Source organism: Hevea brasiliensis, chromosome 9, assembly GCF_030052815.1.
Source record: "Hevea brasiliensis isolate MT/VB/25A 57/8 chromosome 9, ASM3005281v1, whole genome shotgun sequence".
Lineage (NCBI taxonomy): Eukaryota > Viridiplantae > Streptophyta > Magnoliopsida > Malpighiales > Euphorbiaceae > Hevea > Hevea brasiliensis.
This window is the reverse complement of record NC_079501.1, coordinates 63964044-64036132: the sequence shown is the minus strand read 5'-3', so window position 1 is coordinate 64036132 and position 72089 is coordinate 63964044.

The window sequence follows — 72089 nt, the reverse complement described above, 5'->3', positions numbered from 1 at the left end:
GAAATGCCCTTCAGAGATTATGATATCATCTTGGGCATGGATTGGTTAGCTAGGCATCATGCCATGATTGACTGTAGGCTGAAGACAGTCACTTTTGGCCTTCCTCGATCTGATGATGTGGTGATACAAGGGGAGAGGCAGTTATTGCCATCAAACATCATTTCGGCTGCACTAGCCAGAAAAATGATCAGAAAGGGGTGTGAAGCCTACTTGGCACATGTGGTAGACACCCAAGTGGGGAGTTCAGCATTGAAGGACATCCCTACAGTATATGACTTTCCAGATGTGTTTCCTGATGAATTGCCAGGATTACCTCCGGAAAGAGAAGTGCAGTTTGAAATTAATGTTATGCCTGGTGTGGATCCAATCTCCATAACGCCATACAGAATGGCACCAGCGGAGTTGAAGGAGTTGAAGATACAGTTGCAAGAATTACTTGAAAAGGGCTTCATCCGCCCTAGTGTGTCACCTTGGGGAGCACCAGTGTTGTTTGTTAAGAAGAAGGATGGTACTCTCCACTTATGTGTTGACTACCGGCAGTTGAATAAGGTGACAATAAAGAACAGATATCCATTGCCTCGTATTGATGATCTGTTTGATCAATTGAAGGGTGCAGCTGTATTCTCCAAAATTGATTTGTGATCTGGTTACTATCAGTTGAAGGTGCAAGAGCAGAGTATTCCAAAAACTGCTTTCAGAACTCGATATGGCCACTATGAGTTTCTAGTAATGCCATTCGGGTTGACAAATGCTCCAGCTGCTTTTATGGATCTGATGAACACTATCTTCAGACCATATCTTGATCAATTTGTGGTGGTGTTTATTGATGACATTTTGATATACTCGAGGAATGTAGAGGAGCATGACAGACATCTGCGGATTGTACTGCAGACCTTCAGGGAGAAACAGCTATACGCCAAATTGTCGAAGTGTGAATTTTGGCTGAAAGAAATCTCCTTTTTGGGACATGTTGTGTCAGCTGAAGGGATCAAGGTAGACTCCAGCAAGGTAGAAGCTATCCTTAATTGGAAGCCGCCCAGGAACATCACAGAAATTTGCAGTTTTCTGGGTCTAGCTGGATATTACCGTCGGTTTGTGAAGGGATTCTCTATGTTATCTTCTCCACTGACTAAGCTGCTTCGGAAAGATGTGAAATTTGGTGGGTGATAAATGTCGTGAGTTTTGATGAGTTGAAGAGGTGTTTGACTGAAGCTCCAGTCCTCACTTTACCTACTCCGGGTAAAGAATACACAGTTTATAGTGATGCTTCTCACAATGGGCTAGGCTGTGTACTGATGCAAGATCGGAATGTCATTGCTTATGCATCACGCCAGCTGAAACCGCATGAGAGGAATTACCCAACACATGATCTGGAGTTAGCAGCTATTGTTTTTGCTCTGAAGATCTGGAGACACTATTTGTATGGGGAGAAATGCTACATTTTCATAGATCACAAGAGCTTGAAGTACTTAGGTACCCAGAAGGAATTGAATTTGAGGCAGAGGAGATGGTTAGAACTCATCAAAGATTATGATTTCTTAATAGACTATCAGCCAGGAAAAGCAAATGTAGTGGCTGACGCCTTAAGTCGCAAGACTATGGCAAGTCTCAGAGTTTCTCCTTTGTCCATGGTATGTGAATTGAAAGCACAGCATGCCAGTTTAGAGATTGATGATGAGGGACAGACAGTAGTTGCTTGGCATGTACAGCCAATGTTGATTGATCAGATCAGAATGGCTGCTCAGAGTGATGAAAAGTATCAGAAGCTACTGAAAGAAGTCCAGCAGGGCAAGAAACCTGAATTCTCTGTGAGAGATAATGGTTTATTGCTACATCAGGGCAGAGTGTGCATTCCTAGTGATGTGGAATTGAGACAAACCATTTTGAAGGAAGCACATGAGTCTCCATTTGCTATGTATCCTGGTGGAACTAAAATGTACAGAGGGCTGAAAGAACATTACTGGTGGATGGGTATGAAGAGAGATATAGCTGAATTCGTTTCCAAATGCCTAACTTGTCAGCAAGTAAAGGCAGAACATCAAGTTCCAGCTGGTTTGTTACATCCTTTGTCGATGCAGTGGAAATGGGAGCGGATAACTATGGATTTTGTTACAGGACTTCCAAGGACACAGAGTAGTCATGATGCGGTATGGGTTATAGTTGTGATTGACCAAGTCTGCTCACTTTTTACCAGTTCGGATGGACTATAGCCTGGAAAGATTGGCCAGATTGTACATATATGAGATTGTAAAATTGCATGGAGTGCCAGTATCAATTGTATCTGACAGAGATCCTAGGTTCACTTCTAGATTCTGGGGTAGTCTTCAGAAAGCCCTAGGAACTAGATTGAACTTCAGCACAGCATTCCACCCACAGACAGATGGCCAGTCTGAGAGGGTTATTCAGATATTGGAGGATATGCTACGGGCTTGTGTGATTGAATTTAAAGGTAGTTGGGATACACACTTGCCTTTGATTGAGTTTGCTTATAACAACAGCTACCAATCAAGCATTGGGATTCCTCCATATGAAGCATTGTATGGCAGGAAGTGCAGAACTCCCCTATGTTGGGATGAGGTAGGTGAAAGGAAGATGATTGGGCTAGAAATTGTTCAGCAGACAGAGGAAAAGATCAGATTGATTAGAAATAGACTCAAGGCTGCATCAGACCATCAGAAGTCCTATGTTGATATGAAAAGAAGAGATATTGAGTATGCAGTGGGTGATAAGGTATTCCTCAAAGTTTCTCCTTGGAAGAGGATTATGAGATTTGGCAGAAAGGGGAAACTGAGTCCTCGTTTCATCGGACCATATGAAGTTCTGGAAAGAGTGGGTCCTTTGGCATACCGGTTGGCATTACCTCCAGAGCTAGCAAGGATACACAGTGTCTTCCATGTGTCCATGTTAAGGAGGTACAGATCTGACCCATCTCATGTCTTGTCGATTGAAGAGATTGAAGTAAATCCAGACCTCTCATATGAGGAAGAACCCATAAAAATTCGGCTTATGAGGTGAAACAGTGAGGAACAAGCAGATACACACGTTAAAGTCTTTGTGCAACCATCATTCAGGCCAGGAAGCTACTTGGGAACGTGAAGAGGATATGAGGAGACAGCACCCACAGCTGTTCAGAGACTAATGCCAGGTAAAATTTTGAGACGAAATTTATTTTAAGGGGGAGAGAATTGTAACACCCCAAAGTTCGGTAGTGCGTTCTGCTGCTCCGGTGACTAGTGTTGTCCGGACAGCTAGGATGCCTAGAACCGTACTTCGATATGAGTGAGGAGACATAAAATAATGAAATACAAGAAAAGAAAGTACAAGAAAAACAAAGGAAAAATGATAGCAAAGAAATGTGACCAAGTTAAACGAGCCGGGAAACCTAACAATGGGTGACCGCACCGGGAAGTCACGGCGTGGACCGTTGATCGCCTGGACTGAGGAACCACGGAAAACATATTATAGGACTTAAATAGAACCTTATTGAAGACTAAATATAATTAGAAAGATAAAAGAAAAATTAAATAATTAGTAAAAAGAAAAGTCAGAAATAGAAAAACAGACAAAACCCAGTATCTAGAAAAATCGAATGCCACCCGAACAGGGGCATTATGGTCATTTGACACCCCGAATTGTCTTTTGACCTAAATGTCCATGAAAAATAAATAATATTACGCTTAAAAAAATGAAATGAAAAATTAATTTGGTGGTACCTAAAGAAAATAGCTAAAATCATGGGTTAAATGTGGAATAAGTGGGAAGTTAGCTTAAAATATGATTTAATTTTGCTAGTGGACCACTAAGAACATTAAAATGATTAATTATACTTATAAGTGGGCAGATTATTCCCACTCAAAGTTCATCTTCCTCACTTAGCTCATCCATGCCGAATTGAAGAGAAACAAACCCTCCATTGCCGTTTGGTTTTGAGCTTGATTTCCTCTCTCCATTTCAACTCCAATCCCTTAAGTAGCTCTATGAAAAATGGTCTACACATCACAAGGAAGATATTGATACCAATTTTGAGAAGTTTGGTGAAGGTTTAGCAAGTTACAATTAAAGGTAAGTTTGCATTTTTGAGAATTCCTTTGTTAAATTTTGTGTGCATGTTATGGGTGTTGGTTTGGTGAAGGAAAATTTTGAGTTTGAAGAGTTATTGTTGTTTTCATTTTGGACAGCCATGAGTCACGTTTTTGATGAGATATTTGTGCATATAATTGATGAGAAATAATGTTGATCATGGTGATTTAGTAACCTAGTGAATTATTTCATGTTTATATGGTGATTTATGTACTTGGATGGGAATTGGTAAATTGGACGGCACTTTGATGTTGAAGAAGGTTTGCGGCAGCTTTGGAACACTTGAGTAATTGTATGTATTGAAGGAAGTGTGGGCAGAATATTGACCTAGAAGGATTGATGATATGTATGTAGATTGATATTGTAAAGTGTATGTAAGATTTGTAATGGTTAGGTGTGTATGTAATGGTACTTAGAAATTGTAAATGTGAATTATACTTGGTGTGTTGAGGGTAATGGTAATCTGCCCAAAATAATGTTAATGTAAAGTAGAAAATGCTTTTGGTAATGTACCAAAACAGATTGGTAGGGTATGGAAGTAAACTTTGCAAGGTAAATATGTGTTTGAAGTGGGGTGTGAAAGGCATAGTGAGGGCAGTGTACATTTTAGCCTATAACCTTAAATGTGTAACATCAATTGGTATGAGACCAATTTGAGGTGAAACTAGGCACAAAATGTGCCAACTTTCATTGAGAAACCATACCAAAATTCTGCTTGCAAGGTGACCTAAGAAAATGACCAATTCGGATTAGGTGCAATTAGGACCTGAAAAATGACCAATTGGGCAGCAGTGAGTGTTTAGGCCATAACTCACTCAAACCAGGTCCAATTGACCTGAAATTTTAACCAAGAATATTTAAGACCCATACCTACAAGTCTTATGAAGACACCAAGTCCCAAAAATGACCATAAACAAGTCAAACAACTTGCACAAGTTCGGGTCCAAAAACTGGCCGAACCAAAGTTGACCAAATTGACCAAAAAAATGACCTAATTGATGCCATTTGACCAGCAATAGTGTAATGACCATAACTTGGTCTACTTAACTCGGATTGACCTAAAATTTTGCACCGTGGTCCATAAGACATAGATATACAAGTTTGTAGTTTCGATCGAGACCTGAAAACCGAGGGAACTAGACCGTCCGGCTAGGTCAAACCATTATCCCGGAATCCAGCAATTTGCATTAAAATGCACTAAACAAGGAAATGACTTTGGTAAAACATACCAAACCTAAAACCCTATCGAATATGACATATTAATGACACTAAGACCTAAATTACCTAGAACACGTCGAGGCTCGGTATATTAGGTGACTTAGCAAATAAAGGTATTCAGTGAATTGTTTATCGAACATTATCGTTAGAGGTAAATTAATTTAGCACTGAAACACTTCAAATTGTGTTTCTCAGTTAACAAGGACTCAACAAAGGAAAGAAACACGAGTCGGACCAGGAGATCATCGACGTTTGTGCACAACAACTGTTTCTTTTGAATTATTTTCAATTGAAATAAATATTGACTATTTGTATATTATTGTTTTAAATTGTGGAAATGAGTTTGATGGACACTTATTGATTGAAAAATATTGTGAATGGTTTGTAACTGTGAAAAATTGTTTGAATGACATTGATGGATACTTATTGATTTAAAAGCATTGGAAATGGTTTGAAACCACAACTATCATGTATATTGATTGTATTCCTCATTAGCTTGTCTAGTGGGACGAATTGAATTCCCTCTCTGTGAAGTGTTGAGGTGTGTGCACATTGAGGACGAATTGGATGAGTACTCATATTTTTGCTAGCTAGCCATGTTATTCCTCATTAGTCATCGACTTTTGGGACGAATTGAATACCTCATTAGCCATCGGCTTTTGGGACGAATTGAACTATGGATCATGATTAAGCTGTGTGTGATTTATTGATGTGTAATTTGAGATTGTGAATTGGATTTAAACTCTCATCGACATATACTATCTTTTGAATTCAAACATGATCTAACTTATGAAAATTATTGTGATATTGACAAATGGAGTTTAAATTCTTGTTGACAATTACTGTCTTGAATTTAACTATGGTTTTAAGTATCCACTATTTATATGATTTATGAATTGTGATTTAAATTGTATTTGGTTAATGTTGTGCACCACTGAGACATTGTCTCAGCGATAGCTTTTTATTGCGGTCGCAGGTAGAGAGACAGACAGGGCAGCAGACTAGGCTGCATATACATCCAGCGAGGGATTACCTGGTATTATGAGTATACCAGTATTTTGCATTTTGTACTGTAATGTATGACACTGTATGTACATTTTGTTTTTGGTTTTGAGCAGTTGTAAATTCAAATTGTACCTTGAAGTTGTAAAATAATTATGAGCTATTTTGACTTGTGAAAGCTGTATTATATTTCCTTATCTCAGACTTTGAAAAATTTCTATGGAATTGAGTTGATAAATTGTTGTGTTGAGAAATATATTGGAGTTGAGATTCGGAACATTATTGAAGTGCTTTTTACAGGTTTTCTGAAGAACTGTTTTGTCCAAAATACAGATGGCACTCTGCCAAAATTTTTACAGAAATTCCAAATAAATAAAATGAGTTAGTTGTTTCACTTCAGTTCACCAAAGTTTTTAACACCTGCAAATAGTGCTCACCACGGTAAAAGAAGTAGGAAAAGTTTTTAAAATCCCTTGTAGTATATTTAATGGGTTATCAGTAGACGGAGTTGGTAATTCATTAGGTATACTACGGGATCATGTTATGCCTTACAGAGGGGTAGGGTGTGACATAAAAACTAAGAGAAATAGGACTTTAAGCTAGACCAATCTAGCACACAAAAATTGAGAACTGGACATTTACATACAATGATGCTTGAAATAATTTGGCAATGAATGCCAACTTGTAAAAATGGTAGGTTGCACTATATTGGTAACATTAAACTTAATTCACCTAGAGTGCATCGAGGGTCAACATTTTAGGTTGACTAAGGAAAATAGTAGAATTAAATAAATTAATTATTAAACCTTATTGTTAGAGATAGTTTAAATGAGTACTGAAACACTTCAAATTATGTGTTTCAGTTAGCAAAGACTCAAGGAAGGGGAAGGAAACACTGAGTCAGGGCCAAGAGTCATTTATCCAAGGTTTGTGCACAATAGTTATTTCTTTTGAATTTTCAATTGAAATGAATTATGACAATTTGTCTGCTATTGTTTCAATTGTGAAAATTTATTTGAATGATATTTGATAGATACTTATTACTTGAAAAACATTGTAAATGGTTTGAAACCACAGCTATTATGTATATTGATTGAATTCCTCGCTAGCTTGTCTAGTGGGACGAATTGACTTTGAATTCCCTCTCTGGCTGAAGTGTTGAGGTGTGTGCCTGTTGAGGACGAATTGGATGAGTACTCATATTATTGCTAGCTAGCTATGTTTTCCTCACTAGCCAACGGCTTTTGGGACAAATTGGACTATGGAATCATGATTAAGCTGTGTGTATGATTTATTGATATTTATTGTGATATTGTGAAATGGAGTTTAAATTCTTTATGGCATTCACTATCTTTTGAATTTAACTATGATTTTAAGTATCCACTGTTTATATGATTTATGGCTTATGGTTTTTAAATCGTAATTTCTTAATGTTGTGCACCACTGAGACATTGGCTCAGCGATAGCTTTTCATTCTTTATCACGGTAGTGAAGACAGACGGAATGAGTAGGCTGCTTGTGCTACATTTTGAGATTTCACCGGGTATATCGAGTATACCATATTTTGAAGTTTTTGTTGTAATGTATGTGCACAGTATGTATATATTGTACTTGGTCTTGAGCAGTTGAAAACTAAATTTGTAAATTATTTTGGTTTGTAAAAATATTGTCATATATTTATCTTATCTCAGCTTTTGGAAACACTGGAAAATTGATTGTTGAACTGAGTTGATAATGTTGAGAAATTTATTATGTTGAACAAATTTATTAGAGTTTGGGATTTGAAGAAATATGTTGGAAGTGCTTTTGATAGGTTTTTGAAGAACTGTTTTATTCAAAATACAGATGGCACTCTGCCAAAATTTTTACAAAAATTATTAATACTTTAAATTTGTTATTTGGTTTCACTTCAGTAAAAGAAAATTTTTAACACCTGTCAATAGTGCTCACCACTGTAAAAAGAAGTAAGAAAAGGTTTAAAATCCCTTGTAGTGTATTTAATGGGTTATCAGTAGACGAAGTTTAGCAATTCATTAGGTATACTACGGGATCATGTTATGCCTTACAGAGGGGTAGGGTGTGACATATAGGCCAAAATAATTTATAACTTTAGTTTACAACTGCTCAAGACCAAGTACAATATACACATATAGTTCACATACATTACAATAATACTTACAAGGAAGTAGTATACTCAATATACCTGACAAAATCCCAAAAGTGTGGCACAAGCAGCCTACTTTGCTACTCTGTCTGTCTGCCTACATGCGACAGCAATGAAAAAGCTATCGCTGAGTGAAATTTACTCAGTGGTGCACAATAACAATTTAAAATGCGGTATATAAAACATTTATCGACAATTCAGAATTCAAATGATTCGCAATTTCATGTCACAATTTTCAAAGATCATATAACACAAATTTGATCAAACAATTTAATAAACATAGTGTTGCCAATCAATAACATAACTTAGGTAATGACACAAATTTTTCCAAACATGCCGTGTTGTACACCACGACAAGGCATACTCACCCCACTAATCAAAATCAATGAGGGAGGTGGCTAGCTAGCTAATGAGAACTCATCTATACTCACCTCAGACTGTCAAGTCAAAGAGGGAGGAATATAGTCATACTCACCCCATAAATGGAGGAGGAACATAGTAATATTGCCATGCCAAGTGTGAATAAAAACAATTCCAAATCACAATATTTATATATTTCATATAGACCACAAATCACATTTTAACTCAAAATTTCCATTTGCAAAGTAGGCAACACAATAATTTTCAAAAAAAATTCCCAAAGCCAAAATAATTAAAAATTATTCATAACTCATTTCTCCAATAAATTTTCTAGTTAAAATAGTGAATATAAAAAATATTATGCACAGACCTCTTATGAGTAGCCTCTTGGCCTTGACTCAATGTTCCTTATGCTCTTCAATATCCTTTTCAACTGAAACACACAATTTAAAGTGTTTCAGTACTCAGTTAAATTGTTTCTAATCATAAGGTTCCATAATTAAATTTTTTTAATTCTATTGTTTTCCTTAGTCAACCTATAATGTTGACCCTTGATGCACTCTAGGTGAATTAGGTTTAATGTTACCAATATGTCACATTTTGTATTTCAATATGCTACTAATATAGTGCAGTTTACCATTTTTACAAGGTGGCATTCATTGCCAAATTATTTCAAGCATCATTGTATATAAGTGTCAAGTTCTCAATTTTTGTGTGCTAGATTGGTCTAGCTTAAAGTCCTATTTCTCTTGATTTTTAGCTTCTGGTCAAAGAAGCAAAATTGTATCTCTATGTCGTATTGCACTCGAGGTAAAATTTCAGCTCATTCTGAGTTGTATAGACCAAGATATGGTCAATTTACTAAAGCTGGACAGATTGCACATTTAGTGCAAAATTTGGTCAATTTAGGTCACATTTAGTTCTGGCAGTTTTGGTACCCGAACTTATGCAAGCTATTTGACTTGGTTCTGGCCATTTCTGGGCTTTGGTGTCTTCATAAGAATTGTATCTCTATATCTAAGCTATCCATGGTAAAATTTCAGGTCAATTGGACCTGTTTTGATTGAGTTATGGTCATCCTAATGACTACTGTTCATATGGTCAAAAATCAGGGCCTGCACTTACCAATTCCAGATTTGGTCATTTTTAAGGTTAGTTTCTAGGCGGAATTTTGGCAACATTTCTACATGAAAGTTGGCCTATTTGGTGTCTAGTTTCACCCCCCATTGGCCTCATACCAATTGGGTTCACAGTTTTGCACTTATGACCTAATTTAAGTGCTGCCAACATACACAACCTGCATTTGAACATCACACTTCCAATTTTGACAATCCTCCTCCTCCCGATACTTCAACATTTAATCATGGCACTTCTATATATATTGTACACAATTCCAGCAATGTATTTTGAATAGAACACTCAAGTGTTCAATGCACACAATACACCATTCAAGTTCAACATTTACTTCCACCAAAATTTAACATACCTCAATATTAATCCTACACATACACTTCCATGGCAATTACATAAACTGCTCACCATTCAACACCATCATATTTCATTGATAAATTTCATAAACTCACACACAAATTCATGATATTTAAGGCTACCCAACATAGCAGTTTACTAAAGCATCAAAGTCCCACTATTAAACCCTTAATTCAAGCACTAACATACACATACTTAGATATTAACTTACTACAACTTTCATTTGAGTTAATCAACCTTAATTTCCATCCATTAGAGGTAAGAAAAACTCAACCACAACAAACTTTCATGGCTGTCCAAAACTGAATATATCAATAACTCATCAAATCCTTCAAATTTCTTCACCATTCAACTCATCTCAACCTTAATGCAAACTTTAATGAAGCAAGGGATGAAAAACTAGCACTAACCTTTATTTGGAGTTTGCTAAACCTCACCAAAACTTATTCTTTTTGTTGCCTATGTGTTGCCCATGATGTGTAGACTAACTTTAATGAAGAACTCTTGAAGAAACTAGGGCTTGATCATGGAGCTTCATGCATGAATGGCCAGGGAGTTTTATGTGAGAGCATTTTCGGCCATGGATGAAGAATTGAAGGAAATGAAATGAGTTAGTAGAGAAATCTATCCACTTTAGCCCTTTTATACCCCATTATCTTTAGGTTAATTAATATATATTATGCTCCACTAACCTTAGGTTAATTAGTTTAATAATCCACTTTTAATTATTCCAAATTATACCACTCATTTTTCCTTAACTGCATTTCATGTATAATTTCATTTTTCATGAAATTTTCAAAATTTAATACTACATATTTTTAATGGAAATTTAGGTCAAAAGTCAACTCGAGGTGTTAAATGATCAAAATGCCCCTCTTCAGGTTGTATATCGAATTTTTCGGTATTACCGATTTACTCCTTGTACCGCCGATTTTCTTAAACTTTTATTTTTGTTTATATTGACTTACTAAATTTTCTTTGACATTTTCAATGTCAATTACACCTCTGTAGACCTTTAATTTGGTTCCGAAAATATTTTTCGGGGTCCCCCGCGGTCTAAGGCTAGTCAATGGTCCTCGCCGTAACTTATCGGTGCGGTCACCCATCGTTACAGGTTCGGCTCATTTAACCTAGTTTTATTATCTCTCTTTTATTTTTCTTTAATTTTTCTTGTATTTTCTTTTTATTTATTTCATCATTTTATGCATGTTTACTATCACCGAAGTATAGTTCTAGGCATCCTAGCTGTCCGAACAAACACTGGTCACTGAAACAGTAGAGCGCACTACCGAACATAGGGGTGTTACATTCAAGCTCTTCGATCAGGTCGTGGAGATGAATATTTAAGTACTGGATTTGATGCATACTTGAGAGAGCACGATATTGTTTCCCAGCTAACTCCTCCAGGAACACCACAGCTGAATGGTGTATCTGAAAGGAGAAATCGTACCCTATTGGATATGGTACGTAGTATGATGAGCTATACTGATATGCCAATCTCATTTTGGGAATTTGGATTAGAATCAGCTTTTTATATTATGAATAGGATTCCATCAAAATCAGTTTCTTCCACAGCTTATGAGATATGGTATGGAAGAAAACCAAGTCTTAAGCATGTTCAGATTTGGGGTTGTCCATCTTATATCAAAAAGCTGAACACTGATAAATTGGAAACCAGATAAAAAAAGGGTCGATTTGTTGGATATCCAAAAGATAGTTTTGGATATTATTTTTATATGCCTACTTCACAAAAGGTTGTGGTAAGTAGAGATGCCACATTTCTTGAACAACAGTTTATTCAAGAAGGAGGCAAAGGAAGGCAAATAGAGTTAGAATTGGAGAATTCTGACCAACCAACAGATCGAATGGATATAGATCCATCTAGTCAACCTACACCCATTGATGAAACATCTACAGCTGTTCCTCGTAGAATAACCAGGGTATCTCACCCACTAGTGAGATATGGTTTCCTTCATGAAGAAGAATAAGAGTTGTCTACTCATGAAGAAGTAGATCATGGAGAAGATCCAATTAACTATGAAGAAGCTATATCAGATATAGACTCTTTAAAATGGATTGATGCTATGAAATCCGAGATTAATTCCATGTATAAGAATCAAGTTTGAGATCTTGTTGACCCACCTGAAGGTATTGTACCTATAGGAAACAAATGGCTTTTCAAGAAGAAAATTGGTTCTGATGGAAAGGTAGAGACCTATAAGGTAAGGCTAGTAGTGAAAGGGTTTCACCAAAGGTATGGAATCGACTATGAGGAGACTTTCTCGCTTGTTGCCATGCTTAAATCAATTACGATTCTATTAGCAATAGTTGCATACTATGATTATGAGATTTGGCAAATGGATGTCAAAACAACTTTTCTCAATGGATACATTGAAGAAAACATTTTCATGGAATAACTTAGTGGTTTTGAATCCCAAGACGATTCCAAGGTATGTAAGCTAAAGCGATCCATTTATGGTTTGAAACAAGCTTCGAGGAGTTGGAACATCCGTTTTGATAAAATGAGGATGAGCCATGTGTATATAAGAAGGTTAGTGACAGTGTTATCACTTTCCTTGTCTTATATGTAGATGACATATTGTTGATGGGTAATGACGCAGGTATGTTGACAACTGTAAAGGTATGGTTGTCAAATACCCATGAAAGACTTAGGGGAGGCAACCTATATTCTTGGGATTCGCATCTATAGAGATAGAGCGAAAAGAATAATTGGTTTATCCCAAAGTCTATACTTGGAAAAGGTGTTAAAGAGGTTTAACATGCTTGATTCCAAGAGAGGATTGTTACCAGTGAGACATGGTATCCACCTTTCTAAAGAGATGTCTCCTAAGACGCTTGAAGAAAGAGATAAAATGGCCAGGATTCCATATGCTTCGGCTATTGGAAGTTTGATGTATGCAATATTGTGTACTAGGCCGGATATCACATATGCTGTTAATTTGACTAGCAGGTATCAATCCAATCTAGGTTTGGAACATTGGATATGTAACACCCCTAACTTCGATAGTGTGTTCTACTGTTCTGGTGACTAGTGTTATCCGGACAGCTAGGATGCCTAGAAATAAACTTAAATATTGGTGAGGAGACATAAAATAATGAAACAAAAGAAAAGAAAATACAAGAAAAATAAAGGAAAAATAATAGCTATAAAATGTAACCAAGTTAAACTAGTCGAGAACCCTAGTGATGGGTGACCGCACTGGAAAGTTGCGGCGTGGACTGTTGACTAGCCCTGGACTGCGGGAAACCCTGGAAAATATTTTTAAGACTTAAATGAACATCTATTGAAGTATAAATATCATTAGAAATATCAAAGAAAAATTAAATAATTAGTACAAAGAAAAACAAGAAATCGAGAAAATGACAAAACTCGGTGTTACCGAAAAATTGGGAATGCAACCCGAACAGGGGCATTGTGGTCATTTGACACCCCGACTTGTCTTTTGACCTAAATGTCCCTTAAAAATAAATGATTACACTTTATAAATGTCATTAAAATTAAATTGTGACACATTATAAGAATAGTGAAAGAAATGGGGGATAAAAACTAAATTATGAAACTTTAACTAAACAAATATTAAACCTTTACCTTAGTGCTCCACTAACTCCACTTAAGTGGACATTTAATCAAAATATGGACAGAAGATAACTTCATCTTCAACCTTCGGAAAATTCAGCCGAAACCTTTGGGGGAGAAAACTCTATGGCCGTACCTTGAAGTCCACCATGCAACCATAATCCAAGCCTACAATGGTTAAGGTTTCTTCACTAAACCGTGTCCACACACCTTGGGCATCATACTAGGAGTAAGCAAGTTAAGTTTTGGTGAGGTTTTGAAGAACTTCAAAAGTGGTAAGTGTGTATTTTCAATTTTTGTTTCATTAAAAGTGTAACCAAGGTTGTGGGTAATTGATTTATGGAAGAATTTTTGAAGTTTGATGAATTAGTGGAAATGTACATTTTGGCAGCCATGGAATTTCACTATGAATAGTTTGTTCTTGCATGTAAATAGTGGTTTGAATGATGATTTAAATGTTTGATTGTATTGTAGTTGAATTCCATGAGTGAGGTTTGATTTGTAAGCTTGAAAATTACAAATGGAGGTTGAAGGGTATGTGTAAACTTGTGACAGCCTCATGAAGAAGATTGAAGTGTTTGAGTTCATGAAATATTGTTGAATTATGTTGTCATTGATGGCAGCATGTGTATATAAACAATTGTTTGAATTTGGACATGGAAATGAGGTATGTTCATGTGGTTGAATTGTTGTAAATGGGACTTAGGAAAATTTTGTATTATAGTGTGTATGTTGAGTGTGGTTAAAAGATGCCAAAATGACCAAAAATGTGAAGTAAAATGTGTTAATGGTATGGTACAAACTAGAATTGGCATGAAGGAAGTCACTTGGTAAGTGTTGAATGTGTCCTTTTGTATGTGATGAAGAGTGTGTAGTAGGGCAGTGTATGTTTTAGCTTAGAACCTTAAGTGTGAGACTCCAATTGGTATGAGACCAATTGCAAGTGAAACTAGGCACAAAATGTGCCAACTTTCATGAAGTAAGCTTACCAAAATTCTGCCTAGAAGGTGACTTGAAAAATGACCAAATCCGGATTAGTGGTTTGAAAGCCTGAAAATTGACCATTTGGGCAGTAGTTAGTGTTTTGACCATAACTTACTCAAAACAGGTCCAATTGACCTAAAATTTTTACCATGAATAGTTGAGGCATATATCTACAATTCTTATGAAGACACCAAAGCCCAGAATGGCCAGAACCAAGCCAAATAGCTTACACAAGTTCAGGTCTAAAAACTCGCCTAACCAAAAGTGACCTAAAAATGACATAAAGTTATCATTTTGGTACATTCTGTCCAGCATTGGTAAATTGACAATAACTTGGTCTGCACAACTCAGAATGACCTAAAATTTTGCCTCACGTGCAATAAGACATAGACCTACAAGTTTGTAGTTTTGATCGAAAATAGAGGGAACTAGGTCATCCGGTTAGGTCAAATTAGCATACCGAAATCCGACAAATTGCAATAAAATGCAATATACTTAGAAATGAAATTGGTAACATATACCAACACTAAAAGGGCTATAAAATGTGATATATTGGTAACATTAAACCTAATCCACTTAGAGTGCATCGAGGGTCAACATTTTAGGTTGACTAAGGAAAATAATAGAATTCAATAAATTAATTATTAAGCCTTATTGTTAGAGACAATTTAAATGAGTACTGAAACACTTCAAATTGTGTGTTTCAGTTAGCAAAGACTCAGGGAAGGGAAAAGAAACACTGAGTCAGGGCCAAGAGACATTTATTAGATGTTTGTGCACAATAGTTATTTCTTCTGAATTTTTCAATTGAAATAATTTAGGACTATTTGTATGTTATGGTTTGAAATTGTGAAAAATTGTTTGAATGATATTTGATGGATACTTATTGATTGAAAAACATTATAAATGGTTTGAATCCATAGCTATCATGTATATTGAATGAATTCCTCGCTAGCTTGTCTAGTGGGATGAATTGACTTTGAATTCCCTCTCTGGCTGAAGTGTTGAGGCGTGTGCCTGTTAAGGATGAATAGAATGAGTACTCATATTATTGCTAGCTAGCTATGTTATTCCTCATTAGCCATTGGCTCTTGGGATGAATTGGACTTTGGAACATGATTAAGCTGTGTGTATGATTTATTGATATTCATTGTGATATTGTGAAATGGAGTTTAAATTCTTATTGACATTAACTATCTTTTGAATTTAACTATGGTTTTAAGTATCCACTGTTTATATGACTTATGATTTATGATTTAAGGTTGCATTTTGTTAATGTTGTGCACCACTAAGACATTGGCTCAGCGATAGCTTTTCATTACTGTCGCAGGTAGACAGACTAACAGGGCAGCAGACTAGGCTGCTATTGCTTCATTGAGAGTTCATCGGTATATTGAGTATACCATATTTTGCATTTTGTATTGTAATGTATGTTCACTGTATGTATATAGTGTTCTTGGTTTTGAGCAGTTGTAAATTAAAATTGTACAATGAAGTTGTAAAATAAATTGTGAATTATTTTGGCTTGTAAAATTTGTGATATATTTCTTTTATCTTAGCTTTTAAGAACACAGAAAAAATTATTGTGGATTTGAGTTGGCAAATGTTGAGAAACATATTGTGTTGATTAAATACTGGAGTTTGGGGATTGAACAAAATATAGGAAGTGCTTTTTTACAGGTTTTTAAAGAACTGTTTTATTCAAAATACAGATGGCACTCTGCCAAAATTTTTACAGAAATTATTAATTCTTCAAATGTGTTAGCTATTTCACTTCAGTTCAAAAAAATTTTTAACATTTGTAAATAGTTCTCACCACTCTAAAAAGAAGAAAGAAAAGGTCTAAAATCCCTTGTAGTGTATTTAATGGATTATCAGTAGGCGAAGTTGGTAATTCATTAAGTATACTACGGGATCATGTTATGCCTTACAGAGGGGTAGGGTGTGACATGTTTAAGTGGTATCAGAGCTAGTTTTTAAATTCTGTTTTCATCTGTAATTTGAATATTCTTTCTTCATAGTACAACTGCTCAATGTCATTGTTTGATACATACAGTACATTACATTATAAAAATACACTAACGGTAGGAAATCTCCTTGTGTTATTTTTTCAGGAGGTCTAAGATCCTCAAATCGACTATGGAAGAAGAGGATCATTCAGTCAATCAATCTATAGAGGCTGAGGTACAAAGGGACGCCCTAGCCCTGCACAATGTCAGTGGATCAGCCACACCAGCCCCCTCAGTAACACAGTTTCCTACTCAGTTCGCTCAGCAGATGGCTGCAATGTTCCAACAAATGGCTGGTAACATGCCTACTCAAGTCCCACTACAGACACCAGTGGTACAACCACAGTCTTCAGCTAGGCAGTATGACAAGCTGATGAAATATGGGGCTACTGAGTTCAAGGGGACAGTAGATCCTCTAGAGGTAGAACAGTGGTTAGAAAGAATGGATCGGGTGTTTAAGAAGCTACATTGTACAGAGGAGCTCAGATTTGAATATTCAGTGTCTCTGCTACAAGGGGATGCATATGACTGGTGGAAAACCATTCCCAATAGTCTGGTAGAACCTTCAGTGCTAACATGGAATGATTTTTTGCGAGAGTTCAAATAAAAATATGTCCCTAATGCTTATGTGGACCAGAAGCTGCAAGAGTTCCTAAGTCTGAAACAGGGGAGTAGATTAGTGGCCAAACATGAAAGGGAATTTTCCCGCCTGAGCCATTATACAGTGAGTCTACTTTGTACCAGTAGGGAGAGATATAAGAAGTTTTAAACTGGCTTGAAGCCCAGTATCATATTACAAGTGGTCGGATTCAAACATCATTGATTGCATTGCTGTTCCATGTGTGAAAATGGACTTTGAGGTGCTAGTAACAAGTCCGCTAGGACAAGAGGTCAGGGTTAATAGAATGTATAAGGATTATCCTTTGTGTTAGTAGTATGCCCTAGAGCATATCATTTAGTATGTACCTTGTACATATTTTTATTAATAAAAGGCTTTTCAACTTTTTCATTTACATAATATATTTATGTGTAATAGAAAAGGTCCACTGATATTTTGTTAGAAATATTATTCTTAAGTTGTTAAGAATATGAGTGATATTATTTCTAGCACAAAGTATCATAAATAGGTTCACATCGAGGATACTTCATAATAAGGACATGACTTATCCAGAAAGATTGTATTCATGTTTGTTCCCAAGTTATTTATATGAGATATAAATAAGATGGAATGGTGAGTCCCATGCCATATGACAAATATGATAGGTACTTATAAATGATAAGTAGGCCGAACTAGTGACACTTATAACAAGCACATGGAGTTTACTCTTGTCAATGTTTTATCATAAATCATATTAGTGCATATAATCTTTAGACCTGAGATAGCACAGTTATCTTGTATATAGGTAGTTTGAGTTTGGTACTGCTTTCATACTTGTACTGTGTATGGGTATATGGGCATGTGTTGGCTCCTACTAGTTATATATGGAGGTAGGTGTTGATCAAGATGGAATCTGTTCCTCTAAGTAAATAGAGATAAAATCCTATGCTCATTTAATTGTTCTTGATGTTTCAAGTTCCTGGCCAGGACAAATAGATTTAATCAGAAAAGAGTTTCTGATGAGAAAATCTTTTTAATCGAGAACTGGAATTAAAAGAGAACATAATATTCATAGCAAATGGAGTTTGACATAAACCATAACTCCAGCTTGAGTTGGGATTTTGTAACAGAGAGATTCTAGTGCATGGTAACATATGATTATAGGTTCTTTAAGGTAAACCTTATTACTAATTGGGTGTCCATGGCATGCTATGCTAGGTGTTAACCATGGTCTATGCGGAGCATAAAAAGATTTAGAGAAATCATTTATGGTAAGAAAATCAAATCGTGGAGGTGAATATTTGAGTATTAAAGCTCTTTGATCAGAAGTAGAAAATCAAACAGGAAAGCGTATTAAAGCTCTTCGATCAGATTATGGAGGTGAATATTTGAGTACTGAATTTAATGAGTACTTAAGAGAGCACGACATTATTTCCCAGCTGACTCCTTCAGGAACACCACAACTAAATGGTGTATCTGAAAGGAGAAATCGTACCTTATTGGGTATGGTGCGTAGTATGATGAGCTATACTGATATGCCAATCTCCTTTTGGGGATTTGCATTAGAATCAGTTTTGTATATTTTGAATAGGATTCCATTAGAATCAGTTTCTTCCACACCTTATGAGATATGGCATGGAAGAAAGCCAAGTCTTAAGCATATTAAGATTTGGGGTTGTCCAGCTTATGTCAAAAAGTTGAACACTGATAAATTGGAAACCAGATTAGAAAAAGGTCGATTTGTTGGATATCCAAAAGATAGTTTTGGATATTATTTTTATTTGCCTACTTCACAAAAGGTTGTGATAAGTAGAGATGCCACATTTTTTGAACAACAGCTTGTTCAAGAAGGTGGCAAAGGAAGGCAAATAAAGTTGGAATTAGAGAATTCTGACCAACCAATAGATCAGATGGATATAGATCCATCTAGTCAGCCTACACCCATTGATGAAACATCTACAGTTGTTCCTCATAGAACAATCAGGGTATCTCACCCACCAGTGAGATATGGTTTCCTTCATTAAGAAGAATAAGAGTTGTCTACTCATGAAGAATTAGATCATAGAGATGATCCACTTACCTATGAAGAAGCTATATCAGATATAGACTTTTTAAAATGGATTGATGCTATGAAATCTTAAATTGATTCCATGTATAAGAATCAAGTTTGGGATCTTATTGACCCACCTAAAGGTATTGTACCTATAGGGAACAAATGGGTTTTCAAGAAGAAAATTGGTTCTAATGGAAAGGTAGAGACCTATAAGGCAAGGCTAGTAGCGAAAGAGTTTCGCCAAAGGCAAGGAATCGACTATGAGGAGACTTTCTCGCCTGTTGCCATGCTTAAATCAATTAGGATTCTATTAGCAATAGTTGCATACTATGATTATGAGATTTGGCAAATGGATGTCAAAACAGCTTTTCTCAATGGATACATTGAAGAAAACATTTTCATGGAATAACGTAGGGGTTTTGAATCCCAAGATGTTTCTAAGGTATGCAAGCTAAAGCGATCCATTTATGGGTTGAAACAAGCTTCGAGGAGTTGGAACATCCGTTTTGATGAAACCATTAAATCCTTTGGTTTTATCAAAAATGAGGATGAGCCATGTGTATATAAGAAGGTTAGTGACAGTGCTATCACTTTCCTTGTCTTATATGTGGATGACATACTATTGATGGGTAATGACATAGGTATGTTGACAATGAAGGAACGGAAGCATGAAAAACACAAGTTTATACCATTGAATTCAAAAATTTTCACCTAGGGTCACATGCATCATGCAAGATTTATTTTTATCTATTTTATTTCAATGATAAACAACATATTGAAGCTCTTTTAATATGTTTTTGGATCTGTATTTGCCATTTAAGATTTTAAAATTAATCAGATTAATTTTAGAACCCTAGATAAAATCAATAACGATTACACTAACCTCTTGATGCACTGCAGCGTGTCTGCGCCTTTGAGATTTGTCTTCAGGACACCAAATGTTGTCCCTCTAGCTTGTGCACACCAAGAACACCTATGGCAGCCCTTGAACAGCTTCTAAAGCTTTTTCTATTAATTAGAAATTCAAGTTCTGCCTTTTAACAGATTAGAGATGTAAACAGGACACTAGAAACAATTTCTAGTGTTCTTAATTCAAGAGATTGATGGGTAATCTCTTTGAATTGATGAGAGATGAATAAGAATAGATGAAGAGCCTCAAAATGGCATGAGAAAGGAGAGGAGTGGCTGCTGGTTATTTTTCTTTTTCATAACAACACATATATAGCTAGGTTAACACATTAAACCTTGCCACATGTCACCCTTTGATTAGCTCTAGGTTTAAGTGACCCAATCACATTGTGCCAAGTGTCAAACCTATATGTAATCTTGATTTTAATCATCTTACATGATTAAAAAAAACATTTGGCAAGCTTATGTGTAATCCCATGTGTCACCATCTCATGGTGCCACGTGTCACACTGTGAAATGACCAAAATGCCCCTGTGCATTAATTTTGAGTTCTTAACCCAAAATAATTATTTTTTCTTCTTCTTATTTATATCAAATATAAATTAATTAATTAATCTCTATAAATTAATTTCTCATTAATTAAATTTATATTTAAACACTTTAAATATAAATTTAACCTATATTATACATCCAATAATCTAGATTTAGTTTCAAGTCATGCTAGGGACTTTGCAATTTAATTGCAAATCAACCCTCTTTAATTAATCAATTAAACTCTTTAATTAATTAATTAAATCATATTTAAATAGGTGATAACTTGTGTATGTGTGTGACTTACTAGGCTCATCACTAATTGGTAATGAGACATGATATTAACTCTTAATATCATCAGAACTCTTTCTTACCATAAATGATTTCTCTAAATCATTTTATGAACCTCATAGACCATGGTTAACACCTAGCATAGCATGCCATGGCCACCCAATTAGTAATAAGGTTTACCTTAAATGAACCTATAATCATATGTTACCATGCACTAGAATCTCTCTATTACAAAATCTCAACTCAAGGTGGAGTCATGGTTTATGTCAAACTCCATTTGCTATGAATATTATGTTCTCTTTTAATTCCAGTTCTTGATTAAAAAGATTTTCTCATCAGAAACTCTTTTCTGAATAAATCTATCTGTCCTGGCCAGGAACATGAAACATCAAAAACAATTAAATGAACATAGGATTTTATCTCTATTTACTTAGAAGAACAGATTCCATCTTGATCAACACCTACCTCCATATATAACTGGTAGGAGCCAACAGATGCCCATATACCCATACATAGTACAAGTATGAAAGTAGTATCAAACTCAAACTACCTATATACAAGATAACTGTGCTATCTTAGGTCTAAAGATTATATGCACTGATATGATTTATGACAAAACATTGACAAGAGTAAACTCCATGTGCTTGTCATAAGTGTCACTGGTTCGGCCTACATATCATTTATAAGTGCCTATCATGTTTGATATATGGCATTAGACTCACCATTCCATCTTATTTATATCTCATATAAATAACTTGGGAACACATATGAATACAATCTTTCTGGATAAGTCATGTCCTTATTATGAAGTATCCTCGATTGTGAACCTATTTATGATACTTTGTTCTAGAAATATTGTCACTCATATTCTTAACAACTTAAGAATAATATTTCTAACAAAATATCAATGGACCTTTTCTATTACACATAAATATATTATGTAAACGGAAAAGTGGAAATGCATTTTATTAATAAAAATATGTACAAGATACATACTAAATGATATGCTCTAAGGCATACTACTAACAATCTCCCACTAGCACTAGAGCCATTCATTACAATATCTTAGACCTATCTTCTCAAGATGTCAGTCTAACTGAGTCTGTGACATAGGCTTAGTGAATGGATCAGCTGGATTTTTAGCTGATGCTATTTTCTGTATGGCTACATCGCCTCACCCAACTATTTCTCTGATAATGTGGTAGCGCCTTTCTATGTGTTTGGATTTCTAGTGAGACCTTAGTTCCTTAGCCTATATGACTGCTCCATTGTTGTCACAGTGTAGTGGAACTGCTGACTCAATGGAAGGAACTACTGTAAGTTCTGTCACGAACTTCTTTATCCAAACAACTTCCTTTGCAGTATGTGATGCAGCAATATACTCAGCCTCTTTAGTGGAATCTGCAGTCGTGCTCTGTTTGAAACTCTTCCAACTAACTGCACCTCCATTACAAATGAACACATATCCAGAGGTAGACTTTCTATCATCGATATCTGATTGGAAATCAGAATCAGTATAACCATCCAATTGCAAGTCTCCACCTCCATAAATCAAGAATAAATCTTTAGTTCTTCTCAAGTACTTAAGGATATTCTTGACAGCTATCCAGTGTTCCAAACCTAGATTGGATTGATACCTGCTAGTCAAACTAACAGCATATGCGATATCCGGCCTAGTACACAACATTGCATACATTAAACTTTCAATAGCCGAAGCATATGGAATCCTGACAATCTTATCTCTTTCTTCAGGTGTCTTTGGAGACATCTCTTTAGAAAGATGGATACCATGTCTCACTGGTAACAATCCTCCCTTGGAATCAAGCATGTTAAACCTCTTTAACACCTTTTCTAAGTATAGACTTTAGGATAAACAATTTATTCTTTTCGCTCTATCTCTATATATGTGAATCCCAAGAATATAGGTTGCCTCCCCTAAGTCTTTCATGGAGAATGTATTTGACAACCATACATTTATAGTTGTCAACATACCTGTGTCATTACCCATCAACAGTATGTCATCCACATATAAGACAAGGAAAGTGATAGCACTGTCACTAACCTTCTTATATACACATGGCTCATCCTCATTTTTTATAAAACGAAAGGATTTAATGAATTCATCAAAACGGATGTTCCAACTCCTCGAAGCTTGTTCAACCCATAAATGGATCCCTTTAGCTTGCATACCTTGGAACCATCTTGGGATTCAAAACCCCTAGGTTGTTCCATGAAAATGTTTTCTTCAATGTATCCATTGAGAAAAGCTGTTTTAACATCCATCTGCCAAATCTCATAATCATAGTATGCAGCTATTGCTAATAAAATCCTAATTGATTTAAGCATGGCAACAGGCGAGAAAGTCTCCTCATAGTCGAGTCCTAGCCTTTGGCGAAACCCTTTTGCTACTAGCCTTGCCTTATAGGTCTCTACCTTTCCATCAGAACCAATTTTCTTCTTGAAAATCCATTTGTTCCCTATAGGTACAATACCTTCAGGTGGGTCAACAAGATCCCAAACTTGATTCTTATACATGGAATCAATCTCGGATTTCATAGCATCAATCCATTTTGAAGAGTCTATATCTGATATAGCTTCTTCATAGGTAAGTGGATAATCTCTATGATCTACTTCTTCATGAATAGACAACTCTTGTTCTTCTTCATAAAGAAAACCATATCTTACTGGTGGGTGAGATACCCTGGTTGTTCTACGAGGAACAGCTGTAGATGTTTCATTAATGGGTATAGGTTGACTAGATGGATCTATATCCATCTGATCTGTTGATTGGTCAGAATTCTCCAATTCTAACTCTATTTGCCTTCCTTTGCCTCCTTCTTGAACAAACTGTTGTTCAAGAAATGTGGCATCTCTACTTATCACAACCTTTTATGAAGTAGGCAAATAAAAATAATATCCAAAACTGTCTTTTAGATATCCAACAAATCGACCATTTTCTGATCTAGTCTCCAATTTATCAGTGTTCAGCTTGTTGATATAAGCTGGACAACCCCAAATCTTAACATGCTTAAGACTTGGTTTTCTTCCATGCCATATCTCATAAGGTGTGGAAGAAACTGATTTTGATGGAATCCTATTCAGAATATACAAAGCTGATTCTAATGCAAATCCCCAAAAGAAGATTGGCATATCAGTATAGCTCATCATACTACGTACTATATCCAATAGGGTATGATTTCTCCTTTCAGATAGTCAGTTGGAAAGCAATGCCGTGCTCTCTCAAGTATTCATCAAATTCAGTACTCAAATATTCACCTCCACGATCTGATCGAAGAGCTTTAATACTCTTTCCTGTTTGATTTTCTACTTCAGATTTAAATTCTTTGAACTTTTCAAAGGATTCATGTTTGTATTTCATCAAATACAAATACCCAAATCTTGATTTATCATCAGTAAAGGTAATAAAATAATGAAAGCCCCCTCTAGCCATTTCTTTAAATGGACCACATGCATCACTATGTATTAGTTCCAAAATATTTTCAGCTCTTAGCCCTTGTCCAATAAAGGGTGATCTAGTCATTTTGCCCTGAAGGCAAGATTCACAAGTTGGAGTAGGCTCAGGGCCCAATAAGGATAGAATCCCCATTTTCTCCAATTTTGCAATCCTATCTTCTGCAGCATGATAGAACCTTAAGTGCCAAATATATTTTGAACTTGAGTTGGTTTTCACCATGGCATTGTATTCTTTTAGATCACTTGCATTCAATTGGTGTTTGTCATTATTATCCAAATAATAAAGACCATCATTCATATAACCCGAACCAACATATTTATTTCCAAAATAAATATTGCAAACATCATCTGTGAACTGAAATTCATAGCCATTTCTAGTCAAACTAGATATAGAATGATGTTCTTAAAAGCATCAGGTACATATAAAATATTATCCAAACACAAAACATGTCCAAACATGTAAAAAGATTTAGATCCTATGGCTAAAGCTTCAATAGTTGAGCCATTGCCAATCCGGACTCTAATATCTTTAGAACTCAAGCTGCTATTATTTTCTAGTTCCTGCATATCATTAGAAATGTGAGAACTGGCACCAGTATCTAAAACCTAAGCTGTAGATGAACTATGAGTATCATCAGAATCTAAATAACAAGATATAGACATACCTTCCGAAGGTGTATCCTTCTTGTCCTTCAGAGAAGCAAGATACTCTGGGCAGTTCCTTTTCCAGTGCCCATCCTTTTGGCAGTGGAAACACTTTCCTTTGCCTCCATCAACCTTAGTCTTCCTTTTCTGTTTAGCTATTTTCTTGGAAGGACCAGGAATCTGAGGTTTCTTTTTCTTATTGCCCTTCTTCTTATTGGACTTTCCAGCAGAAGAAGATGCAATCAAAGCTACCTCTTTTCCTTTATTGCCCGGCATATTCTTTTGGGCAATAACCAGCACGTTGAGTAAACCAGCTAAGGTGCATTCCTGTTGAGTCATATGAAAATTTGTCACAAAATTCCCAAAAGACTCAGGAAGGGACTGAAGGATCAAATTTGTCTGTAGATGGAAATCCATGTTGAAGTCAAGATGGTCCAACTGCTCAATCAGCCGAATCATCTTGTGGACATGATCCTCAACATTCTGTCCCTCAGACATCCTCATACGGAATAGCTGTCTAGATATCTCATACCTAGCATTCCTGCTATGCTCACCATACAATTCTTATAGGTGAAGGAGGATCTCACTCGCACTCAACATGTTCTCATGCTGCTTTTGTAACTCATTACTCATGGAAGCAAGCATGTAATACTTAGCTCTCATATCATGCTCCTTCCACTTATCCAAAGTTTCATGCTCCTCTTGTGTGGCCTATGGAGGTAAGGGACCAGGAACATTTGAATCTAGAACATATCCTATATGTTCATGGTTCAGGACAAGTTTCAAATTTCTTAGCCAATCAGACAGATTAGGTCCTGTCAACCTATTGCGATCAACTATGCTTGCAAGGATATTGGATGGTGATGGTTGTTCTGTGCTCATTTTTATCAGAAAATTAACTGCAGAAAATAACCAGATTAATTAGTAAATGTATCAAGTAATTAACCAAAATGATTATGGTCTTTTAATCAAATTATTCCTCCCACTAACTTAGCGAATCCTATACTTCCAAAGTAGAAAACGGAAATCCTAGTTGGATGGATTTCTAGTGAGTGATTGAATTCTTATAATTCTATCGATCATCCTTAGGTACATCCATTATTGGAATTACAATAAACTATAAGTGAGCAACTCCTTGCCCATCACATCTCATGTGAGGTTCAATCCTTTACCTAGCCCCTAATGCTCAAAATCTCAGGTACATCTATTATTGACTTATCTTGCATTAGTTAAGTTGATCCCATTGAGCCAGTAATTATGCAAACAATTTTAATGTCCTCAGGTACATCCAATATTGGCCACCAAACTATTAACATATTTACAACATCTGAGGCTTAATAATTATTCTTAAGAAAATCTCTTAAATTAATTGCACCTTATGTAACTATTTAAAATTTCTTAAAATAATTGCCCCAATGGAGGGCCTATGTTATAATTACTTTAATTATAACATTTCCAACTTAATCATTTGTTTGGAAGATTTTATGATCATTCTAATTACTATTAAGGTCTCACTTTGCACATTATCCAATTAGCATGCATATATCATATAATAGCATACATTCCCATACATCTTATGCATTCAGGGATAAGTAATAAAGATGGTATGAACATGGACTTTCTAAGGGATTCAATTATGAGCCACCAAGAATTGAATCAGGGCATTCCTAGGTGCATTTCATTCATTCATTTTACAAGAGTTGCTAAAGGAGTACATAGTCAACACTTGATCTTGAATTCCTCCCACTGGTCCCACCAATGCTCTTGACCTCCTTAAACTTCTTGCAATCCAATATTACATAGTAATCCTTGGCATACCAAGGCGAATTTACAAGAACTTAAATAAATGAAATTACAACCCAAAAATTATTACAAACTTAATAATATATGCTCAAAATAAATTAAAATAAATTAATTAATTTACAATCCCAAAGAAACATAAAAGAAATAAATCCAATTACATTGGTCTTTTATAGTCCATGATCATCCATCATGCATATCACTATTAAACAATTAAATAAAACATACATACTTAAATTAAATTGAATATCTCATATTCAACTTAAAAATCCAGATTTGAATATGATTCAAATAAATTAAAAAATTCAGATTTGAATCACATTCAAACAACTTTAAAAATTCAGATTTGAATCACATTCAAACATTTTTTAAAAAATTAGATTTGAATCACATTCAAACATTTTTTAAAAAATAAGATCTGAATTTTATTCATTCAATTTTAAAAAATCAGATTTAAATATGATTCAAACAACTTTAAAAATTCAGATTTGAATCACATTCAAACAACTTTTAAAATTCATATTTGAATCACATTCAAACAATTTTTAAAATTCTGATTTGAATCATAATTTAATTGTGTGATAAAAATTCTAATTAAACAATTTAATTAGACATAAAATGGATCTTAGATCATACAACAATTGCACATTCACCATCCATTTACCTTTGCACACCATTGTGGTGCATCAACCATGCGCACCATGGTGTTCATCATTTGTGCCGCCACATTGGCTTTGCAACTAGCAATGAACTTTTGATCTCATGATCAAACACACAATTAAATCATATAAACATCAATCTAAATGGCAAATATAGTGGCTCTGATACCAATTGAATGAACGGAAGCGTGAAAAACACAAGTTTATACCATTGAATTAAAAAATTTTCACCTATGGTCACATGCATCATGCAAGATTTATTTTTATCTATTTGATTTCAATGATAAACAACATATTAAAACTCTTTTAATATGTTTTTGGATCTATATTTGCCATTTGAGATTTTAAAATTAATCAGATTAACTTTAGAACCATAGATAAAATCAAGAACAATTACACTAACCTCTTGATGCACTGCAGCATGTCTGCGCCTTTGAGATTTATCTTCAGGATACCAAATGTTGTCCCTCTAGCTTGTCCACACCAAGAACACCTATGGCAGCCCTTGAACAGCTTCTAAAGCTTTTTCTATTAATTAGAAATTCAAGTTCTGCCTTTTAACAGATTAGAGATGTAAACAGGACACTAGAAACAATTTCTAGTATTCTTAATTCAAGAGATTGATGGCTAATCTCTTTGAATTGATGAGAGATGAAGAAGAATAGATGAAAAGCCTCAAAATGGCATGACAAAGGAGAGAAGTGGCTGCTGGTTGTTTTTCTTTTTCATAACAACACTTATATAGCTAGGTTAACACATTAAACCCTTGCCACATGTCACCCTTTGATTAGCTCTAGGTTTAAGTGACCCAATCACATTGTGCCAAGTGTCAAACCTATATTTAATCTTGATTTAAATCATCTTACATGATTAAAAAAAAAACATTTGGCAAGCTTATGTGTAATCCCATGTATCACCATCTCATGGTGCCACGTGTCACACTGTGAAATAACCAAAATGCCCCTGTGTCTTAATTTTGAGTTCTTAACCCAAAATAATTATTTTTTCTTCTTCTAATTTATATCAAATATAAATTAATTAAGTAATCTCTATAAATTAATTTTTAATTAATTAAATTCATATTTAAACACATTAAATATAAATTTAACTTATACTATACATCCAATAATCTAGATTTGGTTTCAAGTAAAGCTAGGGACTTTGCAATTTAATTGCAAACCAGCCTATTTAATTAATTAATTAAACTCTTTAATTAATTAATTAAATCATATTCAAATAGGTGATAACTTGTGTATGTGTGTGACTTACTAGGCTCATCACTAATTGGCAATGAGACATTATATCAACTCTTAATATCATCAGAACTCTTTCTTACCATAAATGATTTCTCTAGATCATTTTATGAACCTCATAGACCATGGTTAACACCTAGCACAGCATGCCATGGCCACCCAATTAGTAATAAGGTTTACCTTAAATGAACCTATAATCATATGTTATGATGCAGTAGAATCTCTCTATTACAAAATCCCAACTTAAGCTGAAGTCATGGTTTATGTCAAACTCCATTTGCTATGAATATTATGTTCTCTTTTAATTCCAGTTCTTGATTAAAAAGATTTTCTCATCAGAAACTCTTTTCTGAATAAATCTATCTGTCCTGGCCAGGAACTTGAAACATCAAGAATAATTAAATGAACATAGGATTTTATCTCTATTTACTTAGAGGAATAAATTCCATCTTGATCAACACCTACCTCCATATATAACTAGTAGGAGCCAACAGATGCCCATATACCCATACATAGTACAAGTATGAAAGCAGTATCAAACTCAAACTACCTATAAACAAGATAATTGTTCTATCTCAGGTCTAAAGATTATATGCACTGATATGATTTATGACAAAACATTGACAAGAGTAAACTCCATGTGCTTGTCATAAGTGTCACTGGTTCAGCCTACTTATCATTTATAAGTGCCTATCATGTTTGTTATATGGCATGAGACTCACCATTCCATCTTATTTATATCTCATATAAATAACTTGGGAACAAATATTAATACAATCTTTCTGGATAGGTCATGTCCTTATTATGAAGTATCCTCGATTGTGAATCTATTTATGATACTTTGTGCTAGAAATATTGTCACTCATATTATTAACAACTTAAGAATAATATTTCTAACAAAATATCAATGGACCTTTTCTATTACACATAAATATATTATGTAAACGGAAAAGTGGAAATGCCTTTTGTTAATAAAAATATGTACAAGATACATACTAAATGATATGCTCTAGGGCATACTACTAGCAGACAACTGTAAAGATATGGTTGTCAAATACATTCTCCATGAAAGACTTAGGGGAGGCAACCTATATTTTTGGGATTCGCATCTATAGAGATAGAGCAAAAAGAATAACTGGTTTATCCCAAAGTCTATACTTGGAAATGGTGTTAAAGAGGTTTAACATGCTTGATTCCAAGAAAGGATTGTTACCAGTGAGACATGGTATCCATCTTTCTAAAGAGATGTCTCCAAAGACACCTGAAGAAAGAGATAAAATAGCTAGGATTCCATATGCTTCGGTTATTGGAAGTTTAATGTATGCAATGTTGTGTACTAGGCCGAATATCGCATATGCTGTTAGTTTGACTAGCAGGTATCAATCCAATCCAGGTTTGGAACACTGGATAGTTGTCAAGAATATCCTTAAGTACTTGAGAAGAAATAAGGATTTATTCTTGATCTATGGAGGTGGAGACTTGCAATTGGATGGTTATACTGATTCTGATTTCCAATCAGATATCGATGATAAAAAGTCTACATATGGATATGTGTTCATTTGTAATGGAGGTGCAGTCAGTTGGAAGAGTTCCAAACAGAGCACAACTGCAGATTCCACTGCAGAGGCTGAGTATATTGCTGCATCAGATGTTGCAAAGGAAGCTGTTTAGATAAAGAAGTTTGTGACGAAATTTATAGTAGTTCCTTCCATTGAGTCAGCAGTTCTACTACACTGTGACAATAATGGAGCAGTCACACAGGCTAAGGAACCAAGGTCTCACAAAAAATCCAAACACATAGAAAGGCGCTACCACATTATCAGAGAAATAGTTGGGCGAGGCGATGTAGCCATGCAGAAAATAGCATCAGCTGAAAATCCAGCTGATCCATTCACTAAGCCTATGTCACAGACTCAGCTAGACCGACATCTTGAGCAGATATGTCTAAGATATTGTAATGAATGGCTCTAGTGCTAATGGGAGATTGTTAGTAGTATGCCCTAGAGCATATCATTTAGCATGTATCTTGTACATTTTTTATTAATAAAAGGATTTTCCACTTTTCCATTTACATAATATATTTATGTGTAATAGAAAAGGTCCATTGATATTTTATTAGAAATATTATTCTTAAATTGCTAAGAATATGAGTGACATTATTTCTAACACAAAGTATCACAAATAGGTTCACAATCGAGGATACTTTATAATAAGGACATGACTTATCCAGAAAGATTGTATTCATGTTTGTTCCCAAGTTATTTATATGAGATATAAATAAGATGGAACGGTGAGTCTCATGCCATATGACAAACGTGATAGGTACTTATAAATGATAAGTAGGCCGAACTAGTGGCACTTATGACAAGCACATGGAGTTTACTCTTGTCAATGTTTTGTCATAAATCATATCAGTGCATATAATCTTTAGACCTAAGATAGCACAGTTATCTTTTATATAAGTAGTTTGAGTTTGATACTGCTTTCATACTTGTACTGTGTATGGGTATATGGGCATGTGTTGGCTCCTACTAGTTATATATGGAGGTAGGTGTTGATCAAGATGGAATCTGTTCCTCTAAGTAAATAGAGATAAAATCCTATGTTCATTTAATTGTTCTTGATGTTTCAAGTTCTGCCAGATGGATATATTTAATCAAAAAAAAGTTTCTGATGAGAAAATCTTTTTAATCAAGAACTGGAATTAAAAGAGAATATAATATTCATAGCAAATGGAGTTTGACATAAACCATGACTCCAGCTTGAGTTGGGATTTTGTAATAGAGAGATTCTAGTGCATGGTAACATATGATTATAGGTTCATTTAGGGTAAACCATATCACTAATTGGGTGTCCATGGCATGCTATGCTAGGTGTTAACCATGGTCTATGAGGTGCATAAAATGATTTAGAGAAATCATTTATGGTAAGAAAGAGTTCTGATGATATTAAGAGTTGATATCATGTCTCATTGCCAGTTAGTGATGAGCCTAGTAAGTCACACACATACTCAAGTAATCACCTAATTAAATATGATTTAATTAATTAATTAAAGAGTTTAATTGATTTATTAAATAGGTTTGGTTTGCAATTAGATTGCAAAGTCCCTAGCATGACTTGAAACCAAATCTAGATTATTGGATGTATAGTATAAGTTAAATTTATATTTAAAGTGTTTAAATATGAATTTAATTAATGAGAAATTAATTAATAGAGATTAATGAGAAATTAATTTATATTTGATATAAATTAATTAGAAGAAGAGAAATAATTATTTTGGATTAAGAACTCAAAATTAAGACACAGGGGCATTTTGGTCATTTCGCAGTGTGACACATGGCACCATGAGATGGTGACACATGGCATTACATATAAGCTTGTCAAATGTCTTTTAATCATGTAAGATGATTAAAATTAAGATTAAATATAGGTTTAACACTTGGCACAATGTGATTGGATCACTTAAACCTAGAGCTAATCAAAAAGTGACATGTGGCAAGGGTTTAATGTGTTAACCTAGCAATATAAGTGTTGTTATGAGAAAATTAAACACAACCAGCAGCCACACTCCTTTGTCATGCCATTTTGAAGCTCTCCCTCTCTTCTTCTTCATCTCTCATCAATTCAAAGAGATTAGCCATCAATCTCTTGAATTAAAAATACTAGAAATTATTTCTAGTGTCCTGTTTACATCTCAAATCTCTTAAAAGGCAGAACTTGAATTTCTAATTAATAGAAAAAGCTTTAGAAGCTGTTCAAGGCCTGCCATAGGTGTTCTTGGTGTGGACAAGCTAGAGGGACAACATTTGGTGTCCTGAAGACGAATCTCAAAGGCGCAAATACACTGTAATGCATCAAGAGGTTAGTGTAATCATTATTGATTTAATCTAGGGTTCTAAAATTAATCTACTAATTTTAAAATCTTAAATAGCAAATACAGATCCAAAAACATATTAAAAGAGTTTTAGTATGTTATTTATCATTGAAATCATATAGTTAAAAATAAATCTTGCATGATGCATGTGACCCTAGGTGAAAATTTTTGAATTCAATGGTATAAACTTGTGTTTTTCACGATTTCGTTCCTTCACTTTGGTGATCCAAGGACACACTTTTCTGTCTGATCTCATTGAAATGACCTTCAGAGTTTATGATATCATCTTGGGCATGAATTGGTTAGCTAGGCATCATGCCACGATTGACTGTAGGCTGAAGACAGTCACTTTTGGTCTTCCTCAGTATAGTGATGTGGTGATATATGGGGAGAGATAGCTATTGCCATCAAACATCGTTTCGGCTGCACTAGCTAGAAAAATGATCAAAAAGGGGTGTGAAGAATACTTGGCACATGTGGTAGACACCCAAGTGGGGAGTCCAGCATTGAGGGACATCCCTACAGTATATGACTTTCCAGATGTGTTTCCTGATGAATTGCCAGAATTACCTCCAGAAAGCGAGGTGCAGTTTAAAATTAATGTTATGCCTGGTGTGGATCCAATCTCCATAACACCATACAGAATGGCACCAGCAGAGTTGACGGAGTTGAAGGTACAGTTACAAGAACTACTTGAAAAGGGCTTCATCCGCCCTAGTGTGTCACCTTGGGGAGCACTAGTATTGTTTGTTAAGAAGAAAGATGGCACTCTTCGCTTATGTATTGACTACTAGCAATTGAATAAGGTGACAATAAAGAACAGATATCAATTGCCTAGCATTAATGATCTGTTTGATCAGTTGAAGGGTGCAACTGTATTCTCCAAAATTGATTTGCGATCTGGTTATTATCAGTTGAAAGTGTAAGAGCAGAGTATTCCAAAAACTGCTTTCAAAACTCGATATGGCCACTATGAGTTTCTGGTAATGCCATTCGGGTTAACTAATGCTCCAGCTGCTTTTATGGATCTGATGAACACTATCTTCATACCATATCTCGACCAATTTATGGTGGTATTTATTGATGATATTTTGATATATTCGAGGAATGCAGAGGAGCATGATAGACATTTACGAATTGTACTACATACCTTAAGGGAGAAACAGCTATACGCCAAATTGTCGAAATGTGAATTTTGGCTGAAAGAAATCTCCTTCTTGGGACATATTGTGTCAGCTGAAGGCATCAAGGTAGATTCCAGCAAGGTAGAAGCTATCCTTAATTGGAAGCCGCCTAGGAATATCATAGAAATTCGCAGTTTTCTGGGTTTAGCTAGATATTACCGCCGGTTTGTGAAAGGGTTTTCTATGTTAGCCTCTCCACTAACCAAGCTGCTTCAGAAAGATGTAAAATTTCAGTAGAAAAATAAATGCCAGCAGAGTTTTGATGAGTTGAAGAGGTGTTTGACTGAAGCTCCAGTCCTTACTTTACCTACACCGAGTAAAGAATACACAGTTTATAGTGATGCTTCTCACAATGGGTTAGGCTGTGTACTGATGCAAGATCGAAATGTCATTACTTATGCATCACGCCAGCTGAAACCGCATGAGAGGAACTACCCAACACATGATTTGGAGCTTGCAGCAATTGTTTTTGCTCTGAAGATCTGGAGACACTATTTGTATGGAGAGAAATGCTACATTTACACATATCACAAGAGTTTGAAGTACTTCAGCACCTAAAAAGAATTGAATTTGAGGCAGAGGAGATGGTTAGAACTGATTAAAGACTATGATTGCTTAATAGACTATCAGCCATGGAAAGCAAATGTGGTGGCTGATGCTTCAAGTCACAAGACTATGGCAAGTCTCAGAGTTTCTCCTTTGTCCATGGTACATGAGTTGAAAACACAGCATGCCAGTTTAGAGATTGATGATGAGGGATAGATAGTAGTTGCATGGCATGTACAGCCAGTGTTGATTGATCAGATCAGAATGGCTACTCAGAGTGATGAAAAATATAAGAAGCTACTGAAGGAAGTCCAGCAGGGCAAGAAACCTGAATTCTCTGTGAGAGATGATGGTTTACTACTACATCAGGGCAGAATGTGCGTTCCTAATGATGTTGAATTGAGACAGATCATTATGAAAGAAGCACATCAGTCTCCTTTTACTATGCACCCTGGTGGAACTAAAATGTACAGAGGGCTAAAAGAGCATTACTGGTGGATGGGTATGAAGAGGTATATAGCTGAATTTGTCTCTAAATGCCTAACTTGTCAGCAAGTAAAGGCAGAACATCAAGTTCCAGCTAGTTTGTTACATCCATTGCTAGTACCAGAGTGGAAATGGGAACGGATAACTATGGATTTTGTGATGGGACTTCCAAGGACACAGAATAGTCATGATGCAGTATGGGTTATAGTTGCTAGACTGACCAAGTCTGCTCACTTTTTGCCAGTCCGGATGAACTATAGACTGGAGAGATTTGCCAGATTGTACATAAATGGAATTATAAGACTGCATGGAGTGCCAGTATCGATTGTATCTGACAGAGATCCTAGGTTCACTTCTAAATTCTAGGGTAGCCTACAGAGAGCCCTAGGAACTAGATTGAACTTCAGCACAGCATTCCACCCACATACAGATGGCCAGTCTGAGAGGGTAATTCAGATATTTGAGGATAAGCTACGGGCTTGTGTGATTGAGTTTGAAGGTAGTTGGGATACACACTTGCCTTTGATTGAGTTTGCTTATAAGAACAACTACCAATCAAGCACTGGGATGCCTCCATATGAAGCTTTATATGGCAGAAAGTGCAGAACTCCCCTATGTTGGGATGAAGTAGGTGAAGGAAAGATGATTGGGCCAGAAATTGTTCAACAGACAGAGGAAAAGATCAGATTGATTAGAGATCGACTCAAGGCTGCATCAGACCATCAGAAGTCCTATGTTGATCTGAAGAGAAGAGACATTGAATATGCAGTGGGTGATACGGTATTCCTTAAAGTTTCTCCTTGGAAGAGGATTATGAGATTTGGCAAAAAGGGGAAACTGAGTCCTCACTTTATCGGACCAATGAGGTTCTGGAGAGAGTGGGTCCTTTGGCATATCGATTAGCATGACCTCCAGAGCTAGAAACGATACACAGTGTCTTCCATGTGTCCATGTTAAGGAGGTATAGATCTAACCCATCTCATGTTCTATCAGTTGAAGAGATTGAGCTAAATCTAGACCTCTCACATGAGGAAGAACCCATAGAAATTCTAGCATATGAGGTGAAGCAGCTGAGAAATAAACAGATACACCTAGTTAAAGTGCTGTGGAACCATCATTCAGGCCAGGAAGCTACTTGGGAACGTGAAGAGGACATGAGGAGACAGCACCCACAGCTGTTCAGAGACTGATGCCAGGTAAAATTTCGAGACAAAATTTATTTTAAGGGGGGGAGAATTGTAACACCCTTATGTTCGGTAGTGTGTTCTACTATTCCAATGACCAGTGTTGTCCGGACAGCTAGGATGCCTACAATTACACTTAAATATTAGTGAGGAGACATAAAATAATGAAATAAAAGAAAATAAAATATAAGAAAAACAAAGGAAAAATAATAGCTATAAAATGTAACCAAGCTAAACGAGCCGAGAACCCTAGCGATGGGTGACCGCACCGGGAAGTTGCAGCGTGAACCATTGACTAGCCCTGGATCGCGGGAAACCCTGGAAAATATTTTTAAGACTTAAATGAACATCTATTGAAGTATAAATATCATTAGAAATATTAAAAAAAATTAAATAATTAGTACAAAGAAAAACGATAAATCGAGAAAACGACAAAACTCGTTGTTACCGAAAAATTATGAATGCAACCCGAACAGGGGCATTGTGGTTATTTGGCACCCTGAGTTGTCTTTTGACCTAAATGTCTATTAAAAAAATGATATTACACTTTAGAAATGTCATAAAAAATTAAATTGTGACACATTATAAGAATAGTGAAAGAAATGGTGGATAAAAACTAAATTATGAAACTTTAACTAAACAAATATTAAACCTTTACCTTAGTGCTCCACTAACTCCACTTAAGTGGACATCTAATCAACATATGGACAGAAGATAACTTCATCTTCAACCTTGGGAAAATTCAGCCGAAACCATTGGGAGAGAAAACTCCATGGCCGCACCTTGATGTCCACCATGCAACCATAATCCAAGCCTCCAATGGTTAAGGTTTCTTCACTAAACCTTGTCCACACACCTTGGGAAGCATACTAGGAGCAAGAAAGTTATGTTTTGGTGAGGTTTTGAAGAACTTCAAAAGTGGTAAGTGTGTATTTTCAATTCTTGTTTCATTAAAAGTGTAACCAAGGTTGTGGGTAATTGATTTATGGAAGAATTTTTGAAGTTTGATGAATTAGTGGAAATGTACATTTTGGCAGCCATGGAACTTCACTATGAATAGTTTTTTCTTGCATGTAAATAGTCGTTTGAATGATGATTTAAATGTTTGATTATATTATAGTTGAATTCCATGAGTAAGGTTTGATTTGTAAGCTTGAAAATTGCAAATGGAGGTTGATGGGTATGTGTAAACTTGTGGCAGCCTCATGAAGAATATTGAAGTGTTTGAGTTCATGAAATATTATTGAATTATGTTGTTATTGATGGCAGGATGTGTGTGTAAATAATTGTTTGAATTTGGACATGGAAATGAGGTATGTTCATGTGGTTGAATTGTTGTAAATGGGACTTTTGAAAATTCTGTATTATAGTGTGTACGTTGAGTGTAGTTACAAGCTGCCAAAATGACAAAAAATGTGAAGTAAAATGTGTTAATGGTATGGTACAAACCAAAATTGGCATGAAGGAAGTAACTTGATAAGTGTTGAATGTGTCCTTTCGTATGTGATGAAGAGTGTGTAGCAGGGCAGTGTGTGTTTTAGCTTAGAACCTTAAGTGTGAGACTCCAATTGGTATGATACCAATTGGAGGTGAAACTAGGCACAAAATGTGCAAACTTTCATGAAGGAATCTTACCAAAATTCTGCCTAGAAGGTGACTTGAAAAATGACCAAATCCGAATTAGTGGTTTGAAAGCCTGAAAATTGACCATTTGGGCAATAGTTAGTATTTTGACCATAACTTACTCAAAACATGTTCAATTGACCTGAAATTTTTACCATAAATAATTGAGACATATATCTACAATTCTTATGAAGACACTAAATCCCAGAAATGGCCAGAACTAAGCCAACTAGCTTGCACAATTTCAGTCCAAAAACTCGCTGAACCAAAAGTGACCTAAAAATGACCTAAAGTTACCATTTCGGTACATTCTGTCCAGCATTAGTAAATTGACCATAACTTGGTCTACACAACTCAGAATGACCTGAAATTGTGCCCCGCATGCAATAAGACATAGACCTACAAGTTTGTAGTTTGGACCAAAAATCGAGGGAACTAGGTCATCAGGTTAGGTCAAATTAGCATACTGAAATCCGACAAATTGCAATAAAATGCAATATACTTGGAAATGAAATTGGTAACATAAACCAACACTAAAGGGCTATAAAATGTGATATATTGGTAAAATTAAACCTAATCCACTTAGAGTGCATCGAGGGTCAACATTTTAGGTTGACTAAGGAGAATAATAGCATTCAATAAATTAATTATTAAGCCTTATTGTTAGAGACAATTTAAATGAGTACTGAAACACTTCAAATTGTGTGTTTTAGTCAGCAAAGACTTAGGGAAGGGAAAAGAAACACTGAGTCAGGGCTAAGAGACATTTATCAGAGTTTTGTGCACAACAGTTATTTCTTTTGAATTTTTCAATTGAAATAAATTGTGACTATTTGTATGTTATGGTTTAAATGGTGAAAAATTGTTTGAATGATATTTGATGGATACTTATTGATTGAAAAACATTGTAAATGGTTTGAAACCATAGCTATCATGTATATTGATTGAATTCCTCGCTAGCTTGTCTAGTGGGATGAATTGACTTTGAATTCCCTCTCTAGCTGAAGTTTTGAGGTGTCTGCCTGTTGAGGACGAATAGAATGAGTACTCATATTATTGCTAGCTAGCTATGTTATTCCTCATTAGCCATCGGCTCTTGGGATGAATTGAACTTTGGAACATGATTAAGCTGTGTGTATGATTTATTGATATTCATTGTGATATTGTGAAATGGAGTTTAAATTCTTATTGACATTCATTGTCTTTTGAATTTAACTATGGTTTTAAGTATTCACTATTTATATGACTTATGTTTTATGATTTAAGGTTGCATTTTGTTAATGTTGTGCACCACTGAGATATTAGCTTAGCGATAGCTTTTCATTTCTGTCACAAGTAGACAGACTGACATGGTAGCAGACTAGGCTGCTAGTGCTTCATTGAGAGTTCATTGGGTATATTGAGTATGCCATATTTTGCATTATGTATTGTAATGTAAGTTTACTATATGTATATAGTGTTCTTAGTTTTGAGCAGTTGTAAATTAAAATTGTACATTGAAGTTGTAAAATAAATTCTGAATTATTTTGGCTTGTAAAATTTGTGATATATTTCTTTTATCTTAGCTTTTGAAAACACTAGAAAAATTATTGTGGATTTGAGTTGGCAAATGTTGAGAAACATATTGTGTTGATTAAATATTAGAGTTTGGGGATTGAACAAAATATAGGAAGTGCTTTTTTACAGATTTTTGAAGAACTGTTTTATTCAAAATACAGATGGCACTCTGCCAAAATTCTTACAGAAATTATTAATTCTTCAAATGTGTTAGCTGTTTCACTTCATTTCAAAAAAAAATTTAACACTTGTAAATACTGCTCGTCACTCTAAAAAGAAGTGAGAAAAGGTTTAAAATCCTTTGTACTGTATTTAATGGATTATCAGTAGGCAAAGTTTGGTAATTCATTAGGTATACTATGGGATCATGTTATGCCTTACAGAGGGGTAGGGTGTGACAGGATAGCTATCAAGAATATCCTTAAGTACTTGAGAAGAACTCAGGATTTATTCTTCATATATGGAGGTGGAGACTTGCAATTCGATGGTTATACTGATTCTGATTTCCAATTAGATATCGATGATAGAAAGTCAACCTCTGGATATGTGTTCATTTGTAATGGAGGTGCAGTCAGTTGGAAGAGTTCCAAACAGAGTACGACTGTAGATTCCACTACCGAGGGTGAGTATATTGCTGCATCAGATGCTACAAAGGAAGCTGTTTGGATAAAGAAGTTCGTGACAGAACTTGCAGTAGTTCCTTCCATTGAGTCAGCAGTTCCACTTCACTGTGACAATAAAGGAGCAGTCATACAAGCTAAAGAACCCCGGTCTCACAAGAAATCCAAACACATAGAAAGGCGCTACCACATTATCAGAGAAATAGTTGGGCGAGGCGATGTAGCCATGCAGAAAATAGCATCAGTTGAAAATCCAGCTGATCCATTCACTAAGCCCATGTCACAGACTCAGCTAAACCGACATCTTGAGAAGATGGGTCTAAGATATTGTAATGAATGGCTCTAGTGCAAGTGGGAGATTGTTAGTAGTATGCCCTAGAGCATATAATTTAGTATGTATCTTGTACATGTTTTATTAATAAAAGGCATTTTCACTTTTCCGTTTACATAATATTTTTATGTGCAGTAGAAAAGGTCCATTAATATTTTTTTAGAAATTCTATTCTTAAGTTGTTAAGAATATGAGTGATAGTATTTCTAGCACAAAGTATCATAAATAGGTTCACAATTGAGGATGCTTCACAATAAGGATATGAATTATCCAGAAAGATTATATTTATATTTGCTCCCAAGTTATTTATATGAGATATAAATAAGATGGAATGGTTAGTCTCATGCCATATAACAAACATGATACACACTTATACTTGAAAAGTAGGCCGAACCAGTGACATTTATGATAAGCATATGGAGTTTACTCTTGTCAATGCATTGTCATAAATCATACCAGTGCATATAATCTTTAGACCTAAGATAGCATAATTATCTTGTATATAGGTGGTTTGAGTTTGATACTATTTTCATACTTGTACTATGCATGGGTATATGGGCATGTGTTGACTCCTACTAGTTATATATGGAGGTAGGTGTTGATCAAGATGGAATCTATTCCTCCAAGTAAATAGAGATAAAATCCTATGTTCATTTAATTATTCTTGATGTTTCAAGTTCCTAGCCAGGACAGATATATTTAATCAAAAAAGAGTTTCTAATAAGAAAATCTTTTTAATTAAGAACTGGAATTAAAAGAGAACATAATATTCATTGCAAATGGGGTTTGACATAAACCATGACTCCAGCTCGAATTGGGATTTTGTAATAGAGAGATTCTAGTGCATGGTAACATATGATTATTGGTTCATTTACGATAAACCTCATTACTAATTGGGTGGCCATGGCATACTATGCTAGGTGTTAACCATGGTCTATGAGGTGCATAAAATGATTTAGAGAAATCATTTATGGTAAGAAAGAGTTGTGATGATATTAAGAGTTGATATCATGTCTCATTGCCAGCTAGTGATGAGCCTAGTAAGTGACACACATACAAAAGTAATCATCAAATTAAATATGATTTAATTAATTAATTAAAGAGTTTAATTGATTAATTAAATAGGTTTGGTTTACAATTAGATTGCAAAGTCCCTAGCATAGCTTGAAATAAAATCTAGGTTATTGGATGTATAGTATAAGTTAAATTTATATTTAAAGTGTTTAAATATGAATTTAATTAATGAGAAATTAATTAATAGAGATTAATTAATTAATTTATATTTGATATAAATGAAGGAGCGGAAGCATGAAAAACACAAGTTTATATCATTGAATTCAAAAATTTTCACCTAGGGTCACATGTATCATGCAAGATTTATTTTTTATCTATTTGATTTCAATGATAAACAACATATTAAAACTCTCTTAATATGTTTTTGGATCTGCATTTACCATTTAAGATTTTATAATTAATCAGATTAATTTTAGAACCCTAGATTAGATCAAGAACAAGTGCACTAACGTCTTGATGCATTGTAGTGTGTTTGGCACCTTTGGGATGCATCTTTGAGACACTAGATGTTGTCCCTCTAGCTTGTCCACACCAAGATCACCTATAGAAAATCAAGTTTTGCCTTTTGAGAGATTAAAGATGTTAACAGAATGCTAGAAACAATTTCTAGTATTTTTAATTCAAGAGATTGTTTGCTAATCTCTTGGAATAGATAAGAGATGAAGAAGAAGAGAAGGGAGAAGCCTTTCAAGGTGGTGGCACAAAGAAGAGGCAGCAGCTTGTGTTATTTGTTTTTTCATAAGGGATGAAATCAGTCTGTAGTTGGAAATCCATGTTGAAGTCAAGATGTTCCAGCTGCTCAATTAGCCGAATCATCTTGTGAACATGATCTCCAACATTTTGTCCCTCAGACATCCTTATGTGGAATAGCTGCTTGGATATCTCATAAATAATATTCCTGCTATGCTCACCATACAACTCTTGTAGGTGAAGGAGGATCTCACTCGCACTCTGCATGTTCTCATGCTGCTTCTGTAACTCATTACTCATGGAAGTAAGCATGTAACATTTAGCTCTCATATCATGCTCCTTCCACTTGTCTAAAGTTTCATGTTCCTCTTGGGTGGCCTCTGGAGGTAAGGGACCAGGAACATTTGAATCTAGAACATATCCTATATGTTCAAGGTTTAGGATAAGTTTCAAATTTCTTAGCCAATCAGACAGATTAGGTCCTATCAACCTATTGCGATCAAGTATGCTTGCAAGGATATTGGATGGTGGTGGTTGTTCTGTACTAATTATTATCAGAAAATTAACTGTAAAAAATAACCAAATTAATTAGTAAATGTATCATGTAATTAACCAAAATGATTATAGTCTTTTAATCAAATTGGTCCTCCCACTAACTTAGCGAATACTACACTTCCAAAGTAGAAAACAAAAATCTTAGTTGGATGGATTTCTAGTGGGTCATTGAATTATTATAATTCTAATGATCATCCTCAGGTACATCCATTATTGGAATTATAATAAACTATGAGTGAGCAACTCCTTGCCCATCACATCTCATGTGAGGTTCAATCCTTTACCTAGCCTCTAATGCTCAAAATCTCAGGTACATCCATTATTGACTTATCTTGCATTAGTTAAGTTGATCCCATTGAGCCAATAATTATGCAAATAATTTTAATGTCCTCAGGTACATCCAATATTGGCCACCAAACTATTTACATATTTATAACATTTCATGCTTAACAATTATTCTTAAGAAAATCTTTTAAATTAATTGCATCTTATGCAACTACTTATAATTTCTTAAAATAATTGCCCCAATGGAGGGCCCATGTTATAATTACTTTAATTATAGCATTTTCAACTTAATCACTTGCTTGGAAGATTTTATGGTCATCCTAATTACTATTAAGGTCTCACTTTGCACATTATCTAATTAGCATGCATATATCATTTACTTGCATACATTCCCATACATCTCATGCATTCATGGACAATAAATAAATATGGTATGATCATGGACTTTCTAAGGGATTCAATTCTGAGCCACCAAGAATTGAATCAGGGCATTCCTAGGTGCATTTCATTCATTTATTTTACAAGAGTTGCTGAAGGAGTACATAATCAACACTTGATATTGAATTCCTCCCACTGGTCCCACCAATGCTCTTGACCTCCTTGTTCTTCTTGCAATCCAATTGCACAGTAATCCTTGGCATACCAGGGCAAATTTACAAGAACTTAAATAAATGAAATTACAATCCAAAATTATTACAACCTTAGTGATGCATGGCCAAAATAAATTAAAATAAATAAATTAATTTACAATCCCAATGAAACATAAAAGAAATAAATCCAATTACATTGGTCTTTTATAGTCCATGATCATCCATCCTACATATTACTATTTAACAATTAAATAAAACATACATACTTAAATTAAATTGAATATCTCATATTCAACTTAAAAATCTAGATTTGAATATGATTCAAACAAATTTAAAAATTCATATTTGAACCACATTCAAACAATTTTTAAAAATCATATTTGAATCACATTCAAACTGTCACACCCTACCCCTCCGTAAGGCATAACATGATCCCATAGTATACCTAATGAATTACCAACTTCTTCTACTGATAACCCATTAAATACACTACAAGGGATTTTAAAACTTTTCTTACTTCTTTTTACAGTGGTGAGCACTATTGACAGGTGTTAAAAATTTTTTTAACTGAAGTATTAATAATTTCTGTAAAAATTTTGGCAGAGTGCCATCTGTATTTTGAATAAAACAGTTCTTCAAAAAACTGTAAAATGCACTTCCAATATTTTGTTCAATCCCCAAACTCTAATATCCAATCAACACAATAAGTTTCTCAACATTTGCCAACTCAAATCCACAATAATTTTCCAATGTTTTCAAAAGCTGAGATAAAAGAAATATATCACAATATTTATAAGCCAAAATAATTTACAAATTTAGTTTACAACTTTAATGTACAATTTTAATTTACAACTGCTCAAAACCAAGAACAATATATACATACAATGAACATACATTACAATATAAAATGCAAACTATGGTATACTCAATATACTCGATGAACTCTCAATGTAGTACTAGCAGCCTAGTCTGCTGCCCTGTCAGTTTGTCTACCTACGATAGTAATAAAAAGCTATCGCTAAGTAAAATTTACTCAGTGGTGCACAATAACAATTTAAAATGCGGTATGTAAAACTTTTATTGACAATTTACAATCCAAACAATTCGCAATTTTTTCAAAGCTCATATAACACAAATTTGATCAAACAATTGAATAACACAGTGTTGCCAATCATTAACACAATTTGATCAAATAACTGAGTAATACAGTTTTGCCAATCAATAACACAATTTGATCAAATAATTGAGTAACACAGTTTTGCCAATCAATAACACAATTTGATCAAATAACTGAATAACACAGTTTTGCCAATCAATAGAACAATTTGATCAAATAACTGAATAACACAGTTTTGCTAATCAATAACACAATTTAGGCCATGAAACAAATTTTTCCGAACATGCCGTGAGTACATCACGACAAGGCACACTCGCCTTAATAATCGAAATCAATGAGGGAGGAAGCTAGCTAGATAATGAGAACTCATCCACACTCACCTCAGACTGGCAAGTCAAAGAGAGGGGAATATAATCTCACTCACCCCATAAATGGAAGAGGAACATAGTAACATTGTCATGCCAAATGTGAATCAAAACAATTCTAGATCACAATATTTCATACAAACCACAATTCATATTTTATCTCAAAATTTCCATTTGCAAAGTAGGTAACACAATAATTTCCAAATACAATTCCCAAAGTTAAAACAATAAAAAATTATTCATAACTCAATTCTCCAAATAAATTTTCTAGTAAAAACAGTGAATATAAAAAGTATTGTGCACAGACCTTTGATATATACCTCTTGGCCCTGACTCAGTGTTCCTTATGCTTCTCAATATCCTTTTCAACTGAAACACGCAATTTAAAGTGTTTCAGTACTCAATGAATTTGTTTCTAACAATAAAATCTAATATTTAAATTTTCTTGGTACCATTCCCTTCAATTCATTTCATTAGTCAACCTATAATGTTGACCCTTGATGCACTCTAAGTGAGTCAATTCTAATGTTACCAATATGTCACATTTTATAGCCCTTTAGTGTTGGTATATGTCACCAATTTCATTTCCAAGTGTATTGCATTTTATTGCAATTTACCGGATTTCGGTGTACTATTTTGACCTAGACGGACGACCTAGTTCTCTTAGTTTTCAGGTTTCGGTCCAAACTACAAACCTGTAGGTCTATGTCTTATTGCACGCGGGGCAAAATTTCAGGTCATTCTGAGTTGTGTAGTCCAAGATATGGTCAATTTACCAATGCTGGACAGAATGCACTACAATGATAAGCTTAGGTCATTTTTAGGTTACTTTTGGTTCGGCTAGTTTTGGTACCTGAATTTGTGCAAGCTATTTGGCTTAGTTCTGGTCATTTCTAGGCTTTGGTGTCTTCATAAGAATTGTAGATCTATGGCTAAACTATTCATGGTAAAAATTTCAGGTCATTTGGACTTGTTTTGAGTAAGTTATGATCAAAACAGTAACTGCTGCCCAAATAGTCAATTTTCAGGCTTTCAAGTCACTAATTCGGATTTGGTCATTTTTCAAGTCACCTTCTAGGCAGAATTTAGGTAACATTTTTGCATGAAAGTTGGCCTATTTGGTGTCTAGTTTCACCCGCCATTGGCCTCATACCAATTGGGTTCACTGTTTGGCACTTATGACCTAATTTATGTACTTCCATCAATACACACCCTGCACAAAACACTTACACTTCCAATTTGATATTCCTTCTCCTCCTCATTACTTCAATATTCTATCAATGGCACTTCCATATATATATATATATATATTGTACACAATTCTAGCAAGCATATTGGGCAGAAAACTCAAGTGCTCAATGCACACAATTCACCATTCAAGCTCAACATTCACTTCCACCAAAATTCAATGCTTTCGCTTAATAAGCCAAATGCGGGGTCCCAGCGAGTGTCTCTCAAGCCGTGTATGCCCCGAAGGACCGAGTCCCAACGAGTGTCTCTCAAGCCGTGTCTACCCATCTTGTCCATATCCAATACTATACCACACGCACACCACGCACACACACTGCTCCGAATTACCACAAACAATATCCATGGAACTTCAACAATTATGAATGCAATATAAATCGTGCCTAGTGTTTAACTACATAGATACATATTTATAAGTGATGCATGGGCATCCTTGAACATATAATAATATCGAAATTATAATTAAAATTAATATTTTACTTACAGACTTAACCGAAGTCACTGTGGTAGCTGGGCAGAGAAGGAAGGCTGTCCCGGCTTACTTGACAATTTTATTATAATTATTTAATACATTTGACCCAATACAAACTAAGAAAAAACCAAAGATGTCCTAAGTCGTGCCAAAAATCTGACAGAGTCTCCCCTATACCTAGGACCTACCCATCCTGCAAAAGGGCTTAAAACGCACTTCTATATCCACAAACCACACACCCACAACTCAATCACATCACATAGCCCCTCCTAGGCCCATTCAAACAGTCAACAATCACAATATGAAAAATTATAATTTAGTCATTATAATTAACCCTTTTACAAAAACTACCCAAATGAGCTCTAAAAATTCTAAAATTTTGCCCCGCTGTCCTTAGCATTATTACTAAGCTAATGCAAAAGGAATTATAATTTTCTAAGCTACCACGAATATTTTATGGATTTTTAATCCAATTTTAGCACTAGATAATTAAGAAAAAGTAAGGTTCGGGTTTATCTATATTGATTCCGACCTCGAAAACGCGCTCGGGATGTCTAACAATAGTGGGGTAGCCAAAATCTCGACTCAATTCCAAGACTTTTTCGGTAGCCTGTCTACCCAGCCCGAAATTTACAGACCTGGGCAACCATTGGATTTCCGCGAATTGAAGGTACCTACACGAAGCCCACAACACGGGGGTTAGTATATAATTTTTACGAAATTTTCTAAGCTCATTTAGTACTAAAAAAAACACTATAAAGTTTCGCGGGATCCACTGAAAAACGGTGTCAGAAAATTTTGCAATTGGTATTACCGTGAAGCTCTCAATGAGTGGAGCACTCCGGTACTTTCTGTTTTCTCGTGGGGTTCACTGTTTGCGAGAAATTTAGCCCAAAATTCGAAATAGGATAAAACTTCTCGGATAAAAATTGGGAAAACCACTTGATAGTTTTTGGTGTTCTTAGCGTCTATGGAAAGCTCTCGAGGTGCAGAAGAGGTTTGGCATAAGACTCGGTCCAATTGGTGGCCGGATCGGCCCAGGAAGATGAAACGATGCACTGCGATTTGGGGCATTTTTGGGCATGTTTTCCCAGCGCCTCAAGCGACGACCGGCGAGGGGGATAGGCTGGGGTGGCGTGCCCACAAGCTGGGAAGGCTGGGGCGGCAAGAGGACGAGAGAGAAGAGAGAAAATGAGAGAGAAAAGGGGAGTGTCGGGCACGTGCACGGAGAGAAGAAGAAAAGGAAATGTCTGGTCCGATTCGACTAGTCCGATCTGGTCTGGTTCGATTCGGCCAATTCGATTCAGGATATAAAATTTTAAATTTTTACTCTGCCCTGTGACCAAAAACGTGGCCCAAAAATTCTGAAAAAAATTCATAGAGTCCAAATATATTTTTAGTTTTGCCACGTGGTCTTTAAATTAATTTTTTAAAATCATCAAAGTTTTATATTTTAGGAAAATCGAATCCGATTTCTAAAATTCAAAAAATTTCAAATAATTTCTTAAAATTTAAATAAAACAAAATATAAATAATTACCCATAAAATAATAAATTTAAAAATTAGGGGTGTTACATTCTTCCCCTCTTACAGAAAATTCATCCTCGAATTTTACACAAGGTAGAATAAAAGATCAGAATTACACATTAAATAAATACGGGTACAAGGCAGAATAAAAGATCAGAATTACACATTAAATAAATACGGGTACTTGCTACGCATGTCCTGCTCTGACTCCCAGGTGCACTCTTCCACTGACTGGCTCCTCCATAAAACCTTAACCATAGGAATCTATTTTGATCTTAGCTGCCTCACTTGGCAGTCCACTATGGCTACAGGTTGCTCCTCAAACGTTAAGTCTTCCTTTAGCTCTACTATATCCGGCTGTAGCACATGAGAAGGATCAGGTATGTATTTCCTGAGCATGGAGATGTGAAATAAAGGATGAACATGAGAAATGTTGGGTGGTAACTCCAACCGGTAGGCAACTGCTCCAATTCTATCAGTAACCTCAAAAGGTCCAATATACTGAGGTGCCAACTTGCCCTTCTTTCCAAATCTCATGACTCCCTTCATCAGAGAAACCTTCAAGAATACGTAATCTCCTACTGTAAACTCTACATCCCTCTGTCTGGGATCTGCATAACTCTTTTGCCTACTGAAAGCTGTTTTCAATCATTCTCTGATTAAAGGAACTATCTTTGAAGTGTACTGCACTAGGTCTATATTATGCACCTTCGCTTCTCCCATTTCCGTCCAACATAGAGGGAACCTACACTTTCTGCCATATAGTTCCTCATAGGGTGCCATCCCTATGCTGGAATGATAACTGTTGTTGTAGGCAAACTGCACCAAGGGTAGCTGATCATCCCATTGACCTCCAAAATCGAAAACACACATGCAAAGAATGTCTTACAGTGTTTGGATTGTCCTTTCAGACTACCCATCTATTTGAGGGTGGAAAGCGGTACTAAAGTTCAACTGTGTGCCAAGTAGCTCCTGCAACTTCCTCCAAAATGGAGAAGTGAACTAGGGCCCTCTGTCAAATATTATGGAAGCAGGAACTCCATGTAATTTGACTATTTCTTGAATATAGAGCCTGGCGTACTGTGCAATAGAATATGTGGTTTTCACAGGCAAGAAATGAGCTAATTTAGTTAGACGGTCTACAATTACCCATATCAAATCATATCCCCGTGTGGTATGAGGCAACCCAATCACAAAATCCATAGTAATCATTTCCCACTTCCATTTTGGGATAGGGAGCTCATGCAGCTTCCCTGACGGCCTCTGGTGTTCAAACTTCACCTTCTAACATGTCATGCACTTGGACACAAAGTCTGCTATGTCTCTCTTCATGCCATTCTACTAGTAGCTATCTTTCACATCATGGTGGAGCCTGGGTGGACATTGTACAGTGTATAGTGTGCCTCTCGCATGATTTCATTTTTGAGATTATCCACGTCGGGCACACATATCCTGGAACCTTACATAAGGGCGCTATCATCGGTAAATCCAAACTCCCCACCTTCATCCTGATGTACTCTTTCTATGATCTTCATCAATTGCTGGTCTTTGTGCTAGGAAACTTTGACTCTATCTCGAAGGTCTGGTCTCACTGAAAAATGGGCCAACAATACCCCCCCCATCAGAAAGATCTAAAATCAGACCTTGATCCATCAACTCATGTACTTCCTGAATCAACGGTCTCTTCTCTGTTGATATGTGCGCTACGCTGCTAGAAGATTTTCTGCTCAAAGCATCTGCTACTACATTGGCCTTCCTAGGGTGGTACTAGATGGTACAATCATAGTCCTTCAGAAGCTCCATCCATCTCTTCTGTCTCAAATTTAAATCCCTCTATTAGAAGATGTACTTCAAACTCTTGTGGTCGATGTATATCTCGCACACTTCGCCATATAGGTAGTGTCTCCAGATCTTTAGTGCAAAGACTATAGCCGCTATTTCCAAATCATGGGTGGGGTAGTTCTGCTCATGCCTCTTTAGCTGCCTTGAAGCATAAGCCATTACTTTTCCATTCTTCATCAAAATACACCCTAAGCCAACTCTGGAGGCATCACAGTACACGGTATATCCTTCACCACTCATCGGTAATGTCAACACAAGGGCAGTGGTTAGACACTCTTTAAGCTTCTGGAAACTCTCCTCACAATCATCTTTCCAAATGAATGGAACATTCTTCCGAGTTAACTTAGTTAGGGGAATTGCTATCCTAGAAAAATCCTGCACAAAATGCCTATAGTAACCAGCTTGGCCTAGAAAACTTTGCACCTCAGTGACTGTTGTAAGCCTAAGCCAATCAGTTATAGCCTCAATTTTCTTGGGATCCACTTAAATGCCTTCACTAGAAACCACGTGTCCCAAGAATGAGATGCTTTCTAGCCAAAATTCACATTTTGAAAATTTGGCATATAGCTAGTGCTCCCTCAAAGTCTACAACACCATCCTCAAATGCCACACATGTTCTTCCTCGGTTCGAGAGTATACCAAAATGTCATCTATGAATACGATGAAAAAATGGTCCAAGAATGGCCTGAACACCCTGTTCATCAAGTCCATGAAGGCCACTGGTGCATTAGTGAGCCCAAAAGACATCACCAAGAACTCATAATGACCATATCTTGTCCTAAATGCTATTTTGGACACATCCTCATTCCTGATTCTCAACTAATGATAGCTTGATCGTAGGTCTATCTTAGAAAAGAATCTAGCCCCTTAGAGTTGATCAAATAGATCATCGATCCGAGGAAGTGGATAATTGTTCTTCACAGTCACCTTGTTTAGCTGTCTATAATCAATACACAACCTCAATGACCCATCTTTCTTTCTCAAAAATAGAACAGAAGCACCCCAAGGTGAAGTGCTCGGACGTATGAAACCCTTATCCAAAAGCTCCTATAATTGCTCCTTTAGCTCTTTCAATTCTGCTAGTGCCATCCTGTAAGGCGGTATTGATATGGGGTTTGTACTCGGCACAACATTAATGCAGAACTCTATTTCCCTTCCTGGTGGTAACCCTGGAAGCTCCTCAAGGAAGACATCCATTAATTTTTTGACAACAGGAACATTTTCCATGTTAACACCTTCTACAGATGTATCTCTCACCAATGCCAAATACCCTTGACATCCACGCCTCAATATTTTTCTAGCACTAATTGCTGACAGCAAGTTATATGGAGCCACGCTCCTATTACCATCAAAGCTAAACTCTACCACACCAGGTATATGAAAGTATACCCTTTTGTTCCTGCAGTCTAAAGTGGCATAATGAGTTGCCAACCATTCCATTCCCAAAATTACATCGAAATCCTTTACTGGTAGAGGAACCAAGTCTGTTGGGATGATTCTTCCATCCACTACTACTAGGCTACTCGAAAAAACCATATCCACATCTATGTTGTCACTAAGCAGGGTAGTTACAGACAAAGGGCATTCTAAAGTTGTAGGGTTCCTAACTAATCTCATGGCAAAATCTGGAGAGACAAATAAGTGCGTAGCACTTGGATCTATCAAAACATGAGCCTCATAGGAGCATACTAGAAGAATACTTGCCACAACTGCATTAGAAGCCTGAGCATCCTGGTGGATCAAGGTAAAAACCCGAGCTTGACCCCTACCCTGCATTGCAGAACCCTGATATTGACTTCTACCTCCTAACCTACCTCCAAATCCATGTCATCCTTGTCCTCAGCCCTATTGGCCACTGAACTGACTGCCTGCCTTGCTGGAAGCACCAAGATACAATTGACGAGGAACATTTGCAACAGAACCCTGTGACCCTATCTATGGCTTGCTGAACACTAGACATTCTCTAGCAAAGTGACCCTGCTGGCCACACCGAAAACATACTCCTGAACCCATCATACAAGGTTCTAAATGTCCTCTTCCACACTATGTGCAAGGTTCTAAGGAGGATCCTGAACTAGACCCAAAACTGCTGTAACCCGAACTGTGACCACTGTTGGATCCATACCCTGGTCTGAATCCTCGAGATTTATGTTTAAAACAACCCCTCTTGTTGGTTCTACCTCTTCTTCTGTAGTGACTTTGGCCGCCACTATCCGTGGTACCCGTGTAGGGAACACCTGAAGAACCTTTTGCTCTATTCTTCTTTGCTCTTCCACTGTCATCTCCTGTATAGCTAATCTCAATATGTCAGGATCGATCAACTACCACATCAAAAGACTAATCAAACATCATGGCTAGGTTTGCGTACCTCCTGTCCAGCCCTTTAGGAACCTCTTTACCTTCATATTTTCTGTAGCCACTACTGTAGGTGCATACTTGGTCAGTTCCAGAAATTCTGTAGCATATTCATCTACAGATCTGCCATTCTGCCTTAAGGCCTCAAAGGCCCACTGCTTTTGATCTCTGAAGCTTTCTGGCACAAACCTGTTGATAAACAGTTCCACAAACTGAGTCCAAGATAAACCTTCAATCCGAGGTAATATGTAGTCATTCATCCATTGCCTAGGCACAGGCCCCATGACATGCTGCACACACTCTACAAGCCTCCTATCAGTCAACTGCAACTCCATGCCTGCTTGTTTGTAGGAATCCAAAACTGATAGGCATCGTCTGACACATCATAAGTACCAAGCACCAACTTCTTGAAATTAATTATTTGTTTGTAAGGTTCCCCTTTTGGTGCGGTAGACCGCTGCTGTTGGGGAGAGTGGACCATATACTGTGCCATCATATCTATGGTTCTCTGTAATCCAGCTAAGGTAGCTACCATTGGGTGCATGGGACCCTGAGCCATAAAAGACTAATCCTGAACTGGTGGCAGCTGCTCTTCTACTTGAGCAGCTCTAGGCCTCCTACCCCGCCTCCTCAGGGCAGGCGCCTCATCCTATGCCGACACCTCGTCAGGCACATCCGGTTCTGGTGCTGTAACACCCCTATGTTCAGTAGTGCGTTCTACTGTTCTGGTGACCAGTGTTGTCCGGATAGCTAGGATGCCTAGAACTACATTTAAATATTGATGAGGAGACATAAAATAATGAAACACAAGAAAATAAAATACAAGAAAAAAAAAGGGAAAAAAAAAAACAAAGGAAAAATAATAGCAATGAAATGTAACCAAGTTAAACGAGTCAAGAACCCTAGCGATGGGTGACCGCACCGGCAAGTTGTGGCGTGGACCGTTGACTAGTCCTGGACCGCGGGGAACCCTGAAAAATATTTTTAAGACTTAAATAAATGTCTATTAAAGTATAAATATCATAAGAAATATCAAAGAAAAATTAATTAATTAGTATAAAGAAAAACGGGAAGTCAAGAAAATGACAAAACTTGGTGTTACCGAAAAATCGGGAATACAACCCAAGCAGGGGCATTGTGGTCATTTGACACCCCGAGTTGTCTTTTGACCTAAATGTCCATTAAAAATAAATGATATTACACTTGGAAAATGTCATGAAAAATTAAATTGGTGGTACATAAATTAAATAGCAAAAGATAGGAGTTAAATGTGGGAATATGAAAACTTTAGAATAAACAAACATTAAACCCTTACTTAGTGCTCCACTAACTCCATAAAGTGGACACTTAATCACCATATGGACAGCAGATCATTCATCTTCCTCACCTTGCCAAGACCAGCTGAAACCAAGAAGAAAGAAGTTCCTTCATGGCCGTCCATGGCCAAGCTCCATTCTCCCATAATCCAAGCCAATTTCCTTATATTTTCCTTCACTAAAGTTGTTCTACACAACTTGGGCAGTAGATAGGCAGCAAGAAAATCAAGTTTTGGTGAGGTTTTGAAGAATTTCAAAAGTGGTAAGTATGTATTTTTTATTCTTATTTCATTAAACCTTAAATGGGTGTTGTGGGTACTTGATTTGTGGAAGGATTTTTGAAGTTTGATGAGTTAAGGGAGAGGTATATTTTTGGCAGCCATGGAACTTCAATAAGAGCAGTTTATCCTTGAATGTAAATGGTAGATTAAAGTGTTGATGTAAGTGTTTATGTGTGTAGGAATAAATTGGATAATGTATACTAGATGTATGTGATAGTACACTTGATTTTGGAAGCTTGGAAACTAATTGAAGGAGATGTACAATTGGTAACTTTGAAGGGTAGACCAAAATGTGTTGTTTTATGGTTTGGTTTATGAAATTATGGTTGAATTATGGTGCTTGTTATGGTAGCATGTATATGTGTATAGAGGTTTGAATATGGACATGTAAATGAGCTATATCATGTGGTTAAATTGTTTGTAATTGGACTTGCAAAATTCTGTACTATAATGTGCATATTGAGAATGGTTATAAGTTACCAAAATGACCAAAATTGGTTGCTAAATGTGTTTATGTTATGGAACAAACTAGAAATGACATGGAAGAGTGACTTGGTAAGCATAGGATATATAATTGGTAAAGGGTGAATAATGTGCAATAGGGCAGTGTAGTTTTTGGCTTAGAACCTTAAGTGTGTGACTCCAATTAGTATAAGACCTATTGGAGGTGAAACTAGGCACAAAATGTGCCAACTTTCATGAAGGAAGCTTACCAAAATTCTGCCTAGAAGGTGACTTGAAAAATGACCAAATCCGGATTAGTGCTTTGAAAGCCTGAAAATTGACCATTTCGGCAGCAGTTAGTGTTTTGGCCATAACTCACTCAAAACAGGTCCAATTGACCTGAAATTTTTACCATGAATAGTTGAGACATACATCTACAATTCTTATGAAGACACCAAAGCCCATAAATGGGCATAACCAAGCCAAATAGCTTACACAAGTTTAGGTTTAAAAACTAGCCGAACCAAAAGTGACCTAAAAATTGACCTAAAGTTACTATTTTGGTACATTCTGTCCAGCATTGGTAAATTGACCATATCTCGGTCTACACAACTCAGAATGACCTGAAATTTTGCCCCACGTGCAATAAGACATAGACCTACAAGTTTGTAGTTTGGACCGAAACCCGAAACTGAGGGAACTAGGTCATCTGGCTAGGTCAAATTAGTATACCAGAATCCGACAAATTGCAATAAAATGCAATATACATGGAAATGAATTTGGTAACATATACGAATACTAAAAGGCTACAAATGTGACACATTGGTAACATTAAAACCTAATTCACCTGGACTGTATTAAGGGTCAACATCTTAGGTTGACTAAGGAAATAATAGAATTCAATAAATTAAGTATCAAGCCTTATTGTTAGAGACGGTTTAAATGAGTACTGAAACACTTCAAATTGTGTGTTTTAGTTAGCAAAGACTCAGGGAAAGGAAAGAAAACACTGAGTCAGAGCTAAGAGACAGTTATCAGAGGTTTGTGCACAACAGTTATTTTTTTTGAATTTTTCAATTGAAATAAATTATGACTATTTATATATTATTGTTTTAAATTGTGAGAAATTATTTGAATGATATTTGATGGATACTTATTGATTGAAAAGCATTGTAAATGGTTTGAAACTACAGCTATCATGTATATTGATTGAATTCCTCGCTAGCTTGTCTAATGGGATGAATTGAATTCCCTCTCTGGCTGAAGTGTTGAGGTGTGTGCCTGTTTAGGACGAATAGAATGAGTACTCATATTATTGCTAGCTAGCTATGTTATTCCTCATTAACCATCAGCTTTTGGGATGAATTGAATTCCTCGCTAGCCATCGGCTTTTGGGATGAATTGGACTTTGGAACATGATTAAGCTGTGTGTGTGATTTATTGATATTTATTGTGATATTGTGAAATGGAGTTTAAATTCTTTATGACATTTAGTGTCTTTGAATTTAATATATTTGGCACTTAAGATTAGGTCATGTTGCAGAAGATAGGATTGCAAAACTAGAAAAAATGGGAATTTAATCCTCATTGGGTTCTGAATCTACTCCAACTTGTGAATCCTACCTTCAAGGCAAAATGACTAGATCACCCTTTGTTGGACAAGGACTAAGAACTGAAAATATTTTAGAGCTAATACATAGTAATGTATGTGGTCCATTTAAGGAAATGGCTAGAGGTAGTTTTCATTACTTTATTACCTTTACTGATGATAAATCAAGGTTTGGGTATTTGTATTTGATGAAAAACAAACATGAATCCTTTGAAAAGCTCAAAGAATTTAAATCTGAAATAGAAAATCAAACAGGAAAAAGTATTAAAACTCTTCGATCAGGTCGTGGAGGTGAATACTTGAGTATTGAATTTGATGAATACTTGAAAGAGCATGGCATTGTTTCCCAGCTGACTCCTCCAAGAATGCCACAGCTGAATGGTGTATCTGAAAAGAGAAATCGTACCCTATTAGATATGGTACATAGTATGATGAGCTATACTTATATGCCAATCTCCTTTTGGGATTTGCATTAGAATCAGTTTTGAATATTCTGAATAGGATTCCATCAAAATCAGTTTCTTCCACACCTTATGAGATATGGCATGGAAGAAAGCCAAGTCTTAAGCATGTTAAGATTTGGGATTGTCCAGCTTATATCAAAAAGTTAAATACTGAAAAATTAGAAACAAGATTAGAAAAAGGTCGATTTATTGGATATCCAAAATACAGTTTTGGATATTATTTTTATTTGCCTACATCACAAAAAGGTTGTGGTAAGTAGAGATGCCACATTTGTTGAGCAACAGTTTATTCAAAAAGAGGCAAACGAAGGCAAATAGAGTTAGAATTGGAGAATTCTGACCAACCAACAGATCAAATGGATATAGATCCATCTAGTCAACTTACACCTATTGATGAAGCATCTACAATAATTCCTCACTGATTAACTAGGATATCTCACCCACTAGTGAGATATGGTTCCTTCATAAAGATGAACAAGAGTTGTTTACTCATGAAGAAGTAGATCATGGAGATGATCCACTTACTTATGAAGAAGCTATATCAGATATAGACTCTTCAAAATGGATTAAACCTATGAAATCCGAAATTAATTTCATGTATAAGAATCAAGTTTGGGATCTTATTGACCCACTTGAAGGTATTGTACCTATAGGAAATAAATGGGTTTTCAAGAAGAAAATTGGTTCTGATGGAAAGCTAGAGACCTATAAAGCAAGGTTAGTAGCGAAAGGGTTTTGCCAAAGGCAAGGAATCAACTATGAGGAGACTTTCTCGTCTATTGCCATGCTTAAATCAATTACGATTCTAATAGCAATAGCTGCATACTATGATTATGGGATTTGGCAGATGGATGTCAAAACAGCTTTTCTCAATTGATATATTGAAGAAAACATTTTCATTGAACAACTTAGGGGTTTTGAATCCCAAGATGGTTCCAAGGTATGCAAGCTAAAGCGATCCATTTATGGGTTGAAAAAAGCTTTGAGGAGTTGGAACATCCATTTTGATGAAGCCATTAAGTTATTTGGTTTTATCAAAAATGAGGATAAACCATGTGTATATAAGAAGGTTCGTGATAGTGCCGTCACTTTCCTTATTTTTTATGTGGATGACATTTTATTAATGGGTAATGACACAAGTATGTTGACAGCTGTAAAGGTATGGTTGTCAAATACATTCTCCATGAAAGACTTAGGGGAGGCAACCTATATTCTTGGAATTCGCATCTATATAGATAGAGCGAAAAGAATAATTGGTTTATCCCAAAGTCTATACTTGGAAAAGGTGTTAAAAAGGTTTAACATGGTTGATTCCAAAAGAGGATTTTTACCAGTGAGACATGGTATCTACCTTTCTAAAGAGATGTCTCCAAAAACACTTGAAGAAAGAGATAAAATGACCAGGATTCCATATTCTTCGACTATTGGAAGTTTGATGTATGCAATGATGTGTACTAGGCTGGATATTATACATGCTATTAGTTTGACGAGCAGGCAATATCAATATTACACATACACTTCAATATACTTATACTTCAATATCACTTACACATGCTACCCACAATTTAACACTATCATATTTCATTAATAAACTTCATATTCACACAAAAATTCATGATATTATAGGCTGCCAAACATGGCAGTTTGCCAAAGCATCAATGTAACACCCTCCCCTTAGCAACTCCGTACATTCTACTGTTCCGGTGACCGGTGTCGGTTCGGACAGCTAGAACGTCCGGAAAAATATTTAAACTAAAGTCGGGAATCATAATTAACTCAAATATTAATAAGAAAAATTTAGTAAAAATTTTAGAAATAAAATACAACCAAGTAAAACGAGCCGGTGCCCAAGCGATGGGTAACCGGAGGGAAGTTGCGGTTTTCGCAACGAGGAGCCCTAGACCTGGGGAAAAAATTATAAAATAATTTTTGGGACTCCAGAGAAGGGTAATTGAGGTTCCTATGGCATTAGAATGCCAAGAAAATACCTAGGAAAATTTTTCAATCGGTACAGACAATTTTGACCCGTTAAGCCAAACGGAGGGCATTTTGGTCATTTCGCCTTCAGAGGTGATTTTTGGCCGACTTGTCCAGTTAAGTAAATAATTATTATGATCTAAAATGTGAATAAATATTGTTAAAAATTGAATTGAAAATTATTAGAAAAGAAAAGGAAAGAAAAATCCATAAAAAGCAATTTATGACATCTTTATGATGTCACTTACAAGTCCCCACCAATGGCATTCAAACAAGCATTTTTAAAACACTTAAAAGAGACTAAAAAATGGACTACAGGGAAAGAAAAACGTGAGCAGCAGCCATTCTTCTTCTTCTTCACCAAAACGTGACTTTCCCCTCCCTCCATTGATGAGCTTGGCAAGCTCATGAAGCCCTAAACTCCCACCATATTTCCTCAAGTTCTCAACACAAAAATTTATTCTAGAAGCTTGCTAAGGTGTTTGGGAGCAAAAGGGAGAAGAGAAATTAAAGTTGGCAAGCTTGGAGATTCTTCAAGTTGAGGTTAGTGCAACTATAAACATAAAACTCTTAAATTTCATGATTTTGGACTTGAAATTTAGTAAGACTCGTAATTTAAATGAACAAAAACCTATGTGTATGAGCTCTTGATTGTTGGCTGCCCTAGAAAAGGAATATGTAGGAGTATTTGATGGGCTTAGAGTGAAATAGAAACCATGTTGAGGTTATAAACATATAAGCAATGCATTGGTAGTTACTAAGATACATGGCATAAACCATGAATTTGAATTAGGGTTTGGAAAGGTGAAAATGTGACTTGGCTTAGGAAATTATTAGAGAGCATTTTAATGGTCAATTAGTGACCATTTTAGGTAATTTTAACAACAAATGGACAGAAAAATGAGATTGCAAAGTGAGGATTGCAGGCTGCCCTAGGACAGCAGCATAGGGACTGAAAATTCAGTCCCTTTGCACTGCCATAACTTGGGCTGTGTTAGTCCAATTGATGTTTGGCCAATTGGACATGAAACTAGGCTTATAATGGCACATTTTTGCTGAAGAAACCATGCCCAAAAGACCAAAGCAAGAGGACCAAAACTTAGCCCCAATCCGGAACCCTGAAATTGCCTCTGCAGATTTGACCAAATGAATAGTAACTGTTCATTTGGCCATAACTCACTGTAGATTTGGTCAATTGGCCTGACATTTTTACAGCAACAAGTTAAGACATAGACAAACAACTTTCGTGGAGGAACCTACCCCAAATTATGGCCAGAACCCATCCAAACAAGTGGTTCCAGTCACTGTTCATGCACTGTAGATATGGTAATTTTCTGCAGAATGCATATCCGGACAGCTTGGGTTTTTGGGCCATATCTGGAGCTACAAAACTCCAAATGGAGTGATTCAAAAAAGGAAATTCAACTAGACAAAATAAGGAACAACTGTTATGTTTTACATTTCTTCAAATTCCAACAGTAACAGTGTCCAATGGAATAGTGAAGTTGACTCACCAAAACTGAAAATTCTGCTTGTGTTGGTTTAAACTTAGAAATGGTATTAACACTTAATGCCAACAAGTTTTGAATGCCAAATGTGGTATATTGGGAGTGCCAAAGTCAATGTACACATTTTCTATCCAAAAGTCAACATTTTTGTTGACCAATGATGAATAGTGACACCAAAACCAAAAATTGGCAATTTTGCCAAAATGACCTAAGCTTTGAGAAAGTGACCAAAACTAACAAGTTTTAAATGCAAAATGGGGTACATTAGGAGTGTTAAAACCAATGCACCTATGTTCTATGCAAAAGTCAACTTTTTGTTGACTATTGAAATGAATAGTGACATAAAAACTTGAAATTCAAATTAATTGAAGAATTCAAAAGTATCAAATGCCCTAGTAGGCCTAATGTGATTGGTTTGGATAGGTTGGCATGCCAATAGGGTTCTGATAGCAGTACTGCGTATGATATATGGCTTCATTGCCATTCTGTGATGTGATAGCCTATGGCTATACTGATTATGATGTTTTACTTGGCTTTATGCCTTATTGTTTATATGGCTTATTAGCCATTCTGTTTGCACACCGGGAGACACATTGTGACCGATGGTGTGACGGCCCGAGGTACCTGGTACCCAGTGCTAGTTTACCCGTTTATCCAGTCCGGTCAATTTGTATAGGTTACTTGGGCATGGAAAAGTATAACTGTAATTGAACTGATTGTTAAAGAAAATACGAAAACTAAATATCAGGAATGATTACGATAGAATACAATGAAAACTTAAAATTCATGAAGAAGTTAATATCATAAAACAAGATTAGCCCTCGACTAAACACTAAGTTGGTAATTATTCAGTTCTTATGAACACAATGGCTAAGAAATTATGATTTTTATTTGCATATTATTTCTTTCTATTTTATTATTTGCACCACTAAGCTTTATGCTTAGCGCGTCGCTTTTGCAACGCGTAAGTCGAAAGATTGACAGAGGGCGATGAGACCACAGTTGGTAAAGGCGGTTCACGATTCGCAGAGTGTCTGTGTCACCTCACTGTCAGCAGTGCATTGGTAGGACGCTAGATGTCATTTGGTATTTTGTAATTGATTTTATTTTCTCGTATGTATTTGAACTTATGTAATATATTTTGATATTCATGTAAATAATGTAAAGTGTGGTTGTAAATGGAAAAGTGAATGTTTATCTATGATATATGCATGGCATCATATGAGATGGATGAATGATTGAGAAATATTGATGAGATTTTGATATTGGAGTTTGGAAATGATTGAATGTGAATATTGGAAGTGTTTTTCACAGGTTCCGAAGAACTGTTTTCTCCATTTTTAGCCGGTACTCCGCCGGATTTTCTTTAAAAGTTTTCGGAACCTCAAATAAATAATAATTTCGATAAACGGCTTAAATATATTATATTTCACAAGTTACATTCAAAACTACGATAAAAATGAATTAAGATAAAATAGAGTGCTCCGGCACACTGAGTGGCATAAATTGCTCGGCTACACTGTAGTCGGGTAAAGGGTGTCACATTTAGTGGTATCAGAGCACGGTTTAGGCGTTTCTGGGCCTAGATTGAGTCCATACCATGCATTGCATTTGTAAGAGTCGAGGTGACACTAACGCAGATCTGTTTATCTTTCTTATTTTGAATAGGATATGGACCCTTCATCTCAGAGAGCTGTTGAGGAGGAAGTGGAGAGTCATGCTCCACTGCAGCGGTGAGGCTGGGGCATGAGAGAATCTGCTCCGCCACTCAAGCGAGCACTCAGCCTCCACAGGCCATGTTCCAACAAATGGCCGACTTCTTCAGACAAATGGCCGGGGTAATGCCAGCACCACCACCACCACCACCAGCTCCACAGCAAAAATCACACCTGGAAAGGTTAAGGAAGTTTGGAGCTGTGGACTTCTATGGAAAGAGAGAAGATGACTCTGTTTGGTAGAGAATTGGTTGAGCAGGCAGAGTACTAAAACAACTCCACTGCACTCCAGAGCAAAACCTGGAAGCTGCCATATCTCTGTTGCAAGATGATGCTTATGAGTGGTGGGACACTGTGTCCAGTGAAGTGCAGGCAGAAGTTATAACTTGGGACTTCTTTCTCTCCGAGTTTAAGAAGAAATATGTGGGTACTGTATACCTAGAAGAGAGAAGAAGAGAATTCATCAGCCTGAGGCAGAGACAGTTGTCAGTAGCCGAGTATGAGAAGAAATTTGTCCGATTAAGTCGCTATGGAAGGGAGATAGTCCCTAATGAAGCTGAAAGATGTAAGAGATTTGAAGAGGGACTAAATGACAACATCAAGATTCAGCTCACTGCCTTGGGAATCACTGACTTCACTAAGTTAGTGGAAGCTGCATTAAAAGTGGAGAAAGTGAGAGTAAATGAACAAAATAGGAAAGATAGGCAGCGTAAGAGGGAATTTGGACCAGGACAGTCAAGTATACCGACTGATAGTAAGAAGTTTAAGGGTTCTGGTTCACAAGATCAGACACAGGGCCACAAAGGCCAAATTGGGATATCTATAGCTAGTTCTCCGGGCACAATAACAAGGGGATCAACCCCAAAGCCTGAATGTATGCATTGTGGTAGAAGACACAGAGAGGAGTGTCGACTGTTAACTGGAGAGTGTTTCAAATGTGGGGCTACGGATCATTTCATAAGAGATTGCCCTCAGAGGAGTGGTTCAATAGCTCCGGTACAAGTTGATAGACCTTCCCCTATAGTTCAAAGGGGTAAAAGATCGGGTAGAGCAGAAACGGCTGACATTACACAGAAGATTGTTTCTGAGACAGTTGAAAAGCCCGAAGTCAGGGTGGCACCACAAGTGTATGCTATGGAAGCTCAGGAAGAGCCAAACCCTGACACTGATGAGGCGATACAAGGAAGTGAAGAAACAAGGAGGTAGCAACTCCTCGATTACTTAAGTCAGGTAAATTTCGAGGACGAAATTTAAACTAGAGGGGAAGAGTTGTAACACCCTCCCCGTAGCAACTCCGTACATTCTACTGTTCCGGTGACCGGTGTCGGTCCGGACAGTTAGAACGTCCGGAAAAATATTTAAACTAAAGTCGGGAATCATAATTAACTCAAATATTAATAAGAAAAATTTAGTAAAAATTTTAGAAATAAAATACAACCAAGTAAAACGAGCCGGTGCCCAAGCGATGGGTAACCGGAGGGAAGTTGCGGTTTTCGCAACGAGGAGCCCTAGACCCGGGGAAAAAATTATAAAATAATTTTTGGGACTCCAGAGAAGGGTAATTGAGGTTCCTATGGCATTAGAATGCCAAGAAAATACCTAGGAAAATTTTTCAATCGGTACAGACAATTTTGACCCGTTAAGCCAAACGGAGGGCATTTTGGTCATTTCGCCTTCAGAGGTGATTTTTGGCCGACTTGTCCAGTTAAGTAAATAATTATTATGATCTAAAATGTGAATAAATATTGTTGAAAATTGAATTGAAAATGATTAGAAAAGAAAAGGAAAGAAAAATCCATAAAAAGCAATTTATGACATCTTTATGATGTCACTTACAAGTCCCCACCAATTGCATTCAAACAAGCATTTTTAAAACACTTAAAAGAGACTAAAAAATGGACTAAAGGGAAAGAAAAACGTGAGCAGCATCCATTCTTCTTCTTCTTCACCAAAACGTGACTTTCCCCTCCCTCCATTGATGAGCTTGGCAAGCTCATGAAGCCCTAAACTCCCACCATATTTCCTCAAGTTCTCAACACAAAAATTTATTCTAGAAGCTTTCTAAGGTGTTTGGGAGCAAAAGGGAGAAGAGAAATTAAAGTTGGCAAGATTGGAGATTCTTCAAGTTGAGGTTAGTGCAACTATAAACATAAAACTCTTAAATTTCATGATTTTGGACTTGAAATTTAGTAAGACTTGTAATTTAAATGAACAAAAACCTATGTGTATGAGCTCTTGAATGTTGGCTGCCCTAGAAAAGGAATATGTAGGAGTATTTGATGAGCTTAGAGTGAAATAGAAACCATGTTGAGGTTATAAACATATAAGCAATGCATTGGTAGTTACTAAGATACATGGCATAAACCATGAATTTGAATTAGGGTTTGGAAAGGTGAAAATGTGACTTGGCTTAGGAAATTATTAGAGAGCATTTTAATGGTCAATTAGTGACCATTTTAGGTAATTTGAACAACAAATGGACAGAAAAATGAGATTGCAAAGTGAGGATTGCAGGCTGCCCTAGAACAGCAGCATAGGGACTGAAAATTCAGTCCCTTTGCACTGCCATAACTTGGGCTGTGTTAGTCCAATTGATGTTTGGCCAATTGGACATGAAACTAGGCTTATAATGGCACATTTTTGCTGAAGAAACCATGCCCAAAAGACCAAAGCAAGAGGACCAAAACTTGGCCCCAATCCGGAACCCTGAAACTGCCTCTGCAGAATTGACCAAATGAACAGTAACTGTTCATTTGGCCATAACTCAGTGTAGATTCTGTCAATTGGCCTGAAATTTTTACAGCAACAAGTTAAGACATAGACAAACAACTTTCATGAAGGAACCTACCCCAAATTATGGCCAGAACCCATCCAAACAAGTGGTTTCAGTCACTGTTCATGCACTGTAGATATGGTAATTTTCTGCAGAATGCATATCCGGACAGCTTGGGTTTTTGGGCCATATCTGGAGCTACAAAACTCCAAATGGAGTGATTCAAAAAAGGAAATTCAACTAGACAAAATAAGGAACAACTGTTATGTTTTACATTTCTTCAAATTCCAACAGTAACAGTGTCCAATGGAATAGTGAAGTTGACTCACCAAAACTGAAAATTCTGCTTGTGTTGGTTTAAACTTAGAAATGGTATTAACACTTAATGCCAATAAGTTTTGAATGCCAAATGTGGTATATTGGGAGTGCCAAAGTCAATATACACATTTTCTATCCAAAAGTCAACATTTTTGTTGACCAATGATGAATAGTGACACCAAAACCAAAAATTGGCAATTTTGCCAAAATGACCTAAGCTTTGAGAAAGTGACCAAAACTAACAAGTTTAAAATGCAAAATGGGGTACATTGGGAGTGTTAAAACCAATGCACCTATGTTCTATGCAAAAGTCAACTTTTTGTTGACTATTGAAATGAATAGTGACATAAAAACTTGAAATTCAAATTAATTGAAGAATTCAAAAGTATCAAATGCCCTAGTAGGCCTAATGTGATTGGTTTGGATAGGTTGGCATGCCAATAGGGTTCTGATAGCAGTACTGCGTATGATATATGGCTTCATTGCCATTCTGTGATGTGATAGCCTATGGCTATACTGATTATGATGTTTTACTTGGCTTTATGCCTTATTATTTATATGGCTTATTAGCCATTCTGTTTGCACACCGGGAGACACATTGTGACCGATGGTGTGACGGCGAGTACACGGTACCCAGTGCTAGTTTACCCGTTTATCCAGTCCGGTCAATTTGTATAGGTTACTTGGGCATGGAAAAGTATAATTGTAATTGAACTGATTGTTAAAGAAAATACGAAAACTAAATATCAGGAATGATTACGATAGAATACAATGAAAACTTAAAATTCATGAAGAAGTTAATATCATAAAACAAGATTAGCCCTCGACTAAACACTAAGTTGGTAATTATTCAGTTCTTATGAACACAATGGCTAAGAAATTATGATTTTTATTTGCATATTATTTCTTTCTATTTTATTATTTGCACCACTAAGCTTTATGCTTAGCGCGTCGCTTTTGCAACGCGTAGGTACTGAAGATTGGACAGAGGGCCAGTAGACCACAGATTCGGTAAGGCAGTTCACAGTTCTGCATAGTGTCTGTGTCACCTCACTGTCAGCAGTGCATTGGTAGGACGCTAGATGTCATTTGGTATTTTGTAATTGATTTTATTTTCTCGTATGTATTTGAACTTATGTAATATATTTTGATATTCATGTAAATAATGTAAAGTGTGGTTGTAAATGGAAAAGTGAATGTTTATCTATGATATATGCATGGTATCATATGAGATGGATGAATGATTGAGAAATATTGATGAGATTTTGATATTGGAGTTTGGAAATGATTGAATGTGAATATTGGAAGTGTTTTTCACAGGTTCCGAAGAACTGTTTTCTCCATTTTTAGCCGGTACTCCGCTGGATTTTCTTTAAAAATTTTCGGAACCTCAAATAAATAATAATTTCGATAAACGGCTTAAATATATTATATTTCACAAGTTACATTCAAAACTACGATAAAAATGAATTAAGATAAAATAGAGTGCTCCGGCACACTGAGTGGCATAAATTGCTCGGCTACACTGTAGTCGGGTAAGGGGTGTCACAATCAAGGTCCCATTTCACACCATTAATTCAAGCACTAACATGCATATACTTGGACATTAACCGACTATAACTTTTATTTGAGTTAATCAACCTTAATTCCTATCCAATACATATAAGAATAAGTCACTAGCTCTGCATTTCCATGGCTGTGAAAATTAAGGTTCACCAATACTCATCATTTCCTCAATTTTTCTTAGCAATTCAATTTACCCAAAGCTCAACACAAGGATTATTGAAGGAAAATGGAAAGATTAAGCACTAACCTCAACTTGAGCTTGACAAATCCTTGAAATTTCCTCTCCTTTTTTGTGCCTATAGGTTGCCCATGGTGTAAGGATCATTTTTCATGAAGGAAGCTTGAAGAAATAATGGCTTTATCATGGAGAACTTGAGCTCATGCATGAAACGACCATGGTGAATTTTGGAGGATTTCATTTCGGCCATGGATGAAAGCTTGAAGAAAATGAGATGGTTTAGTGGAACAATCTGTCCCAATTAATTATATAGGTGGATCAAGATAAGAGTTAGTAGAGCACTTATGAATAATTTAATGGTTATTTATTTAAAGTTTTCAATTTTTGCAATTTGGCCAGCACACTTTTACTATTTACATAATGTATCTCCTTTTAATTTCTCATGACATTTTCAAAGTGTAACATCATTTATTTCTAATGGACATTTATACTTCAATAAATGTTCATTTAAGTCTTAAAAATATTTTTCAGGGTTCCCGCGGTCCAGGGCTAGTCAACGGTCCATGCCATAACTTCCCAGTGCGATCACCCATTGCTATGGTTCTCGGCTCGTTTAACTTGGTTACATTTAATTGCTATTATTTTTCCTTTATTTTTCTTGTATTTTCTTTTCTCGTATTTCATTATTTTATGTATCCTCACTAACATTTTGTTAGTAGTATGCCCTAGAGCATATCATTTAGTATGTATCTTGTACATATTTTTATTAATAAAAGGCATTTCCACTGTTCTGTTTACATAATATATTTATGTGTAATAGAAAAGGTCCATTGATATTTTGTTAGAAATATTATTCTTAAGTTGTTAAGAATATGAGTGACAATATTTCTAGCACAAAGTATCATAAATAGGTTCACAATCGAGGATACTTCATAATAAGGACATGACTTATCCAGAAAGATTGTATTCATGTTTGTTCCCAAGTTATTTATATGAGATATAAATAAGATGGAATGGTGAGTCTCATGCCATATAACAAATATGATAGGCACTTACAAATGATAAGTAGGCCGAACCAGTGACACTTATGACAAGCACATAGACTTTACTCTTGTCAATGTTTTATCATAAATCATATAAGTGCATATAATCTTTAGACCTGAGATAGCACAGTTATCTTGTATATAGGTGGTTTGAGTTTGATACTGCTTTCATACTTGTACTGTGTATGGTTATATGGGCATGTGTTGGCTCCTGCTAGTTATATATGGAGGTAGGTGTTGATCAAGATGGAATCTGTTCCTCTAAGTAAATAGAGATAAAATCCAATGTTCATTTAATTGTTCTTGATGTTTCAAGTTCCTGGCCAGGACAGATAGATTTATTCAGAAAAGAGTTTCTGACGAGAAAATCTTTTAATCAAGAACTGGAATTAAAAGAGAACATAATATTCATAGCAAATGGAGTTTGACATAAACCATGACTCCAGCTTGAGTTGGGATTTTGTAACAGAGAGATTCTAGTGCATGGTAACATATGATTATAGGTTCATTTAAGGTAAACCTTATTACTAAATGGGTGGCCATGGCATGCTATGCTAGGTGTTAACCATGGTCTATGAGGTTCATAAAATGATTTAGAGAAATCATTTATGGTAAGAAAGAGTTCTGATGATATTAAGAGTTGATATCATGTCTCATTGCCAATTAGTGATGAGCCTAGTAAGTCACACACATACACAAGTTATCACCTATTTAAATATGATTTAATTAATTAATTAAAGAGTTTAATTGATTAATTAAATAGGTTTGGTTTGCAATTAAATTGCAAAGTCCCTAGCATGACTTGAAACCAAATCTAGATTATTGGATGTGTAGTATAAATTAAATTTATATTTAAAGTGTTTAAATATGAATTTAATTAATGAGAAATTAATTAATAGAGATTAATTAATTAATTTATATTTGATATAAATTAATTAGAAGAAGAAAAAAATAATTATTTTGGGTTGAGAACTCAAAATTAAGACATAGGGGCATTTTGGTCATTTCAGAGTGTGGCACGTGGCACCATGAGATGGTGACACATGGGATTACACATAAGCTTGCCAAATGTTTTTTAATCATGTAAGATGATTAAAATCAAGATTAAATATAGGTTTGACACTTGGCACAATGTGATTGGGTCACTTAAACCTAGAGTTAATCAAAGGGTGACATGTGGCAAGGGTTTAATGTGTTAACCTAGCTATTTAAGTGTTGTTATGAAAAGAAAAAACAACCAGCAGCCACTCCTCTCCTTTGTCACGCCATTTTGAGGTTTTTCATCTATTCTTCTTCATCTCTCATCAATTCAAAGAGATTAGCCATCAATCTCTTGAATTAAGAACACTATAAATTATTTCTAGTGTCCTGTTTACGTCTCTAATCTCTTAAAAGGCAGAACTTAAATTTATAATTAATAGAAAAAGCTTTAGAAGCTGTTCAAGGGCTGCCATAGGTGTTCTTGGTTTGGACAAGCTAGAGGGACAACATCTGGTATCCTGAAGATGAATCTCAAAGGCGCAGACATGCTGCAGTGCATCAAGAGGTTAGTGTAATCGTTCTTGATTTAATCTAGGGTTCTAAAATTAATCTGATTAATTTTAAAATCTTAAATGGCAAATACAGATCCAAAAACATATTAAAAGAGTTTTAATATGTTGTTTATCATTGAAATCAAATAGATAAAAATAAATATTGCATGATGCATGTGACCCTAGGTGAAAATTTTTTAATTTAATGGTATAAACTTGTGTTTTTCACGCTTCTGTTCCTTCAATTGGTATCAAAACCACTATATTTGCCATTTAGATTTATGTTTATATGATTTAATTGTGTGTTTGATCATGAGATCAAAAGTTCATTGCTGGTTGCAAAGCCAAGGTGGCGGCACAAATGATGAACACCATGTTGCGCTTGGTTGATGCACCACAATGGTGTGCAAAGGTAAATGGATGGTGAATGTGCAATTGTTGTATGATCTAAGATCCATTTTATGTCTAATTAAATTATTTAATTAGAATTTTTATCACACAATTAAATTATGACTCAAATCAGAATTTTAAAAATTGTTTGAATGTGATTCAAATCTGAATTTTAAAAGTTGTTTGAATGTGATTCAAATCTGAATTTTTAAAGTTGTTTGAATCATATTTAAATCTGATTTTTTAAAATTAATTGAATAAAATTCAGATCTGACTTTTTTAAAAAATGTTTGAATGTGATTCAAATCTGATTTTTTAAAAAATGTTTGAATGTGATTCAAATCTGAATTTTTAAAGTTGTTTGAATGTGATTCAAATCTGAATTTTTAAATTTGTTTGAATGAGATTCAAATCTGAATTTTTAAATTTATTTGAATCATATTCAAATCTGGATTTTTAAGTTGAATATGAGATATTCAATTTAATTTAAGTATGTATGTTTTATTTAATTGTTAAATAGTGATATGCATGATGGATGATCATGGACTATAAAAGACCAATGTGATTAGATTTATTTCTTTTATGTTTCTTTGGGATTGTAAATTAATTTATTTATTTTAATTTATTTTGGACATGTATTATTAAGTTTGTAATAATTTTTGGGTTGTAATTTCATTTATTTAAGTTCTTGTAAATTCAACTTGGTATGCCAAGGATTACTATGTAATATTGGATTGCAAGAAGTTCAAGGAGGTCAAGAGCATTGGTGGGACCAGTGGGAGGAATTCAAGATCAAGTGTTGATTATGTACTTCTTCAGCAACTCTTGTAAAATGAATGAATGAAATGCACCTAGGAATGCCCTGATTCAATTCTTTGTGGCTCAGAATTGAATCCCTTAGAAAGTCCATGATCATACCATATTTATTGCTTATCCATGAATGCATGAGATGTATGGGAATGTATGCTATTATATGATATATGCATGCTAATTAGATAATGTGCAAAGTGAGACCTTAATAGTAATTAGAATGACCATAAAATCTTCCAAACAAATGATTAAGTTGGAAATGCTATAATTAAAGTAATTATAACATAGGCCCTCCATTGGGGCAATTATTTTAAGAAATTTTAAATAGTTGCAAAAGATGCAATTAATTTAAGAGATTTTCTTAAGAATAATTGTTAAGCATGAGATGTTGTAAATATGTAAATAGTTTGGTGGCCAATATTGGATGTACCTGAGGTTATTAAAATTATTTGCATAATTACTGGCTCAATGGGATCAACATAACTAATGCAAGATAAGTCAATAATGGATGTACCTGAGATTTTGAGCATTAGGGGCTAGGTAAAGGATTGAACCTCACATGAGATGTGATGGGCAAGGAGTTGCTCACTTATAGTTTATTGTAATTCCAATAATGGATGTACTTGAGGATGATCAATAGAATTATAAGAATTCAATCACCCACTAGAAATCCATCCAACTAGGATTTCCGTTTTCTACTTTGGAAGTGTAGGATTCCCTAAGTAAGTGGGAGGGCCAATTTGATTAAAAGACCATAATCATTTTGGTTAATTACATGCTACATTTACTAATTAATCTGGTTATTTCTGCAATTAATTTTCTGATAATAATGAGCACAGAACAACCATCACCATCCAATATCATTACAAGCATACTTGATCGTAATAGGTTGACAAGACCTAATCTCTCTGATTGGCTAAGAAATTTGAAACTTGTCCTGAACCTTGAACATATAGGATATGTTATAGATTCAAATGTTCCTGGTCCCTTACCTCCAGAGGCCACACAAGAGGATCATGAAACTTTGGACAAGTGGAAGGAGTATGATATGAGAGCTAAGTGTTACATGCTTGCTTCCATGAGTAATGAGTTACAGAAGCAGCATGAAAACATGCAGAGTGCGAGTGAGATCCTCCTTCACCTACAAGAGTTGTATGGTGAGCACAGCAGGAATGCTAGGTATGAGATATCTAGACAGCTATTCCGCATGAGGATGTCTGAGGGACAGAATGTTGGGGATCATGTCCACAAGATGATTCGGTTGATTGAGCAGTTGGAACATCTTGACTTTAACATGGATTTCCAACTACAGACGGATTTGATCCTTCAGTCCCTTCCTGAGTCTTTTGGAAATTTTGTGACAAATTTCCATATGAGTAAACAGGAATGCACCTTAGCTGGTTTACTCAACATGTTGGTTATTACCCAAAAGAATATGCCGGGTAATAAAGGAAAAGAGGTAGCTTTGATTGCATCTTCTTCTGTTGGAAAGTCCAACAAGAAGAAGGGCAATAAGAAAAAGAA